Raw genomic sequence first — 72,089 nt, forward strand, 5'->3', positions numbered from 1 at the left:
TGAAAAAATACAGCCTTAAGATGACGTTACATGATCCCCAATGACGTCAGAGTAATATGCGTGATTTCAGTATAGGGTATCAACCTGTGCAACGTTTTATCAAAAACAAAATCTGTTTAATGTCAAAAGAGGTGACGTGAATGAAGCATGTACATTTCTTTGGGATTCAAAATAAAAAAACAACAAGCAGAAGAAAATACTAGAGCATTGTCTGTTACATGAACAGACACAGGGTTTGGCTACGTTGAATTTTAAAGTTTGTTTTAATCATTAAGCTGCGCCTCCTCTATTGTTATCAGATCTTTTGATAGACAACAAAAGGGAGAAAAAATAGATCTCGATTCTCAAAGTTCTCCTGAGCAGCTAAGGCGCTTGCGATCCCAGCATGCTGTCTCATGAATTTTGCGAATTCGCAAAAGTTGGAAACTTTTCAACTTCAGCCAACTTCGCGGAGAATGGTTCCTGATGTTAAATCGCTTTGCATTCGCGGGAAGTATGAACCACTAGCTCTCCTTCATAATTTGCAGTACGAAATTAGCGTCGTACAGAAATGCACTATTATGAAGTCCACAGTTTGAATGCAACTGCATGCCATGACATGCAATATATTACACAGCAACCTGGGACTGGGCTTTCTTTAGCTCCGTGAGGGCCGAAGGTGTTCCTCACAAAAAGGTGACTGTAGCCCCAAAGTTTCACCCAAAACATATGAACTCGGTGGCTTACAATGCTTCTTTTCTGGCTAACAATGCCCCAATGACGTACACTGTGATGACAATAAAAAAAATGTTCACCTTTTTTTGTGAACTGCTTGCTCAGCCTGAACGGTTCAGACACAACGCAGCAGACTCCATACACACCGTACAAGTATCAGCTAACACAGCGCCTAAGTAAGTAAAGGCAGAAACGAAATATTACACACTTCACTTCTGACTACAGTCGAACCATTTTGCGCAACCACACCTTGAACACTGTTGTCACTATAACTACCTTCATTTACGATGACCCGCACAAGGTTGGTAAAATGTGTTAACCTCTCTTACTGTTTTAATGCCGTTTACAAGCCGATACTATATGATATTATGTATAGGTATTGTTCATTGCAGTTCCAATTTCTTTGGGCCTGCATTATGATATAAATTACAGTTGAACATGGTTGGAAGTTGATGGTGGATTATGAAGTAGGCCTATCTGTCGGAAATGCAATACATGCTTCCTATTCCTTGTGTTTAGTTATTGACGAAGGTTTCTATAAAAAAAAGCCGCCTGCAAAGTTTCTAGGCCCATCTTTCTTAATGCTATTTGTATGTGTTTCATCATTCCAAAGTAACGTCTTCAATCTAACCTTTACAGTTCTAAACACCCATATTTGTAAATCTGTATAATATTGTGGCGGGAACTCCCCGGGCCAACCCTAGCCTGTTAGGATAATTTAAGTCTGACTCCTATTGAGGTGAAGAAAGGCTTCTCAAACCAAGGCTCTTCCCTGGACGAATCATCACTCAGAGCGACCTTTAACCCTAAAGGGGCCGGGGCGGAATCCGCCCCCCCCCCCTCAACATTTTCCGCGACAGCCTCTAAAAAAAATTCGCGACCTGAGCTGTTATGAATTACTAGCCTCGAGCTTTGCGCATCTTTTGATACCAAAAACATGAAAATCGGACCACATGTAGCCGCGTAGCGAAAAATTTCCCGGCGCTACGCGCCGTGAAAAATTAATTTTCGCATTAAACGTCGTGTACATTGAGCAGAATTGCCATTCGTACATATGAATAATTAATTAGCCATAATTCCAAGACCCTTTGACCTATAGTCATGAAATTTCTTGGGCATGTTAAGGAAGAGTTGCTCTATGCATGTGCTGAGTTTCAATAAAATGTCATCACTCGATTGCTGACATCATAGGGGGGGGCCGAATCCGCCCTCCCCCCGGCTGAGAGATGGTCAAAATAACCCGGCCCCTTTAGGGTTAAGGCTAAGGGTGCAGGTCCGTTTTGGTGGAAATCTACCGCCCGATTGAAAATAATTGTTAATTACATGTTAATTGTACAACGAACATGTAATAGAGACACCCGACCTGTCGGTAAGTCAACAATGATCATCGTTTATTCAACAATATTCAATAAATGTACAGTAACTTGAATTAATAGGCATGGTTGTTCTATTATCTGGGTCATTTAACTATTGGAGCGATTAGCTAAGCCTACTGCACGCAGCAGCAATGCGTAACAGCATCTGAAATGCACAACAATGTCAGCAATTCACTGCAATGTCAGAAATGTATCACAATGTCGACAATGCGCTCAATCGTCAGCAATGCACAACCGCACAGCCAATGTACAACAGCATAATATAGCTCTGTCCCCGCTACGCATCGGCCATGCAATCCAGTCAGCAGAGTACAGCTTTATATTAGCCTTGTACTTCATACACATCAGCCAAAGTACGACTATGTACATATGGCGCATATAAGCATTTCCCAAAACGCAGAGCACAAGAAATTCACTTCTTGCTCGCTCGCAGTCCGCAACTTCAACTCTTTGTAATCACTTGAGTACAACCCTCACGACTACGGTAGCAGACCAGTAAATAAACTTCCATAGACCCCAATGGTAAATGCTCCCACTTCAAAAATTCGGGGAAAATACTCACAACTCTCCAAGGTGTTGGAGACACACATCAAATTAAAGCTTATTTCATCATATTTCATTTTCTTTTCAATTTTTGGGGGGTCAACTGATGACTTTTAGGAGAAATTGCCATCTGAAGATGATCACCCCTGAAAATAGTCCTGAAGCCCATCACCATTTTGAAAAAACGATGCCTACACTCCATTGCAAAATAGAGCGCTTTTAGGGTCCAAATTACATCAAAATTACACAGAACTGCAAGCTCCCAGTCCTGTGCACGGCTTCCACCCATATTCTTTACAAACCCTCAAGTTCATGGCCCACAGCATGCTCAAATACCGAAGATTTTGAGGGCATGCAAATCGTGATTTGGCCGGCGCAGGCAATTTCGGACCGATTTACTGGTCTGCACCTATTATAGGTAGCAGACCAGTAAATAAACTTCCATAAACCCCAATGGTAAATGCTCCCACTTCAAAAATTCGGGGAAAATACTCACAACTCTCCAAGGTGTTGGAGACACACATCAAATTAAAGCTTATTTCATCATATTTCATTTTCTTTTCAATTTTTTGGGGGTCAACTGATGACTTTTAGGAGAAATTTCCATCTGAAGATGATCACCCCTGAAACTAGTCCTGAAGCCCATCGCCATTTTGAAAAACGATGCCTACACTCCATTGCGAAATAGAGCGCTTTAGGGTCCAAATTACATCAAAATTACACAGAACTGCAAGCTCCCAGTCCTTTGCACGGCTTCCATCCATATTTTTTACAAACCCTCAAGTTCATGGCCCACAGCATGCTCAAATACCGAAGATTTTGAGGGCATGCAAATCGTGATTTGGTCGGCGCAGGCAATTTCGGACCGAATTACTGGTCTGCACCCCTAGACGCATACATGTTTATGCACCAACCTATGGCGCAATAGAGCCTATGGCACTTGGCTAACCAATCGCGTACATGCAGCAACTCACGGAGCTCCTTAGCTCCGCCCGGTCGCTAAAACAGCGAAATAAACATTAGTGCTGTAATGTATGACGTAACAAATAAATTGGCTCTAAGCTCACACATTTACCGTCACAATATGTTTTGTAGCAAAATGCGAATTTCCATCGAGTTTTCTAGTTGATGCCTTGTCCGAAAATGTGAGCATTATAATATAACCCTAAACCCAAATTCTAATTCTTTGCAGAGAGTTATCGAAATCCAAACGTGAGACATCACGTTGATGTGTACCGCAATGCACTGTTAATATCAGTTCAGGTTAATACTTAAAAGACATCTTCACACTGTAGAATGGTTTATTTTTTAACAGAGGCCGCTACGTTCTTTTGGCATCGATTAGAAAAGAAAAAAAGTAAGCTGCAAGGCACTTTCTACATTTTTACCCAGAATACTTTGTGAATCACACGGCCGTTCCTAGAGCACGGAGAACGACGTGGATGAATTTCGAACTGCCATTAACTTGCTTTCAAATTGGGTTTAAGGTCTCAAATTTGGCAGGCGACGTGCTTGCAACCATAACATTTTGATGTATGTGTTGTGTGACACGTTTTCGGCACTCAAGTTTCCAGTCTGGTCGATGCCATGCGAGTCGATGCAATGTTCGCTTGATTCTTGCAGTGTTTTCCGTCTTCGTCGTCCTTTTACTCAAACATTTCCCTAACATCGCTAACTGATACCGTTACTCACAGAAATATGTCGATACATGGACAAGGTACACAACATTGACTTTTCGGTTTGCCAGAATATTTCACTCTGTTTTGGTTCCAGCCCATATTGTATTGATCCTTATTCCAGTGAGGTTCAGATCATAATAGCGGGTTCACACTCTTTATACGTGACGAAGCGAAAGCAGCCAGTTTCAGCAATAACATGTTTCCATTGTCCAATATGTAAATTAGGGTCTGTCCCAATTTGTTGTTATCCGCCTCCGTGGATAATGGTCGGCAATGCATTAGTGGCTCTGCGGCAACGAAAATAGCATGACTTTTCGATTTCTCTCTGTGTGGGCCTGCATGTATAATAAAAACATTTTACAAAACACACCCAGCAGGGAAAATAGATGAGTCATTCAAGTTGTTTACGTGAGCGTAGGTTGTAGTTCACTGTGGCTAGATCAACATTTGGAAAATATTGTGACCGACTGGTCCAAAGTACCAAACTTGCTAGCTAGATTTTTATAGTAGAAGAGTTTATGACGAGCAACAACGTGGAGTTTTTTCGTGTCTAAAGCTAGCTCAATGTTTCCATTGTTTGTAGATTTTGATCACCTAATTATGATATTGATAATGAACACAAAGAGGAAGTTATATAGTTTCTCTATACCCTTGCTCTTCATCATATTTTTCGATTTTTGTACTCCTAAGACATTTTCAACTTTTAGTTAAATTTAAACAAAACTCGAAAAATTCAATTTTTTGGGGTGGTAAGACGCTTGCGGGTTTTGCGAAGAAACTACAACACGATTTTAATAGAGAATATATGGAACCATATGACGGTATAGGCAGTGCCCGAAATAGGCATACAACAATTCTCGTGTGGAGTACATGTACATGTACATCAACTACATATCACACAATGAGTGAATCGTCTCTTTCCAAAATGGCGTCTTTTTTAATTTTCGTTCGGGAATAAAGTTTGTTTCACAATTCTATATAGAAGAAAACGTTCTCTTGTTTGTGACTGAATACTTAATTACGTTACCCAAGACTTCCAGGACTTGCACATTTCACAAGGGACAGGCATTTCAATCACATGGAGTGTAACGACTTGTGTGGACTATTTGATATTAATTGATACATGACTGCAGTCGGTAGTCTATGTAATAGACCACGGCGAATGCCGTGGTTTATGATGTGTGAGCAGATTCGCTGATTAATTAGGCAAGACAGCCGCCTCTTGACCTCTAGATTTGAACCAATCAGCGGGCGCTTTCTATATCGGGTCTTCGGTCATTCACCCGTTGCGCGTCATAGACAATGGATAAAAACCTGTGTCACGTGCTCTGTATCATGTTACGCGATAATGCGTCCGGCTGTTGTATTACAAACACTGCATTCAAATTGACCAATCAAATCATTAAGTCCTGATTTGGGAATGAAATGACGTCACGATTTATTCGACTCTGATTGGCTGACGTGCGGCTTACATATATCTACATGACTAGACATATCAGACGTTATACAGGAGATTTGGCTCCGTAGATAACGGGTGATACTCAGACTATGCAGTCTGTGCATCAGTGTGGCATGTGCGTGTTTACACTAACGACGTTCGTTGAACGCTTACAAGTTTACAGCTGTCAACATGATTTACTGGTAGCGTATACAATTTTTTTTTTTTTGCGAAGAAGCATGTGACCGAAATCAATATTGTCATTCGGTGACTTTATTTTTAGTTCAAGTATTTTGTTCCCCGAGATTCCCATGCGCGATATTTCATTTTATCAACACTGTATGATAAAATGCTTATACCCAGCCAGTACACGTTTTTATGTAGATGAATTCATTATAAACTTTGCCCTAGTTTCATATACAAACAAGAATACAGGCCAGCTTTCTCGCATGCTGCCAAGTCTTTGACCTAATTAGCCAGATCACCTCGCTCAGTTTCCAGCCTTGCACAGCTGCACTCCATTACCATATTTGGTATGCCAGGGAGAGATTTAAACATGCAAATGTAAAGACCAACTTTGAACCAATGAAAAAGTATGTTTTGTCTTATGTTGCTTGGTGAGTGGTGGCCCAAGTTGGGGCGCTGAAAGCGGCCTGTGCTCATTTTTGTTACAGTCATTGAGACAGCAGGATCAGATTTCATTGTGTGCATTCATGGGTCTTTGTAGCTTCGGCTCTGTACCGAGCTGAAGTCTTGGGTCTGTGTTTTGTACCGTGTTGCTTCGGCTCTGTACACAGCTAAGTCTTGGGTCTGTGCAGTCTGTGGTGCCAGTGGTTAAGTGTATTTTGATCACTCGGTAGTGTTCAAAATATCGGGAGTGTGTCCCATGTACGAATTGATGTGACCTTGTTATATGCACACCACACTAATGTGAATAGCGCCCTCAAGAATATCACCACTCATTCATGCGAGCAAGAACAGATGGCCGCCAGCATGTCAATAAAAACTAGGTTCATGTTAAGTCAAAGACAAGTCCCTGTCCTTTCCCTAATGCTTCAAAGAAGCGTTACATGGTGGCAGCGGTAAACTGAAGACTTTTGTGAGTACCAAAGCAAACTCAGAAAGTGAAAAACTGCGCCATTTTCAGGCCAATTTTGTGCCATTTTCGTGCCAGTTTCTCATCACGTTGTTGTCGTCATTCGAACACTGTACATTAATTGTACTGAACTGTTGCTCATGTATTACTATACACGGTAATATACACGCACAATGGCATTTAGTTCAGCAGTTTCATCTCCCCAAATGGACTTGGAGGCGACAGATATTGTCACAACTTTCGCAAGATACAAACAGTGTCCTAAAAACTGCTACTGAGGAAGAAAGAGCAAGTTACCTGTTGCTGTGGGTAGGCGAACAAGGCCTGGACAAATACAATAGTTGGAACTTTGACAATGAGGAGGACAGAAAAAAACCAGAGGTGCTTCTGTCCCGGTCCCAGCAGCACTTAGAGCCCAGGTAAAACCACCGCATATACTGATACAAACTACAGGACATGAGACAGAGTCCTAATGAAACTGGAGCTGATTTTGTCTCTAAGATGAAAGCCAAAGCAGCAAAAGGCAGATACCGTGGCGACAAAGAGATGGAAGATCGCCTGGTTGATCAACTAATCTGGGGATCAGCCCACAAGGATGTGCAAAAGGTGCTGATAGGGAGAGACGAAAACCTATCACTCAAAGAGGCCATTGATGTTGCACGCAGCCATGAAGCGACTACACTCCCAGACTCAACACAGACCTCCCACACAGCCAGTGCCACAGCAGAAAAGCCTATCAACGAATCCAAATAGCGACAAACTGGCAAGAAACGCGACCAACGATCTTGCTACAACTGTGGCAGGAAACATGATCTACTGCCACGGAGCAACTGCCCTGCCTTTGGTTCCACATGCCGCAAGTGTGGAAAAGCCAAACACTGGAAATCAGTGTGCAAGTCTGGCCGTCCCCCAAATCCAGACTCCGTTCCAAGTCTCCCCGTAGACGAGTCCACTATCTCGAGGAAGACGACTCCGAGGATGAATACCTCACCATAGGCACCATTGTGGTCAGCAGTATTGGCTCCTCTGATGACACCAGAGAAGAAGTCTACGCAAAGCTCCACATCAATCAGAAAGGCAGGCGACCGATTATGCTGCGATTTAAAGTCGACACCGGAGCACAGAGCAACATCTTACCAGTGCACCTCTTCTTCATCATCTACCCCGACAAACTGGACAATGATGGGAACCCAATGCCCGGTGTTCTTGGAAATAGCAACATAGCGCTCACTGCATACGGTGAATCAAAGATTAATCAGCTAGGCACAGTGAAGAATTCCTGCACATACAATGATGCAAAGCACATTTGCATTTTCTACGTCACTGATGCAGTTGGTCCAGAAATCATTGGCCTAAAGGCACTTCAAGCTCTGAACCTGATAACATTGCACTGTGCTGTGGAGACGAGTGAACCAATAATAATAATAACAGGATTTATAAAGCGCCATTCCATCTAGATCATGGCGCTAAAGCAACACAAGATAATGAAAACAGACATATTAACATGAAATTGGAAACAGGTGAGCTTTGAAGTGTTTTCTGAGTAATGAAATAGTCTCCTGTGATCTGATGCTTGAAGCAATTGAATGCACAAGACGAGCAGGCATCAAGCTGAATGCTGACAAGTGCATCATCAAAACCTCAGAGTGCAGCTTCTTCGGTTTACTGTACTTACCTGATGGAGTCAAGCCCAACCCTGACGAAGTCAGGGCAGCATTTAGGAAATGCAGCCCCCTGGGAACAGAATGCAGCTTCGCACATTCCTTAGTGTAGTAAACTACATGGCTCCATCCGTCCCCAAACTAGCAGAACACACAGTGCTCCTACGGGAACTACTCTGAGACGATGTAGACTACCAATGGTCTCCATCACACTCGAAAGTGTTCAACTCCACACAAACCCTCATAGCTCCAGAAACCACACTCACATACTACGATCAAGAAACAACCAGTAACACCACAGGTGGACGCATCGACCTGAGGACTGGGTGCCACCCTAGTTCAAAATGACCGCCCAATAGCATTTGCATCGAAAGCTCTGACATCAGCAGACACCCGCTATGACAACATAGAGCAAGAGCTACTAGCAGTGCTGTATGGATGCTAGAAGTTCAATACATACCTGTGCGGGAGACAATTCATCGTGGAGAGCAATCATCGCCCGCTCCAGCATATCCACAAGAAAAACATGATGCAGCTCCAGCAAGACTACATGTACAGCGAATCCTCTTGCGTCTACAAGCATATGAACTTGAGATAAGCTACAAGCCAGGCAAGGAGATGGTTGTTGCTGATGTCCTCTCACGTCTTTCCCCCTTGGAGAAGCACGAAATCTCAGAGATACGAGTTCGCATACGCACCATCGTGAGTGTAACACCAACAAAGTTGGAGCAAGTACGGAAGGTAACAGCAACAGACCTGACCTTTCAACTACTCAAGCAGCAGATTGCAGATGGCTGGCCTGACAGCATCAAGAAAATTCATTACTCTATCCGAGCACACTGGTCAGTCAAGGACGACGTGGCAGTAGAAAATAGTTCTTGTCGGGAGAAGAATTGTAATTGCGATCCTGCAACAGATCCACAGTGACCACCACGGCATGGAGAAGTGCAAACTACACGTGAAATCTACCGTCTACTGGCCAGGAATTTACAAATATATTGAGAACATTGTAACAGCTTGCCAGCCATGCCAGAAGTACCAGCGAAGTACCACCGCGTTCTTGGCACACCCTTGGAGCAGACCTCTTCTTCCATGACAAGACCTGGTACTTAATCATTGCAGATCACTATTACAAATTCCCCTTCATTCGCAAACTAGATAACCTAACAGTCAGCACAGTCACCAGAGTGTTGCGAGTTCTATTTGCTGAACAAGGTGTCCTGGATGTCATCATTTGCGACAATGGAACCCAATTAACCTCTTCGCAATTCCGAGCCTTCGCACAGCAGAATGGTTTTCGGATCCAGACATCGTCACCCCACTACCAAAGAGGCCATGGTTTCATTGAACGACACATCCAGACTGTGAGGAGAATCCTATCCAAGTGTCACGAATTAGGAGACGACCCTAACCTAGCCCTCCTGTGTCTTCGCACGACCCCACTCAAATCCAACCTCGCTTCCCCAGCCGAGCTACTGAACAGACGGAAGTACAAAACTGCACTACCTTCAATAATCCATCCCCCACCTGACCGTGCAATTAGGTGATTTCCAAAGATGCGTCTTTTTGGAAATTTCCTTTGCTTCGTTTACAATTCGGCGAAGCCGTACATGGGTGCACGCGATGCATGACATCGCGTAACTGCTGCCATCAGCTTGCACATCAGCTGAACAAGAACGTGTCCCGGTCGCAAATTTCGGCCGCAATTAAAAACATGGACTCGGATCCTAGAAAAATTGTTTTCTCGGAATTTACATCATTCACAGAGCTAAAAGTTCCACAGGTTAGTTGTAAAGCTCCGTTCTTCAGATTTCGAGCACTTTTGTTGCCTCAAATCAAAACAAAAAAGCACGAATGACAAATTATATACTTAGACAAGATAAGTTTCCGGAAGCACCATGTGAATAAATCTCTTTTGTGATTACGTGTGGTTCTGAAAAGAACCGGAGGGACTCGCCCATCAACATCGCATCATCGTTGGAATCCCTCATTCTCCTGACGACGGGCAGAGCATACTGTTCAAAACGTTGAGTCCCTCCGGTTCTTTTCAGAACCACACATACTCACAAAAAGAGATTTATATTCATGGTGCTTCCGCAAACTTATCTTGTCTTAGTATCTTTCCACCATGTAAACCTTCAAATCTCAAATTATATACTTTACCTTTAATATGAAATGAAATAATATTGCCATATTTTTAATTTGCCAGATTCGTCAAAACACAGTGCAGTGACCCACCTTTGAGAAATTCAGTCACCTACATACACTCAAGTAATAACAACTCAACACTAAGTAATTAGGTTTACGCTCTTGTTTTTGTATTTTCCCACTTCCAGACTACTTTTGCGTTCCCGTTCAGCTGTGTTGTTGACAGCTATGTACGTGGCTGTCTTCTTCAGTGACTACCAACATGCAGCAGCAGTCAAGCTGGACAGAACGGGCAGCTGCTGGGAGACTGTTGATAGTAGTTGTAAGACATTTTAATATATTATCACCTTTATTGCTCATCTTGAGCTGTAAATGCTGTGTTCATAAATACCTGGGCCAATAACCTATTCCTATTGGTCAAGAGCCCACCGCCGCTTAAAGTTTAAACACTGTACGAAAGCTTAAAATGTGAGACCTTGGACTTCACGCCACATGCGCGCGGTGGCACTCGCTGCATACACTGAACCTGCTAAAACTTGCTTGAGAACCACTGATTTTGCACACTCTATAGAAATAGCCCGAGCATGGAGCAAAATAGTAAGGAAGGTATATTGAAAATATCTTTTCAATATGATGTTGTTTTATGTAAAAGTATCTAAAGTAGCGATGGCTTGAAAACACTTTGAGAAAATGAAGGCTTCCTTTCAGAGTTATGGGCAACAGCAATGATCAAACAAGATACCTTTTTGGCAACTCGAGTACTTTTGTTTTAGAGTACTAGTACTCGAATGTCACAGTACTCGTACTCGTAATGACGGTACTCGTACTCGGGCAGCAAAGCAGTCTTACTCGACATGTCGAAATTGTACTTGATCATCAAAGTACTCGTACTCGACTAGCAGTAGGCCTACTCGAAAAAAATGGTATAGTTTGACTTACCACAGCCTTATTTCATCATCGAAGCGTTCAGTTGGAAATAGTTGAAAGATATGGATTACTGATTTTTCTCAGTGCACATCCGGACAAACACATTTAACAGCTAGCCGTGAGTGGGTCTGTATCGGTTAGACTGGGCCTGGGCGAATTACGCACAATGAACCATTTGCCGTATGGCCGAATTCGGAAATAGAAGTACGAGTACTCGTACTCAAAAGTACAAGTATCTGCATTTAGTAATGCAAAACAAGGGTAAGTCAGCATGGAATTATTAATGAATCAAGAAAATGATTGTATATTTGCTGGTGAAATGGAGATTCAATTTTATTCTGCCAGTTTCCATAGAGGCATCGAGTGCATTTGTGTAAAAGCATCGACTATAGACATTCCCATAGACTTGTGCACACAATTTTTCACACTGAAATGTGCCCTTACCCAATAATCCCTTGTCCTTTTCCCACGAATTTCGGTATATTTACTAATTAGACCACGAGCAACAAATATAACCTAATTGCGACAACAAAAGAAATTACGATACCGTGTCTCCTTAATAGTACATTTACACGTATTAAAATAATTATTATAATAATAATAATTTTAATAATAATAATAAAAAAAACAGGTTCTTATAAAGCACACCTATCCTAAACAAAGCTAGATTAAGGCGATTAACAAAAAAAGTACCAAAAATTGATGCTCTGAATAGTTCTGTCTTCAAACGTTTCCTGAATATTGTCACTGAGTCAGACTGGCGGATTTCTTGGGGGAGATTGTTTCACAGATGAGGACCAGAAGAACCAATGGCACCCTGGCCGATCGATTTGTTACAGATAGTGCAAGTCTATATTGAAATGTCATTGTTTAAACTAAAAATTCCCCTTTCTTTACTTCATTCAATAAAAATCAGTTTTGGATGCCACAAGTGACACCAGTGCCCCGTCTGGCCAGCCAGCCTACCAAATCCTCAATAAGATTGATGAGAACGTCTACATTGGAGCCAATGAAACACTCATGAGGGTTTTTCTTGCAAACAACAAAGTGGCAATGGAGAAGGTAGGACATTTTCATTAGGTTTATATTGTCTGCCCTGATAGCAAGAAATGTGTTGTATTGAGAGTTTCTTTCATGAAAAAGTCAAGAAGTGTAAGGGGCTACATTCCAGCAATTTGTTTTAAAGGGGAACATGTTGAACATACAATGTTCGTGAGTACAATGGTATGAATAATTGTATGAGGTGATATATGCAATGTTTGCCTATTTATTTGTTGTTATTTACATTCCAGGGTACACCTAACTATTTGAAAACTGGTTTCCATAACGGCCCTGCATTGCACATTATTAAATAAGGTTATGCAAAAAATTTAAAAAAAAAAGCAAAAAAAAGGACATTGGTCAAACAGACTACGAAATTTAATACTTACAAATACGAGTACGTGGACTATCGAAATATCTACACAAATAAAGTGTCACAAAAGTAAGCTTTGAACATTCAGTATGGGCAACTGCTGTTTTACGGGATGGGCGAAACCCCCGCGAAAACCCTATTTGGAATAAACGCGGGAAAATCCCATCCGGCTCCATCTTACAGTGGCAACCAAGTTTACAACGTCATAGATCAGCGCATATGAAACTACAGGATGAGTAAAAAAAAACGAAACCCAAATGTCGGGACTATTGTTTTAGTTAAGTTCTGCATGTAGCACTTCCAAAATATAGGATATGAAAGCCCTATTCATAAACTTTTTTTGTAGTACAAGAATCATTCAAATCACTTAGGCACTTTTTAAGTTACGGAATTTTAAACACAACCACCGTTTTATGGTTCTGTCCACGGATCACAAAAAAGTGCAGTATTCTTTCAGCAAAACGAATATAAATCACCTACGGATGTATGTGAATTGTTTTGTTTTGCTAAAAGAACGCACACTTTTTGTTATCCGTGGACAGAGTTTTAAAACGGTGGTTGCGTTAAAAATTCCGTAACTTAAAAAGTGCCTAATTGATTTGGTATAAGCAGTTAGTTACGAGACGCAGCTCAAGACTGAGGCCTGTCTTTTACCATTTCAGAATGTGATCAAAATTAGTAAGGGTACAGAAAGTGAAACAAAGGAGTGTAATAATGAAGACAAATCATTAATTGGTTCCTTTGAAATATACTCAAGGCCTACCTACTCTTTAAATTCCAAAGAGTGAACATTCACTCCATTCGAGTGAAGATTCACTCCCACAGTCGGATTCTAGGGACTAGACGTTTTAGAGTGAAATTTCTTCAATCGTAAAGATCGAGGTTTTACTCGAGCTTCGACTGAAGTGGTTCATTTTTCAGACTATGACAATCGAAAATGAGAGCAAGTTTCACTCTAAAACGTCTAGTCCCTAATTTCACTCTTTGGAATTTAGAGAGTATAGGTTGCTGCTAATCGGGACAGGTTGGGATAATGGAATAAGACGAAACAAAAGATTGGTTTGTTTCTTGTCTAAATACTCTCATTTCTTTTCCCACTTAGATTGATACGCTGGCAACAATGGAACCCACAGGCCTTGTCATAACTTGTGCAACGAAAAATCCAACCACTCAAGAGGTGAGCTGGAACTAAGTTAGGGCTGTGCAAAATATATTCAAATATTTGATAGCAGCAAAATGTTTAAATAGTATTATTTTTTTCTGATTTCGAATATAATATGAACAAAGTAATGTTCTCGTGGAGATGATGTAAAAATGTATAAGCTGCGTGGTTAAATCGTTTGTGGAATGCCACACTTTAAAGGCAAACCACTAAGTAGGACAAATATCAACCACCAACTACCTCTTATTTATAATCGTCTCTTTATTAATTTGCGATAAGCGCATGGAGGTGCATGTAAAATCCCATGCGGCAAGTTTTAGAGAGTGCCATATCAGTCCATTTTACACTCTAAAAAGGTCCCGGGTCAGAATTGACCCGGAAAAGGGTCATGTGGGGCCTGACCCTTTTCCGGGTAAAAAATGACACTTTTCTTTGTCAAAATTATACTGTGTGACCCGTCTTTGGGTTATTTTGACCCGGAAAAGTGTCATTTTTTTCCGGAAAAGGGTCATTTTTGACCCGGAAAAGGGTCAGACCCCACATGACCCTTTTCCGGGTCAAATCCGACCTGGGACTTTTTAGAGTGTAATTATCAGATCCATTTCGATCAAGTCTAAGTTGGAAATAAAACACTGAAATATTTGAAATGAACATCCCTAATTTAAGTGTTGTATTTTTACAAGCTTTGTATCGATTTCTTCCATATGACAAAAACAAATCCAAGGCATTGACGGTCTAATCAGACCATTAAGTATAAGGAAAAGCAAGGAAGAAATTTCAAGGCTTTACTCCAATTCTTACATTCATTTATTTGCAAACCTATACAGATTGTCTGTTGGAACTTCATACGTATTGCAGAACAAACTAGTTCCGGTGATCTCCTTGTGTGTGGCACTAATGCAGAAAGTAGGCTGTGTTACCGGGTAGGTATCGTGATTTATATCATACCTTTGGAACACACTTTTGACGTTGGATGGATTATGAAACTTTTTAAGTAGGGCCTTGGGGCCGCCCCGTCGGAGATGGGAACTACAAACTTTGTTTTAATGACACCACATCTTTTTTAACTTTTTGGGCTAATTTGGCAGTTCCAGTTTGGGGCAGAATGTATTAATTTCAGAAAGCGCACAATTACATGTTAGGGATAATGGGACCCGGCGAGTCCGTCGGTAGAAGTCTCAGAACCACTACGTCGTATCCTTCAAGCAGTATGCTATACAGGGTGAGTAAAAAAAAAAACGAAACCCAAATGTCAGGCTATTGTTTTATTGAAGTTCTGCATATAGCACTTTCAAAATCTAGGATTTGTAAGCCCAATTCATAAGCTTTCTTTTAGTACAAGAATCATTCAAATCACTTTTGTACTTTTCAAGTTACGGAATTTTAAACACAACCACCGTTTTAAAGTTCTGTCCACGGATCACAAAAAAAAAAGCAAAACGAAAACAGTTTATACACATCCCTATGTGATTTGTTTTCGTTTTGCTGAAAGAACAATAACTTTTTTTGTAATCCATAGACAGAACCTTAAAACGGTGGTTGTGTTTAAAATTATGTAACTTGAAAAGTACATGAGTGATTTGAATGATTCTTGTACTAAAAGCAAGCTTATGAATTGGGCTTTTATATCCTACATTTTGAAAGTGCTACATGCAGAGCTTCACTAAAACAATGGTCCCAACATTTGGGTTTTCGGGGTTTTTACTCACCTTAAAGTGGGCTTGAGATTTTAGTGGGAGAAGAGAAAGGAGAACAACAGTAGTGAAGTACCGGTAGTAGTACTGTGATAACTCCGCGTGTCAACTAAAACAAAAGAAATTTTGTCAGCGCGATAACTTGAGAAATACTTTACATGTGAACTTCAAATTTGGTTTGTGTATTGTTCTTGGTAATCCTAAGAAGCCTATTGCATTTTGGGCTGAAAGGTCAAGGGTCAAGTTCACAGTGGCTGAAACAATAGAAATTTTGTCAGCGCGATAACTTGAGAAATACTTTACATATGAACTTCAAATTTGGTTTGTGGATTGTCCTTGGCAATCCTAAGAAGCCTATTGCACTTGGGGCCAAAAGGTCAAGGGTCAAGGTCACAGTGAGATCATTGGGATTAGGGATTAATTCATATAAAACCTACAGAAGACACTAATGCTGTCAATGAACGTTCCATTGTGACCAAGGTACGTGTAAGTTGATATTAAAAGAGTGGTTTTGGTTGCGGGGCATATGTGTTTGTAAACACACCTGACTTGTTTATGTTGTTTCTTGTTTTGTTTTGTTTTGTTTTTACAGTGCCCAAACGCCTCTCTAGCTGAGTGCACTCAATTAACTACAAATTATACAGCACTGGCTCCGGTTCCTCAAAAATACAATATTAATGCAGCGGCAGCTATATTCAGTAAGTATGCCTCATTTTAACTGAAGGTACAGGTATCACTGGGAAAAAAACACTAAGCAAAAAGGCAAAATTACTAACAGTGATATCTTCTAGTTTAAAGATATGTATTGTACTGAACCTAATATGAGTGATTTCCACGAGAAACAAGAAGACTGACTTGCTCTAGCTGACGTTTATCGGAATTACATGTACTATCAAAAGCAGCAATACGTACAACTAACTGCACCAACTACTTGTTGGCATGGTTTTCCACCATAATTTTATTTTATGTTATTCCAGAGAGTGGCAATGGGGATATGTTCTATGGTGGGGGTGCAGCAGCAAACACCTTCAGCAGATTTTCTGTAAACGCAGAGTTAAGCGCCACTAAGCCCATCAATTTTGAGCTAGATACAGTCACTGTCGGAGAAGGGTTTATCAAGGGTAAGTTGGACAGACACAGATGAAGATTTGTACCCATGCACAGACGACATCAGTAAAAAAGATGCATGTACAAAAACTAATTGGCCAGTACAAGGTATTGATGCAAAGTGCACAATTACTCATTGACAACACCAAGTTATATTTTATATACTTTGTTTTAATAAAGTTGCCTGCTCATTCTGCGGTTTTATGCATGTGCAGTGCTTACATGTTTCCTAGGTGTATACTTGTATGCACTCTGCTGTTTTACATCACCCGCTTCAACAACCCCACTAATGACATGATTTCATGGATTCTCAATCGATATTGTGGCGATTTTGTCCCTTGAGTCTGCTACCCGGTCGGGCCAGCCCACGCCAGCGAGCGGTCTAGCGTTTGAAGGCCGGCGACGCCGATCCGTTTTGGCGGCAGTTTACCGCCTGGCCCGCAGCACACCACCCAGTTCAACCACACCCCAGCAATAGTTCAACCCCAAAGCACCTGGAACTCTCACAGTACACGTTGAATTACAGTGAATGAGGATTACTGACTCGTTCAACATTCATGAATTGAAAAGCGCTAGATTAACTAATTCCAGGGTAGTCCAATAATTAATGATCTATACTGTGATTGGGGACTCGATTATCCGAGTGAATCAAACTCACACTACGTATCAGGCTCTTCCCTGGACTTCAACTGATTCGCTAACCGGGACGTCTGCTCAGGGCGATTGCCACACGGGAAAAGAGGACGAGCAACAACCGCGCTTGTTTTTATACACAAATGCCATGCTAAACTGGTAGCCTCCAACTGTGTGAAGTACATATAAGACGGCTGGAAACCAACTAAGCCGTAGCCTAGCATCCTAAAAACTCGGTTGACGCACTAATCGATTCTGCATTGCGCTACAATATCTAAACAAAGGGACATTTTCAGAATAAGAGCACCATATTATAATGAAAATCTTTAATGCCAGGCAAAACGCAAATATGACATCTCAAGAATAACCCCTGCATGTGTTCCAGAAAGTAAGTCCTGAAACATGGCCATTTTTGTCGCATTTATGTGGTACCCACTTATGATTATGTCTTTGCCCAATACAAGAGTCACCAAAGCATTTAGTTTCTCTTCTTTTTTGTCTCTACATTTATATCTGTGTTTTTCCTCGTACGCTGACAGAACCAACCTTTATAGGGAGACCCTTTGATTACACTCACGATGACGGTAACGAGTACGTGTTTCTGATCTACCGTGAAACTGCACTGGAATACACCGCTGGGACCAAAGTGTACTCACGCATAGCCAGAGTGTGCAAGGTACGTACTTTACATGGAGACAAACAGTTGGAGCCAATATGGTGATCATCTCCGGTATCAATATCATGAATTAATTGAGAATACTGATATTTCCCCACGATGGGATACCAGGCCGTCTCAGGTTTATAGTTCTCAGTTAATGCTGCTACCAATTTATATCCCCCGGGTTGAGAGAGGGAAGTGCGGGATTGAAGTGGCTTGCCCAAGCATATGAGATATGACCAGCACCAGGATTCAAAGCCCTGATCCTCTTGTCCTGAGTATAACAAACCACAAATTTTACCACAGTCCCCCTATACCAGGAGGAGGGGGAGAGGAAGATGTAAACCCCATATTTCTTACCTGAAGTCCAAAATAGTCCCAAAAATATGGGTGACAAAGTTAAGCTTTGAATAATTGTATGCCTGTGTTCACAAATTGCCTGTCAATTTTCAGCTACATGTAACACAATATTGTTTTCTTCAAGTATATTTTCAGCCTCCCTGGACCCAAACTAAAGTTGTATTCACCACATCATATGCGTGCCCCCCCCCCCCAAAAAAGTTTACAGTTTCTGAGTGAAATCTTCATATGGAATGGGAAGCACAATTCCCATGCAGGATAACAAGCAATATCTGCGCTGACACTCTTTCAGTTGATATAGTTGGTGTCTGGGTTTTATTGATGAAGCTTTGATATAATAGTAACTAAATTGGAAAATCAAGTTTAATTTGTAAGGCTTTTAATTTACAGAACAGCAGGCGTTACCAATAGAAGCTGGACTTATTCCAAGTGAAACGTTGCTAATATTTCGAATATGTTGTTTAATTGTTATTGAATCATGGTCCATGGTATTTAAACATCTCGTTATTCCTAAACCTTTTCATATATTAACCATGACATCGTCCAACGAAAGAAAAAGTCAACCAAAAGGTTCATTGTGAAATTATTCCCCATTTCCCATCTTGTCCACTTACATGTTTCACCACGTATAGAATGATACAGGAGGCACCGTCAACACAAAGAAGTTTGTCACCTTCATCAAGGCTCGTTTGGAATGCTCCGTTCCCGATGGTAATGAGCCGGCATTTGAATATGATTATATTCGTAAGTATTCACATTGAGCTCACTTTCTATTACTTTCACAAAACGATACCTCACTTTCAATAGCTATAACTTCAAAAAATGAACAACAAACGATCAGTTGCCCATGGCAACAACAACCACAGTAAAACGGATGGAAACATCACACTGCTTATTTGAGAACATGTCTTTCGTTGAACACAGATATTCCAAAGCTTTTTCACCCACAGCTTTATTAATGAATTTTTTTACGAATAATAAAAACGTTTCAGTAAAGTGTTAAAAAGTGTTATTGGAATTGCACTGATTTCAATAAGGGAATAACAGTGTGAGGAGCCGGTCTTCACTGCGTGATAATGACCGGGTGTGGGGGTGACCGCTGTTAATGGACCGAGACGAAGTCGAGGTCCATTAACAGCGGTCACCCCCACACCCGGTCATTATCACGCAGTGAAGACCGGATCCTCATACTGTTATTCCCATTAATAAATACCTTTTTAACGAAAAGTGACTTTCTTTCGGCGATATTTCCAGACTTTTTTGTGTTCATGTTCATGGGCCATATTTTAGCTTAACAGCTATAACGACGTAAACTCAACAGAAACTCTTGCCGTAGCGAAACAAATTACAACAATGTTTTCATATCTTTACCTGATGGAGGAAGCTGAAATCTCGTTTACACATTCCTTGTGTCCGGAATTACAAAGATACTTGGTTTAGGAAAGGTAAATATGTCGGTGGGTGAAGTGTTCAAAGAAAATAAATCGTAGATCTACGCTTTCGTCGTAAACATCCTCACTGCACTGCTGTACGATGTCGTTTCAAAACTTCCTTACGCGCGCGCACGCACGCATCCCTAGCAACTGTGTTGCGTACGCGCGCGTCAGTCTCACGCGATGGGGGTTGAGCGCATGTGCAGTGCTCTATTGTTACAAGCTACCCCAGGACTGTTACTATAGTTTGACCAATCATTGGCTTGTATGGGGCTGAACGGGGCTGGATCAATGCTGGTTCAGGGGCCATTTTTTCGCTTGTTCTTTGAAGCCGGTCCATTATCACCGTTAATGCCCGGCCACGTGATCGAGTCTCGACCAATCAAAAACCATCAACTCTCCAAGGTATTTATTAATTCCCTATAAATGGTTCTGCAATTTCCCATTAATATCAGATCCTGCGCATAAACTCAATGATGGTTCTCATTTTACACGACAGGAGGGACCCTGATGTATTGCAGATCAGTTTCTCATCGTGAACTGAAATGGCGGAAATGTTTTATAGATATGATTCATGGTTGAACATTATATTTAAAAGGCCATTCTTCCTGGTTTGCTGAAGATCTTCATCGATCATGAATGGCTATGCTAAGCGCTAGGTGTCTGATATAGTATGTCTCGCATTATTAAGTTCAAATCTAGGAAATGTTAAATATATGCTTGTTCAATTTCAATTGATAGAGGATGTTGTCTGGGATGCCAATAATCAGAGCGTGTATGCAGTATTTACCAATCAAGAGTAAGTTCAAACCATCTCGTGTATATATTACTCCTTTTATTCATAAATCAGGAATAGAAACCTAAATATAAATCAAGAGACAATCTAAATTTTTACAAAGAAAGGAGTGAAATATAACAAATAGTGATAAGAGATTCATGTTTTCATAATTTTCTTGTTTAATGTTCAGCATATTTATTTTGGTGATTAATTATTCATTTTATGAAGGATTCGTGTTTCCGTTATTTTCTTGCTATTGTTCAGCACTGTAAATCCATAAAGAGCGCTTGATAAATTACTGTATTGTATTGTATTGTATTGTATGTGTAGTGAAATAAGTAAGTTAATGTAATACAAAGAAAAATAATTTAAGTGGTGGACGGGGGAAGTGGAAATGATAAAAACAAAAGAGGTCTACAGAATAAATAGATTAACTAAAATAATTGAGCTATCATTTTAACCCAAATAAAGCTTAGCTACACATCATGTTTGCATGTATTCAAGGGTTAATTTTATTAACTGTATCATCTCGCTTTAACTTTGAGGATGGGCAAGAAATGTACCTTTGTTCATGATTTCATTAGAAGGGAGTCTATAATGAAATACAGGGATACTTCGAGGGGGGGGGGGTTGAAAAAATTACTTGTCCCAGTTTATTCACTTTTCTTTGTTGACGCCAACACTGTGTTGTGTAATTATCTGTTTATTATTTGTATTTTTGACCTGTCCATATCCAGAGTACAAATGGAGAATGTGGGGCCTCTTTTAAATTGTTCTTGAAGGCAGTCGCAGGTATTGGTCCCACTTGTTCAGTAGAGCTACTGTTCAGAACATATACTTTTCTTTAAAATTATAAACTTGGTGGATTGTTTTTCAATGACTTATATAGTTCATGGATATGATCGCTATTTCAGAAATGGCCCCGTGTCGTCAGCCCTTTGCCAGTACAGGATGGAGGATATCATGAATCTGTTCGATAACGGTAATTTCCTGCAACAGAATGATGGCGATGTCAACGCTCTGTGGAAGCTAGCGAATCCGCAACCGAACCCTAGGCCTGGGAAGGTATGTCCATCACTGTGCATGTTAATTTAAAATACGCTTTGTGCAGAAGCTGCAGATTGCACTGTCACCTTGAATGAGAACACACAGTAGTATTAAATTGTGGGGTACTCACAGGTGTAGACAGCAGGGGGGGGGGGGGGGGGGGGGGGGGGTTATTTCCCCCTCCCCAATATTTTGAAAAGACTGCCCTTTTCCTTCACCCCCCCCCCCCACCCCCCCCCACCCCCAATATTGTAAGAGTGCCCAATTTTTTTTAACAAGGGCCCTTTTCCGGAAAGTGCCCTTTTTTCCCAAACAACTGCCCTGTAAAAAAATGTAAACGTGCCCTTTTTTGTTCCATCGGCGGTTACGGGTGGCTTTTTTTAATGCCGCGCATTAAGAACGCCATATATTGTGGACAATCGTCGGTTTTGAACCGCACCCCAGTCAACAAAGGGAAACTCCCCCCCCCCCCCACCACCACCACTAGAACAAATGTGTCTACATTTCAGGACCGATGTGCAAGTACCCTTTTAAAGAAATTGTCAACCCCCCCCCCCCCCAATAAAAGTAACCGTGCTACGCCATTGGTACTTACATAGATCTTATTATTCCCTTCGTCAGAACCTTCCTTTATGGGTAAGGTCATACAAGGGGAACTTTTACTACCAATTTTGTATTGAAATAGAAGTTCACTTTAAATGTAAATCAAATGACAAGGATCTATACATCACTAATTTATAACAAATATTGAGTGGCTTTAAATTGTGAAATGGGAGGAATATTATGGCACGGTAATATTCCAGTTTTATTTTTATTGACTTTTCCCGCAAAAGTCCAGAATTTACCTAGCGATAATGTTCCTCCCATTCCACTATGAGCCGCTCGATATTTGTATGCCGACTCGATAGACCACTAGAATGGAATGCTGTTTATTCTGGGGACAGCTACAGGCTTGCCTTGTCTTGTAAATTTTACTCTGAGCACATCTCATTGCTACAGTATTTTGTAGTTTTTGATGTAGCTGTAAGCCTATATTACAAGGTATATTGATTATTTTCTTTTTAACCTGTCAGTGTTCTGAAGTCCACGACACTGACTACCCTCCGCTGCTACATAAGTTGGTGCCCAGCTATAACGCCAAGGAACGAACTGGAGGAACTCAACAAACACCACCATCCAATTTTCCCACATCAGATCCGCCCATACTTAACGTGGACGATGTTCGCTTCACCAGCCTGGCTGTCGATTTGGCTGTCGATTTGGCTGTCGACTCTTCTGCAGTGTACTTCGTTGGAACAAGTACGTACCTGTAATAAGCGTTGAAAGCATTTCAAATTGGGTTACAGATTGGGTTCTTGATTTGGTTCCAATTTTTGTCCGAAATTGGGAAGTCTTCAAACTGATGCTTTCTCATAGTACACGAACTTGAAAACCGAAGAAAAAGTCTCTTCAGCGGGGGCATGTAGCACTCACATCGTTCTTAGACTTAAGCAGATTCCAATGCTAGCACCAAAGACCTAAAGCCTTACAACCTGAGGACCTTCCCAAGAAAACCTTTCAGAAATGGGAGCAGAGTTCTCAGGTTATCCAAGTGCAGAAATACACTCAAAAAATGTCAATTTAGTGTACTTCTGATGACATATCTACACCATTGAATAACTAGGCTCCTAATACCTATCAGTGAATGAGAGTTTTAAATGGGCTTTCTTTTTGCCTCGATTTTATCAGCAAATGCAAAAAAACGAAAATAATACTTCTCCTGCCGATCCCTCTTTCTTCAATATAGGTGCTGGAAGTTTGATCAAATTTACGACAGAAGTATGCGACGGAGTTAACACGATAACAAGTGTTGAGCTTGCAGGATTCGTAAGTACTATGACTTTTACGGAGCTTAGTTCTTGTTCCAGAAAAACAGGGTTCCCAGCACACTATGCAAACCAGAGAAGCCGTGAAAACGTGGTTCCGTTTGTCCAGTCAAGGGAAACTCGGGAAGGTCCTGAAAAACACAACAAATCAGGGAACACTCGGGGAATTTTAAAAACACCAAAAATCAGGGGAAACTCAGACTTTGGGACTTTTTTTAGCCAGTTTGGCAAAAATTGGCGAATGGATAAAGTGTGATTAAATTATAAGTCTACTCTCCAGACAATAACAATTGGACACACCTCTTGATTTCACTGCATTCTCATTTAAGAGAACATTTTCCTCATGCCACCTTTGAATATTTCTCCAGGAAACATTTAGGGAATAGTCTGGAAATTGTGCTTTCATAGTTTGCTGGAAACTTTGTTTTTATTCACTAGTTTTGCTAAAATGTAGCGAGTATAATTACCTATAAATGTTGCTACAAGTTTCAGAAATTTGTTTCTTGTGCAGTTAGTTACAAGAAACATTTGTTGGGGTGGAAGAAGATGTACATAAGGAACTGATTTTTTCTCTGAAGAATGCCAACGGTCCCATAAATGGGCTGGAATTGTTGAGGAGTGCGGATTCTGCTGCCACTTTCCTGGTGGGCACATCCGATGTCCAAGCCTCCATCGAATGGCCCTTGAACACCGAATGCCAATCAGCACGAGATGAATCGGAGTGTGCGCTCAGGTACCCTTACTGTAATTACACTGAAGCCGGATGCTCATGGTAAGTGCTCTACATCAGCTTTTTTCATCTTAATCCCATAATCACCATACTGGCGGCCTAGAAACTGAACTACCCAAGCCTAAATTGCCAGTGTCCAATTGCCGTAATGTCGCTAATGTTGCTAGCATACTTTGGGCGTGGTCCCTAACTACATGGCATTTATGAGTTTATTGGTTCTGACTATAGCGCCCCTGAACAATAAAATAGGGTAGGGCCAATGATCTATATTATACTGACTGGATACAACCTCGTCCCCAGTGCTTACTTTATTTCCGACACCGTTTCCAATAGTAATCCCTGGATAAGAAACTTTCTTCCTGTATTCAGATTCGATACCGCAGTTAGCTAGAAATGGATTTATATCGTGTACTTTGTGTTATTCACAACGTGCAGTACGTATTTTCACGATCGTTCGTCCACACCTTGTCGAAAATATTATAAGTTAAGGAAGCGATTTTGGATCATCAAACTCGTTTTATTTATTCATTTTCCCAACAGTGTTATTTTACTCATGTTAAAATTTTGTTCAAATATAAAATTTTATTGATGACATTTCTTATACTTTTACGTGGCCAAAGGGAGCTTCAAAATGGCGTCCAGTGACTTCATACCTCACGGCACGAAGCGCTATCCAGTTAGTATAATAGAGATCAGTGGTAGGGCTGCATAGTACTATTGGTAGAGCACCGGAACGGCAATCCGGAGGTCAGGTTCAAACTGCACTCAATTCAATTTCTTCAATTTAATCATTATTATATGCATGTACTTTCTAGTAGTTTCTCTTGTACCTAGTAGTTTCTCTTGTTGTACAAATTTTGTTGTTCTGAAAATGTCCTATCTTAGTAGTTTCTCTTGTACCTAGTATACAACATTTGCAAACATCAAAAAACGAAATGATCAAATTATCACGAAATACCTTACTGAATTGTTAGGGATTGACAGTCTAAAGCATCCTGTTAAATTGTGGTTCCTGGTGTGCTGACATTTCCAAGAAAAAATGTATTTTCCAACGCTGGTCGGCCGACCAGCTTTGGAAAAAAAAACTGGCTTTTTTCCCAAAACTGCTTCTAACTTTTCACTTAGTTATTTTGCACTTTCTTTGCAATTGATTATACACCTGTGAAGGGTAGTACAAGCCTGCTAGAGTGATTCTTTGACCTTACAATTCCCCAAAGTCTTTACATTTCTCCGTTTCAATCTTAAGTGGGGTCAGGGAACCAGACTACAAAAACAGGATTGGTTTATTGGTTTTTCCAGCATATACAAGCCCAAAACGTGAAACAAGTCAGTTTAACAATATTTGCTATAACATACTTATCCTCCAAATCCATTTATTTCTGAAAATTGCAGCAAAAGCAAATGTTGTACAATCCCTTTAAGCCTTGAGTCCCATATATCACACCACATATTCGCCATACTCTATGTTGTAAGCACTGTTTACTCCGAGCTGTCCAAGAAGGCTAGGAATAATAGTCACAGTAACAGTAGGTGAGTGGTCGTCGCCGGGATATTTTGCTAGAAGGGAGCAAAGCACTCACAGAACGGAAGGCCATGATTTTTTTCTAAAAGTCATCTGATTTGTCGTATAGTGATTAGATTCTAATTTCTTTCTTTTCCAGTACCGCAAATAACTGCACCAATGACCCGCCTACAGGTACGTCACATCCCTTTCCATGTGGTGCATTATATCGGCGTGAAGATCACAACTGGTTTTACTGGCAAATGTTACATTTAAACCAAGTACATCACGGTATTTTGGATTGTAATCACACCATCATCAATCGAGCTTCACTATAGACGACTTTGCATATTGATAGCAGTTGGTTGCGTTTTATAGACGACTTTGCATATTGATAGCAGTTGGTTTGTAGCAAACGCCCACTTAAATTAAGGCATGCAGTTTTGGTGGCATTTGATAATTCCATCAAGAATACACTTGCCATTGTCGATGGTTAGTGAGTGAAATAAATCCAAAGGAGCATAATAAGCTGGCCTTCTTAGACCAGCCAAAACAACTTTTACAGTTGCATTGATCGCTTGAATTTTACAAAACAAGAATTTCACAGTGGGTAATGGCCAATGCTGTGGGGCGCTTAATAGGCGGGCGGTTAATGGGCACTATTTGACTAGAGTGCGCACTTCAAGGCGGTACAAACTAATGTCGACATTCACGCGACATTGAAAAAGGGTACTTGTGGAGAAAAAGGACACTCGTGAGACAATATTGGTCGGGGGACTAAACATCCACTCACCCCACCCCCGGCGGTGATTACAGTGATTATCGTGTGCTCCATCTTTTGCAGAGTTTTCTGACAATGTACTGACAGTGTTCCCCAACTCGAGTGTATCGGCCTGCCTGAACGACCACGTGTACTGGTTTTGCCATCTAGACAATGACAACACGATTGTCGAGTCTGCTGTTGTCACTCTGAAATGGGATATAAGTAAGTATTAAGGCTGGTTCATATTTATGAACCAGCAATAAAATTATGTGCAATACAATTAAGACAGCTCTTTCCTACTTACATCACCAATTACATGCCGACTTCCAAACCAACTCCAGAGGTAATCGCTTTTTACAAAGAAGGATCAGGACATAGCGATACGGCAGTTCAATCGTTCCAACAGCTATCAAATGGTACAATGAGCAACTGGAACGGTGAGCTTTCGTGTTGATGACTCTGATCCCTCATCAACGTAATGTAATGTAGTAGTTTGATTTTTACATGTAATTACCGGATTTAAATATTTGTGGTAACTATATTGTATTTTTACATCTTCTTAATTAATGATTGTATGTTTTTATAACCCGTTTCTCTGTCAAGACCATTTTAATTTCCCTCGTGAGGGATAATAAAGTTTAATATAATCTAATCTCATCTCATCTAATCTAATTCAATCTAATCTAATCTAATCTATTTCACGCAAATTTTCAGTGCAATGTTAATTCGTTAGGGTCATGGCAAAAGGGTCATTTGACGTCTTGCAAATAGCTTCACTGCTGCTTTTGCGTAAACTCTGAATTAGCCATTAGGGTGATCCATTGAATGCGCAAATTAGGAAAGAAAAACAACCAAAATCGCGTATGAACAAATACATTACCAACAGAATAGGGCTGCATAGGTCAGTTGGTAGAGCACCGCAATGGCAAACAGGAGGTCGCGGTTTCAAACCCCGCTGCAGTCGATTTTATTTTTGGTCAAGTAAAAGAGATCTTGCTTAGTATATATTTTTTAAATTGTAATAATATCTACAGCGGAAAGTGAGGAGATCAAGATGACACCTATATATACTAATGAACTGGTACAATTGGACGTTATTGTGAAGAACAGCACCGTAGGGAGCTACAGCTGCACGACGGATGTTGGAGGCAGAGTGGTGACTAAACAAGTTGAACTCGCTATGAAAAGTAAGTCGATAATTATTTTCTCATTGCATTCTCCAAAATGTATTAACTGAAACATAAATATCGGATATATATGTGTGATCATAAATAAACTCAGACAACAGTCTAGGCAACATTTAATAAAAAGGCTCATTTAGGGTAAGAAGAGACATTTTTGAGTAGAAATTGGTAACCTTGCTGTTTAACCTAATTTAGGGGTGCTGAAGTTGTTTAAGTCCTCAACGTAAGGCAACCCTCCGCCTATTTTTAGCCCAATTTACGGACACCTCAATTTCCCCCTGTTGATTTTTTAACCTAAATATCAAGACGTTATAATTGTTCACAGGTGAACTGTGCCTGTAACAGTACTTTTTCCAACAGCTCTCATTGGTTTTGTTCACGTTTTCTAATCGAGGACGTCCTCCATTTGGTTCCTGTCCTCGATTCACCGATGATGTTGTACGTGTTTGTCCTCGATTTACACTATAAACAAACGTTAACATAGGCCTACACAGACACACACGTTTGTTTATGGTGTAAATCGAGGATATTTTTTGTTGTTCCTCTTTCCTTTTTTCTTTGTGTGCATTCTAACTTTTGTCTCCTTCTGTCCTAACTTAATATTCTCCGATCTATTTGACAACTCTGTTTTTTGTTCCAGCGGACTGCTTAACATGTGACAATCTAAGTGCACGCTTGAAAGAGTATAACACTCTTAAATCGCAGAATGAGGCTTTGCACATGATGTATGGCAACGGAAATGTAAGTTGGTTTCAAAGTAAATGTGTTTGTTTGTATATGTATATTTGTTTTATTAAAAAGGGGGAGAGGGGAGCTAATTCTAATTTAAACTCTATTACAATATCTAGACATATTCTTCAAAAGAGACCATCATTCTTATTCTCTTCTGTTTGTCCAAATGTCAAACTTTTTGGGGAAATAACCAGAGACATGTTGTTGTCTGTATACTGATTGTCAATAGGAAAAAAACTGAAATTGTGTGGAAGCACTGCATGATCAGTGGGCCAAGTATTCAGCCAAGATAGAAAAGACCACTTTGACTAACAAAAGCAGTTAATAAGGGAATAAATGTGTGCTCCGGAGGTTTTTATCACTCTGTTTAATACCACTTAGAGTCTGGGTGCTGATAATTACCCGAGCCGGAGGCGAGGGTAATTATCAGCACCCAGACTCTAAGTGGTATTAAACAGAGTGATAAATACCGACGGAGTACATATTTATTCCCATTCATAAATACCTTTTCGGTAAAAAAAAATCATATAATTCGTTCAAAACATCCCGATTTTGTTCAACAAATTCACTTTATGCTTTTGGAATCACCCCTCCTGCAAAATAATGGAGTGTTCAGCTGGCGAGTAAGATAAAAACAACCCTTTTATGGAGATTGACGCGCGCGTATCATGTTCTATGCGATGTCGCGCAGAACGCACCTGGCGCGTTGCGTTTTGAATTTAGAACTATAAAATTCTAACTCCCTGGTAGTGTTGCGCATGCCTACGTGAGGATTGTGAACGTTCAACCAATGAAACGATCAGAGGCACTGGATTTTTAGGAGTCCACATTTTATTGTGACCCTGGAAAAGTGTTTAAGACCAGCTAGCCATGTCTTTATCATCCGTTTAATACCGGCCACGTGACGGGCTCTCGACCAATAGGAATGGCTAAACTGTCGGAGGTATTTATGAATTATGAATAAGACAAAAGGTAGAAACACAATGGAGTGTGGTTAACCTCTTTCCCATATACTGAGGGACATTTATTAAGAAGAGTGGATCAATGGGTGCGATCTTGCTACAGAAAGTTGGTCCCTCATGCCTTGCCCGATCTCAACCCCTGGAATTTTGTAATTTAAATATAAATAAATTGAACTAAATTAAAGAGTATTGTAGTACCTATATAGCGTTTTCGATACAGCGCTGTATTTCACGTAGATCTTATGGACGTATTATTTTCAGCAGTTGCTTTGTTTAAGTATAGACCTGTGATCTAAATTGGTGTGGAAGAAAATTTAACGTTAGGCCTCCTGCTGTGGTGGTTAAGCAGCACACAGTTTCTTTCTCCTTTGATGGTACACAGCTCGTCACCGTTTTCACCCAAATATGTCCAAAATTACCATCTTTTCGATTTGTTTTTTGTTTCCAATATTTTGCTTTAAAACAATGTACTTAACCATTTTGACATGTTTCTGTAAGCAAAACATCATTAATTTCCAAGTTACATTAATGTTGCAAGGAGCATCTATCTCGATAAATGCATTTTGCGTTTTCACGAAGAGCCACATACATTTTGGCACCTTGGACGTGAACAAACCTATTGCGCGGAAATCCGTAAAAGTAGGCCAACTGAGATTTCCGTTTTCACGAAGAGCCACAATCTTTGTTACATTTTCAGCTGCGCGCGCGTACTCACGCGCACCTCTGCAAATACACGTTGAACAGAAAGGGCAAAAATGTCGGAAACCTTAATTTTCGTTTTCACGAAGAGCCACGTATCTTTTCTAATTTCACCAATTAACTGCTGTATTAAGTCTAATTACTGGGTTCATGTAAAAATTCAGCTCTCATAGAATCGTGTGATGGTTTCAAAGAATCGTGTGATGGTTGGTGCACAAAGTTGTTGCAAAGTGTGGGGGTTTTTTGCAGTTTTAAAATATGAGGAACTTCTTTTGCGATTATTTCGAAAACGCATTTTCTTCAAAATCCAAATAATGTGGCTCTTCTTGTGACTGTTGTCGGTCACTGGAATAAAACAGTGTTAATGTTTACTTCGGTAAGTTTGAAACTCTCTGGCCAGGCAAATGTTTTCACATCTTGATTCCTGTGTGTTTTTCCCCAGGAAATGTGTTCTGTGAAACGCCAGGATTGCGCAACTGTGGACTTAACATGTCCAACGTCGCCATAATAACTTTTTCTTCAACATTGTGCATTTATAAATGTATGAAGGTTGGCATGTTTATTTTGTTTTTTAAGTTTAAGTTTATTCGCAAACACAATCGGTGGGAATAATCCAGAACTGCAACAAAAAAAAGATCAGTTTTTCTGGAGCTGCTGTGTACATAAATTGGCCAAGCGCAGAAAATCTAAGCTGCAACTTGTGGTAGGCTATTTATTTTTTTGCTTGGGCATTTGGTCTGTTGGAAAGTCTTAAGTACAGTCAATTCTATATTCGTACTACATCTGTGTATATACTAAACTTTTCAGTTTTTGCTGGGGTATTTGGTCTATTGGAAAGTCTTAAGTACAGTCTATTCTATATCGTACTACATTTGTGTATATACTAAACGTTTCAGTTTTTGCTGGGGTATTTGGTCTGTTGGAAAGTCTTAAGTACAGTCAATTCTATATCGTACTACATTTGTGTATATACTAAACTTTTCAGTTTTTGCTGGGGTATTTGGTCTATTGGAAAGTCTTAAATACAGTCAATTCTATATTCGTACTACATACAGTACTAAACTTTTCAGTTTTTGCTTGGGTATTTGGTCTTGGACAGTCAGTTCTATAGTCGTACTAAACTATAGTCGGATGTATCGTATATGTGCATAAATTTCCTACGCAGAGAACGCAGCTTGTACACAAAGGTTGACTGCATAAATGCAAAAACCATCACCTTCCATGATACACCGAATTATATTATGTAATTTGTTGGAGATTGTACTTTGATTTTGTTGATTTGATTTTGATAGCTTCGGCATTCTTGTACATTCTTGTACAGCCCTTTTACAACTTCTTATACTTCAATGCAACTTGTTTAGTTTATCCAAAAACCTCTGCCATGTAACTTTTAATATTTCTTTGAATTACTTACTGCATGTGTCATCACTTGCAGGCCAAAGGGTTACAGACAAGTAAAAGGAACGTTTACCTTAGAATACTGTTAACAATATTCTGTTGAATTAACCTGTTTTATTGACCTATCGCCATTAGCAAGTTGGCCACGCCCCTTTAATAGACAACCCTATGTATAGGTTTTGTACACTAAATTTTGTTTGTCTATTATGTTGGGCGTTCCGCGTTCATTTGTAGCGTATGCTGTGGTGGACAAGCCATGTTGAGTTGAAAATGCAGCCGTGAGCGACCTCGTTCCTCATGGGTACGATCTTGCTGCGCCATGTTGTTTCCCATCATGCCTTGCGCGACGACGCGCACGCGCCCATGGAGTCGAGGCTGAGCCGTGATTGTCGGTATAGAGAGGCGTAAGTGTCGTAATTGATCCACGCAGAAACCCGAGTGAAGAATCCCACCGTACCCGTCATCAAATCTGTCATAATTGGTGTGAGGCTATTGCAGCACAATCCTAATCATTGTAGAAATAATGTGGTTGCCCTTGAGCAAGTAGCGGCCATTTTGCCTCCCATGTCTTGGCAAGCTGACTTTGCGTCATCCCAAGTTTGCTTTCATAGAGTGAAGCGATATTCAGGCGTTCTGGAACAATTGTGGCGCGCAAGAGCAGTGTGTCAGGAGAGGCAGGAACCTGACCCAAACTGACCATTTCTATACATTAACAGCTGAAGTGATTGCTACAAAATTAACCAGTCTATTAACCAGTTCAGAATGTAAGTATTGAGGTAGACTGATGCAGAATAAAAAGTGGTGGTCGCGCATTTTAATTATATGCAGAAGGAATTAATCTTTTTTCTATTGTGCCAAAAATCAAGAAGGTGGCATACAATAGATCGTGTAGCCATGGTCACTTTATCGTCAAATAATAGTAAGGGTATAAGAAACTAGTCTTTGTGGTAATGACGGTTGGGAGAGACCATTATTTGTAAAAATCGTGTTTCCCCCCCCCCCCCCCCCCTGTGAATGAACTCTAGTTTGAAAACAATTCAGCCACTCTTTTTAGCAAGGGTCAATGATAGATGGCAAAAATAACTGACTGAAAAATGTTGACGTAAGTAAACAAAGTAGTAAAATCAGCCCCACGCTTGCTCCCCTTCGTTTGCATGAGGGTTATAAAAAACGTTCGTATTACAATCTTTAGGAAAAGGTGTTGCAATACAATCATCAATAATATGTTATCGTGAGAGAATGTAATGGATTACATGTACGTGTACATAAATTACGGCGCCTTACACACTTACGTTGCCATAAGGGATTGCTGAAAGTCTTTGTTTTTCTTTAGCAACTTTGCTTTGAATAATATAACATTTTATATAAATATGAAAATATTTATCCTTCGATTTTCAATACTCTTTTGATTCTTGCTTTATATATTAAAAACACGGGTATCATAGGTATTAAATTACTACCCTCAGGTCTTAGATCAAGATTCGTTAAACAATAAATGTTGGTGTGATAAAACTACTTTTTTGTTTTTGCTTGATAGTAAACCTTTCATTGATTCCAGAGTTCAGTTGTTTGTAAACCGTTTAAGAATGCGTGTTTTTAGTCGTCAATCGTGTCACACATTGAGAATAAAGGACTATTCTCAATTTTCCATTGATACAACAAATCTTTCGTTTCAGTATTAAACGATGTATGAATCTGTAGTTGAAGTTTCTGAACTGATAATCAAAATATAATTCCAGGAATCTCTGTGTGTCTGTCTGTTTTTCAATTATCTCCAGAACTGGGCACTGTATCAAGTTGAAACTTGGCAGGTGTATTGCTCAGGACCCCAGAATATACAGTGTTTAAGTTTAAAGTTGTTTGGATCATTGGATGAGTGACTGTCAAATAAGCTGCAAAAAGGAGCAATAAGCCATTTCGGAGTCACCAAAATGTACTACTGCGCATGCGCACATCCAATGACAACGATTAGGGTCGGGGGTAAACAGTTCGCCACACGCGTGCAAAATCAAAGCGGGGTACCAACGAAATCAAAGAAAAGTTCTCTCTTTTTTGAAGGAGATGCAAAATGTTGATTCAATGATTGTTTTCAACGGCACCATGGTTTAAGATGTTTTGTATGCTCCAACTTTTGTGCGAACAGAAATATCCATCTTTTGTTTTACTAGAACAAAATTGCAAAATGTGGATTCGATTACCACGTCCTCCATAGACTTGTGTGCATTTACCTGCTTTGTTTAACTTCCGACACTTAATCGTTGAGTCTGATGTGCGCACGTGCAGTAGGCCTAGTACATTTTTGTAACTCCGAAATGGCTATGCTTATACCAGAGGTATAGACTGTACAAACGTATATGGGTGCACACCGGTAAATAGGCCTAAATCAAAATACTCTATTTTAGAGAGTTCTGGGAGCCATAACATTGGGGAATTGAAGAGATATGGCAATGAACCTCTGACCCGGACTCGGGGCTTCCAATTCTAAGCATTTTGGAAACAATTGGGCTTGAAAGTGGCGCTATTTTGCCATGTTGTGGAGGGATCGTTTTTCAAGATGGCTGCCGTTCCACTTTGGGGAAAATAGGGGTCGTCTTCTTAGGGCGAGAATTTCTCGAAAAGTCAACGGTCAAGCCCCCAAAAAATGAAACGAAATTGAAAGACGACATGTCGATCATCCTTTTTCTGTGCAGCTTAAATACCTGTGAGAGTTCTGAGTATTTTTAAAAGAATTTTGAAGTATGGGCATTTAGCACTAGTGTCTATGGGAATTTATTTGCAGGGTTGCATCCGTATACAGACCGCGCCACGCATTACTGCACATTTTGAAGGGGCACTGCACTCTCCGCGCCACGGGTACGGTTAACCATGGGTGTTGGGTTGTACGGGCTCTACCATTCTTGAATGGGGGAAGGTCGCTGTACGGGCTGTACCATTCTTGAATAGGGGAAGGTCGCGAAACGGTCAGGTGGGCATCGACTATTTATTTTTTTCAGGGCACGGTCGAGCAACGGAAAGGTGCAGATATGGCGCGCTACAGCTATACCATTACGTTTGCGGGTATATTGAAGGCCAAGCAATTTGCCGGTATATACCAAACGGTCACGTTTTGAACGCGCACTATTTTTTAAATGTTGACCATTATAAGTCCAATTTTCCCACTGTTTTCCCACCACGATTGAATCTGAGGTTTTGTAAATTTTCTAGTAGGATTATTTTTCTAAATTACCCAGACTAGGATTAACATGAATATCAACATCATTTTGTTTTATTGTTTACCATGATTGATAAGCGGTCTTTAGGTAAAACACTTCCTTTACAACATGATTATTTTGACTAACCGGTTATGCTTTGTGGCCATCTTTGTTTCAAGATGTGAAAGTAATCAAATCATTTACATAACTAATGTTAGATTTTATCCATTTACAGAGTACGTGTTTCAACATTAAACTGTATAAGTTTTTTTTTTTTTTTTAAATTTCAGTGGGACTGAAATGTTTGTGCACATTGAGGGTGTAGTTCCTGCACACACAGAATGAGCTCGTTATAAACTTGTGGAGTAATCACTGTGTTTTCACCCATGTTTTCTGTTCTCAAAAAAAAATTGCAGTTTAGGACTGCAGGAGTCTAGGAAATATTCACAGAGTTGTTCATTTAATACTCATATTTTTTAGTAGTTTAACAATCCAGTTGCGTTTGGGTTTCCATGTTAATGAAGTTGAATCCGCCTTCATTGAGCCTTTGTATGCTCGTCTTCATGCAATTCTGTCTATGTGTCCATTTCAAATGAAAGGGAAGACGAGTTAATTTTTAGATGTGCATTGGTGGCGTTCTGGATAACAGATTCCAGAAAAAAAGGTATACATGTATATAGGTAATGCTAGACTGTTTATACAAGTAAGATCATTGAGGCTTTGCATGGTGGAGATACTCAATAATGAAAGGTTTGCGGAAACACCATGTTCGAATAATTTCTCAACTGAGAGAATGGTTCTGAAAAGAACCAGCGGTATAAACTTCTTTATACGGTTCTCTACCGGGAAGTGTTTATGCTCGTCTCTTCCATGGGTTTATCAAACTTTAACATGTTTTATTTGGTTCTTCCCATCTTAATTCATAACATTCACTCAATATATTTTTTTGGTTCTTCCTACAAAATATCAATTGAAGCAAATGTTGATCAGGGATCAAATTGCAAATAACAGGCACTTTAGGCTTTCTTTTAAGATTACGTATGCCCACAGTTTTTAATGAGTTAACTGAGGAACAAAAAGAGTTTTTAAAATAACAAATAAGCAGTAAATTAGTAAAATTTGAATTAGTAAAATGTGCATTTTCCAAATTTTTGTGCATTTACTATGACCTTACAAACCTAGTACAAATGGAATTTTGACTGTATCATATTTCTTTCTTGAGATACGTAGATTTCATGAATCATAAAACAAAAATCACAAGATAACGTCTTCATGATGTCACTTCAGTTGTCATATATGAACCATTCCTGACCGTTGAAAAATACAGCCTTAAGATGACGTTACATGATCCCCGATGACGTCACAGAAATATGCGTGATTTCAGTATAGGTTATCAACCTGTGCAATGTTTTATCAAAAGCAAAATCTGTTTAATGTCAAAAGAGGTGAACTGAATGAAGCATGTACATATCTTTGGGATTCAAAATAGAAAAACAACTAGCAGAAGAAAAAACTAGAGCATTGTCTGTTACATGAACAGACACAGGGTTTGGCTACGTTGAATTTTAAAGCTTGTTTTAAGCTGCACCTACTCTATTGTTATCAGATCTTTTGATAGACGACAACAGGGAGAAAAATAGATGCTCTCCTGAGCAGCTAAGGCGCTGCGATCCCGGCATGTTGTCTCATGAATTTTGCGAATTCGCAAAAGTTGGAAACTTTTCAACTTCAGCCAATGTCGCGAATGGTTCCTGACGTTAAATCGCTTGGCATTCGCGCGAAGTATGAACCACTAGCTCGCCGTAAAAATTTGCAGTGCGAAAATAGCGTCGTACAGAAATGCACTATTATGAAGTCCACAGTTTGAATACAACTGCATGCCATGACATGCAAAGTATATTACACAGCAACCTGGGATTGGGCTTTCTTTAGCTCCGTGAGGGCCAAAGGTGTTCCTCACAAAAAGATGACTGTAGCCCCAAAGTTTCGCCCAAAACATATGAACTCTGTGGCTTACAATGCTTCTTTTCTGGCTAACAATGCCCCTATGACGTACACTGTGATGACAATAAAAAAAATGTTCACCTTTTTTTGTGAACTGCTTGCTCAGCCTGAACGGTTCAGACACAAGGCAGCAGACTCCATACACACCGTACAAATATCAGCTAACACAGCGCCTAAGTAAGTAAAGGCGGAAACGAAATGTAACACACTTCACTTCTGACTACAGTCGAACCATTTTGCGGAATCACACCTTGAACACTGTTGTCACTATAACTACCTTCATTTACGATGACCCGCACAAGGTTGGTAAAATGTGTTTACCTCTTACTGTTTTAATGCCGTTTACAAGCCGATACTATATGATATTATGTATAGGTATTGTTCATTGCATTTCCAATTTCTTTGGGCCTGCATTATGATATCAATTTCAGTTGAACATGGTTGGGAAGTTGATGGTGGATATGAAGTAGGCCTATCTGTCAGAAATGCAATACATGCTTCCTATTCCTTGTGTTTAGTTATTGACGAAGGTTTCTTAAAAAAAGCCGCCTGCAAAGTTTCTACGCCCATCTTTCTTAATGCTACACCTTTACAGTTCTAAACACCCATATTTGTAAATCTGTATAATATTGTGGCGGGAACTCCCCGGGCCAACCCTAGCCTGTTAGGATAATTTAAGTCTGACTCCTATTGAGGTGAAAACAGGCTTCTCAAACCAAGGCTCTTCCCTAGACGAATCATCACTCATAGCGACCTTTAACCCTAAAGGGGCCGGGGCGGAATCCGCCCCCCCCCCCCCCTCAGCATTTTCCGCGATAGCCTCTAAAAAAAAATTTGGCGACCTGAGCTGTTATGAATTACTAGCCTCGAGCTTTGCGCATCTTTTGATACCAAAAACATGAAAATGAGACCACGGGTAGCCGCGTAGCGAAAAATTTTCCGGCGCTACGCGCCGTGAAAACTGAATTTTCGCATTAAACGTCGTGTACATTGAGCAGAATTGTCATTCGTTCATATGAATAATTAATTAGCCATAATTCCAAGACCCTTTGACCTATAGTCAGGAAATTTCTTGGGCATGTTTAGGAAGAGTTGCTCTATGCATGTGCTAAGTTTCAATAAAATGTCATCACTCGATTGCTGACATCATAGGGGGGGACGGAATCCGCCCCCCCCCCCCGGCTGAGAGATGGTCAAAATAACCCGCCCCCTTTAGGGTTAAGGCTAAGGGTGCAGGTCCGTTTTGGTGGAAATCTACCGCCCGATTGAAAATAATTGTTAATTACATGTTAATTGTACAACGAGCATGTAATAGAGACACCCGACCTGTCGGTAAGTCAACAATTATCATCGTTTATTCAACAATATTCAATAAATGTACAGTAACTTGAATTAATAGGCATAATTGTTCTATTATATGGGTCATTTAACTATTGGAGCGATTAGCTAAGCCTACTGCACGCAGCAGCAATGCGCAACAGCATCCGAAATGCACAACAATGTCAGCAATCACTGCAATGTCAGAAATGTATCACAATGTCGACAATGCGCCCAATCGTCAGCAATGCACAACCGCACAGCCAATGTACAACAGCATAGTATAGCTCTGTCCCCGCTACGCATCGACCATGCGATCCAGTCAGCAGCGTACAGCTATGGCCTTGTGCTTCATACACATCAGCCAAAGTACGACTATGTACATATGGCGCATATAAGCATTTTCCAAAACGCAGAGCACAAGAAATTCACTTCTTGCTCGCTATCAGTCCGCAACTTCAACTCTTTGTAATCACTTGAGTACAACCCTCACGACTAGGGTAGCAGACCAGTAAATAAACTTCCATAGACCCCAATGGTAAATGCTCCCACTTCAAAAATTCGGGGAAAATACTCACAACTCTCCAAGGTGTTGGAGACACACATCAAATTAAAGCTTATTTCATCATATTTCATTTTCTTTTCAATTTTTGGGGGGTCAACTGATGACTTTTAGGAGAAATTTCCATCTGAAGATGATCACCCCTGAAACTAGTCCTGAAGCCCATCGCCATTTTGAAAAACGATGCCTACACTCCATTGCGAAATAGAGCGCTTTTAGGGTCCAAATTACATCAAAATTACACAGAACTGCAAGCTCCCAGTCCTTTGCACGGCTTCCATCCATATTTTTTACAAACCCTCAAGTTCATGGCCCACAGCATGCTCAAATACCGAAGATTTTGAGGGCATGCAAATCGTGATTTGGCCAGCGCAGGCAATTTCGGACCGAATTTCTGGTCTGCACCCCTAGACGCATACATGTATATGCACCAACCTATGGCGCAATAGAGCCTATGGCACTTGGCTAACCAATCGCATACATGCAGCAACTCACGGAGCTCCTTAGCTCCGCCCGGTCGCTAACACAGCGAAATAAACATTAGTGCTGTAATGTATGACGTAACAAATAAATTGGCTCTAAGCTCACACATTTACCGTCACAATATGTTTTGTAGCAAAATGCGAATTTCCATCGAGTTTTCTAGTTGATGCCTTGTCCGAAAATGTGAGCATTATCATATAACCCCAAACCCAAATTCTAATTCTTTGCAGAGAGTTGTCGAAATCCAAACGTGAGACATCACGTTGATGTGTACCGCAATGCACTGTTAATATCAGTTCAGGTTAATACTTAAAAGACATCTTCACACTGTAGAATGGTTTATTTTTTAACAGAGGCCGCTACGTTCTTTTGGCATCGATTAGAAAAGAAAAAAAGTAAGCTGCAAGGCACTTTCTACATTTTTACCCAGAATACTTTGTGAATCACACGGCCGTTCCTAGAGCACGGAGAACGACGTGGATGAATTTCGAACTGCCATTAACTTGCTTTCAAATTGGGTTTAAGGTCTCAAATTTGGCAGGCGACGTGCTTGCAACCATAACATTTTGATGGATGTGTTGTGTGACACGTTTTCGGCACTCAAGTTTCCAGTCTGGTCGATGCCATGCGAGTCGATGCAATGTTCGCTTGATTCTTGCAGTGTTTTCCGTCTTCGTCGTCCTTTTACTCAAACATTTACCTAAAAAAATATATAAAAATCTGCACTCCATACACTGTACCCTATAGGACATTCTTGTTGGTTTTCAACATCGCTAACTGATACCGTTACTCACAGAAATATGTCGATACATGGACAAGGTACACAACATTGACTTTTCGGTTTGCCAGAATATTTCTCTCTGTTTTGGTTCCAGCCCAAATTGTATTGATCCTTATTCCAGTGAGGTTCAGATCATAATAGCGGGTTCACACTCTTTATACGTGACGAAGCGAAAGCAGCCAGTTTCAGCAATAACATGTTTCCATTGTCCAATATGTAAATTAGGGTCTGTCCCAATTTGTTGTTATCCGCCTCCGTGGATAATGGTCGGCTATGCATTAGTGGCTCTGCGGCAACGAAAATAGCATGACTTTTCGATTTCTCTCTGTGTGGGCCTGCATGTATAATAAAAACATTTTACAAAACACACCCAGCAGGGAAAATAGATGAGTCATTCAACAAAGTTGTTTACGTGAGCGTAGGTTGTAGTTCAGTGGCTAGATCAACATTTGGAAATATTGTGACCGACTGGTCCAAAGCACCAAACTTGGTAGATAGATTTTTATAGTAGAAGAGTTGATCACGAGCAACAACGTGGAGTTTGTTCGTGTCTAAAGCTAGCTCAATGTTTCCATTGTTTGTAGATTTTGCTCACCTAATTATGATATTGATCATGACCAAAAGAGAGGAAGTTATATAGTTTCTTTATACTCTTGCTCTTCATCATATTTTTCGATTTTTGTACTCCCAAGACATTTTCAACTTTAAGTTAAATTTAAACGAAACTCGAAAAATTCAATTGTTTGGGGTGGTAAGACGCTTGCGGGTTTTGCGAAGAAACTACAACAAGATTTTAATAGAGAATATATGGAACCCATATAAAGGTATAGGCAGTGCCCGAAATAGGCATACAACAATTCTCGTGTGGAGTACATGTATATCAACCACATATCATACAATGAGTGAATCGTCTCTTTCCAAAATGGCGTCTTTTTTAATTTTCGTTCAAGAATAAAGTTTGTTTCACAATTCTATATAGAAGAAAACGTTCTCTTGTTTGTGACTGAATATTTAATTACGTTACCTAAGACTTACAGGACTTGCAAATTTCACAAGGGACAGGCATTTCAATCGCATGGAGTGTAACGACTTGTGTGGACTATTTGATATTAATTGATACATGACTGCAGTCAGTAGTCTACGTAATAGACCACGGCGAATGCCGTGGTTTATGATGTGTGAGCAGATTCGCTGATTAATTAGACAAAGACAGCCGCCTCTTGACCTCTAGATTTGAACCAATCAGCGGGCGCTTTCTATATCGGATCTTCGGTCATTCACCCGTTGCTTGTCATAGACAATGGATAAAAACCTGTGTCACGCGCTCTGTATCATGTTACGCGATAATGCGCCCGGCTGTTGTATTACAAACACTGCATTCGAATTGACCAGTCAAACCATTTAGTCCTGATTTGGGAATGAAATGACGTCACGATTTATTCCACTCCGATTGGCTGGCGTGCGGCTTACATATATCTGCATGTCTAGACATATCAGACGTTACTACAGGAGATTTGGCTCCGTGGATAACGGGTGATACTCAGACTATGCAGTCTGTGCATCAGTGTGGCATGTGGGTGTTTTACACTAACGACGTTCGTTGAACGAAGTTACAAGTTTACAGCTGTCAACATGATTTACTGGTAGCGTATACAAATATATTTGATTTTTTTTTTTTTTTACGAAGAAGCATGTGACCGAAATCAATATTATCATTCGGTGACTTTATTTTCAGTTCAAGTATTTTGTTCCCCGAGATTCCCATGCGCGATATTTCATTTTACCCACAGTGTATGATAAAATGCTTATACCCAGCCAGTACACGTTTCGCATACACAACATCGTGAGTGTAACAGCAACAAAGTTGGAGCAAGTACGGAAGGAAACAGCGACAGACCTGACCCTTCAACTACTCAAGCAGCAGATTGCAGATGGCTGGCCTGACAGCATCAAGAAAATTCATTGCTCTATCCGAGCATACTGGTCAGTCAGTCAAGGTCAGTCATTTGCAAACTAGATAACCTAACAGTCAGCACAATCACCAGAGTGTTGCGAGTTCTATTTGCTGAACAAGGTGTCCTAAATGTAATCATTTGCGACAATGGAACCCAATTCACCTCTTCGCAATTCCGAGCCTTCGCACAGCAGAATGGTTTTCGGATCCAGACATCGTCACCCCACTACCCAAGAGGCCATGGTTTCATTGAACGACACATCCAGACTGTGAAGAGAATCCTATCCAAGTGTCGCGAATTAGGAGACGACCCTAACATAGCCCTCCTGTGTCTTCGCACGACCCCACTCAAATCCAACCTCGCTTCCCCAGCCGAGCTACTGAACAGACGGAAGTACAAAACTGCACTACCTTCAATAATCCATCCCCCACCTGACCGTGCAATTAGGTGATTTCCAAAGATGCGTCTTTTTGGAAATTTCCTTTGCTTCGTTTACAATTCGGCGAAGCCGTACATGGGTGCACGCGGTTGCTTTAATTCGTTGTTTCAGTGCGTGACATCGCGTAACTGCTGCCATCAGCGTGCACATCAGCTGAACAAGAACGTGTCCCGGACGCAAATTTCGGCCGCAATTAAAAACATGGACTCGGATCCTAGAAAAATTGTTTTCTCGGAATTTACATCATTCACAGAGCTAAAAGTTCCTCAGGTTAGTTGTAAAGCTCCGTTCTTCAGATTTCGAGCACTTTTGTTGCCTCAAATCAAAACAAAAAAGCACGAATGACAAATTATATACTTAGACAAGATAAGTTTGCGGAAGCACCATGTGAATAAATCTCTTTTGTGAGTACGTGTGGTTCTGAAAAGAACCGGAGGGACTCATCCATCCTTATAACATCGCATCATCGTTGGAATCCCTCATTCTCCTGACGACGGGCAGAGCATACTGTTCAAAGCGTTGAGTCCCTCCGGTTCTTTTCAGAACCACACATACTCACGAAAAGAGATTTATTTTCATGGTGCTTCCGCAAACTTATCTTGTCTTAGTGTCTTTCCACCATGCAAACCTTCAAATCTCAAATTATATACTTTACCTTTAATATGAAATGAAATAAAATTGCCATATTTTTAATTTGCCAGATTCGTCAAAACACAGTGCAGTGACCCACCTTTGAGAAATTCAGTCACCTACATACACTCAAGTAATAACAACTCATCACTAAGTAATTAGGTTTACGCTCTTGTTTTTGTATTTTCCCACTTCCAGACTACTTTTGCGTTCCCGTTCAGCTGTGTTGTTGACAGCTCTGCACATGATTGTCTTCCTCGGCGAATACCAACATGCAGCAGCAGTCAAGCTATACAGAACGAGCAACTGCTGGGAGATTCTCGATAGTAGTGGTAAGAAAATTGTATTCTGTATTAATTTGCTCATCCTGAGTTGCAAATACTGTATTCATAAATACCTAGGACAGTTAATGTATTCCTGTTGGTCAAGAACCCATCACTTGGGTGGTTTAAAACCACCGTTTGAGCGCGAAGTTTAAAAATACAAGATCTCGCACTCCATGCCATGCGCGAAGTATAAGCACCGTGCTGCGCGCGGTGTTTTTATCTGCAGCACACATCGTCAATAGCTCAATGCGTATTCATAAGAAAAAAACAATGACGTCCTACCATTGCTCTCGCTCAGTCATGCATATGTACATTAAAGCATTTCTGAGAACGGTTTTCCGTCGAGCTTTCCACAGTCCTAGTTGACAGTGGAATAAACCATGGGTCGCAAGATCTGTATTTCGAACCCATGTCCATTTTCATCAAACATTTTTGTTGGTTGGGATAAGTTTAAATGAAGGGATACACTACAGTAACGTAAGTGTCTTCCATCCACACAGCATGATAAATATTCATGTTAGGGTGCGTGATTATACAGGGTAAGTCCAAAAAGCGAAACCCAAATGTCGGGATTATTGTTTTAGTGAAGTTCTGCATGTAGCGCTTTCTAAATCTAGCATATGAAAGTAAGCCAAATTCATAAGCTTTCTTTTAGTACAAGAGTCATACAAATCACTCATGTGCTTTTCAAGTTACGGAATTTTAAACACAACCACCGTTTTAAAGTTCTGTCCACGGATCACATTAAAGGTGTGCGTTCTTTCAGCAAAACGAAAACAATTCACACACATCCCTAGTGATTTGTATTCGTTTTGCTGAAAGAACACTTACACTCTGGTGATCCGTGGACAGAACTTAAAAATGGTTGTTGTGTTTAAAATTCCTTAACTTAAAAAGTACATAATTGATTTGAATGATTCTTGTACTAAAAGAAAGCTCATGAATTGGGCTTTCATATCCGTGATTTTGAAAGTGCTACATGCAGCACTTCACTAAAACAATGGTCCCGACATTTGGGTTTCGTTTTGTATTGGATAAAATACGATGTACGCTGCAAAAAAAAAACACTGACAAAGACATCCATATAGGCAGTTGCTGGGCACACCACTCACTCCGCACGCGCCAATGGCAAACATGGAGTTAAATGGTGGGGACAATTGTATTGGGAAATGTATTTGTTACTACTTGTTGTCGTTTATATGAAGAAGGCTTTGAAATGTGAATTGCTTGAAAAACACTTTGAGAAAAAGAGTAATGGGAAGCACCCTGCATGCAGCGATCAAACAAATTCCATTTTGGGCGCTTAGCGATGCAAAGAAAGAAATCAGCCTGTGGATCTATAATATCAAGAACTAATTGTATCGGCCTACTTTATACTGGGCTAAACGAAATTCAATCTTATTCCACCTGTTTCTGCAGATGTCTTGAGTGCAGCCATTTGCGTAAAAACATCCATTGGTGAAAGTCTGTATTGAAATAATGTCATCCATTTCTTCCCTTCAAATTCCCACTTTTCATTTTCATACAAAACAAAACAAAAAATCAGTTTTGGATGCCACAAGTGACACCAGTGCCCCGTCTGGCCAGCCAGCCTACCGTATCCTCAATAAGATTGATGAGAACGTCTACATCGGGGGCAATGAAACCCTCAGGAGACGGTTCCTTGTAAACAACCAACTGGAAATGGAGGAGGTAGGACATTTTCATTAAGTGTATATTGTATGACCTGATAGCAAGAAATGTGTCGTATGGTTTTTAATTTTAAAAAAGGCCAGAAGACTCATCTCTAGACTCATCTCTAGACTTGAGGCCTGTCTTGACCATTTCAGAATGTGATCAACAGTAGTACAGAAAGTAAAACAAAGGAGAAAAATCATTAATTGGCTCCTAGGCAGGAAGGGAAATATTTGGGGGATTGTTCACTTTGATAATAAAAGCATGGCATTGAGCACACAGTCAGAGTAAGTCTCAAGAAAAATATAGATATAGGTTCAAAATGGTTGAAACTGCTTATTATTCTACCTATATTTTTTAAGGACAAATCTGTGATGGCTTTATAGCCAAATATCTTTCTCATGACAAACATGTACTTGACAGTGTTCCAAATTCCATGCTTTTATCATCAAATGAACAATCCCATCACCAATCTGCCTTACTATAGGATGCCGTTAAAGAGGTACAATGGTATAAGACGAAATAAAATATTGTTTCTTGTCTTAATACTCTCATTTCTTTTTACACTCAGATTCAACTGGGAACAATGGAACCCGAAGGCCTTGTCTTAACCTGTGAAGCAGTATCTCCAACCACTAAAGAGGTGAGCTAAAGATAGGTTAGGATTGTGCAGAAGATATTCAAATATTTGATAATCAACAAAATATCCAAGCAATATTTGTTTCGATTTCGAATATTACGTGAAAAAAAGGAAGTGGTCACAAGGAGATGATGTAAAACTACGGATCTATTACTCACAAGGATGAACGACTGTTCTGAGCTCATTTTTTGGGGGGGTGGATGCGTGATAACGGGCCTTAAAACCCGTATTGCACGTATTTTCTCAAAGGCTGTAAGACGGCAAACATATATTTCATCGTTTTGGAAAAACATTTATTTCGTCACTTTGACATCGTGAACGTTCCACTTGTACCATTTTGCTTGTTTTCCTGAAACGGAAATATTAATAAACTTTAAGCAAAACCACTTCTTGGGAAAGAGACTTGTTGCAAAATTGTTACAAAACAAATGCTCCAGGATATAAAAGATGACATTGAACAGTTTTTGTCGTCATAGATGGAGTATTTGCCCAAAAAAGGTCAAAATGTGACACCTTTTTCGTTAAGTTCTTTTTTATTTAATTTCATGTTGCATGTTGTCTTAATTGATATAAAAGCCGCCATTTTCCAGTTTTATTCGATTTGTGTGTTTTATTTATTCGATTTTGTGTGGTCCAAAAACAAGTGTTTGTTGGAATTAAGTTTTTGAATTGTTTTCTATGGTTATTCATATGTTTTCATTAATGTTTTTATTCTTCATTCATATATACTGGTGGATAGACATGGCTGGCTTTTTCAGTGTCACATAACATTTTAATTTATATTAAATTTGGTGCCAGCACCGTTTTATTGGTTGAACGTTCACAATCCTCACGTAGGCATGTGCAGTACTACTGTAGTGAGTCAATACGGTATTTCATAAGTCCTAAATTCAAACTATCCGGTTTGTTAGTGTGACGTCAGTTCATTCTAAACCACGCCCACTTGCCATTAAGTAGAATTGGAACCATTGGAACTGGAAGTTAACGCAACTTGAGTGTTTAATGGGCGCAGGTAATCAGTAGTGCGCGCGCGTGTATGACGTTTGTACTAACGAACCGGATACCAGTACATCTGCGTTAGGCGCCACATAGCTAGAGGGCAATTTTGATGATCGAAATCGATGAAAATTTATAATTTTCGACTTGTTTTGACTTTGGGATTTTATTTGACCGAAAAGGTATTGATGAAAGGGAATAAATGTGTGCTTGGTCGGTATTAAACACTCTGTGTAAGACCGGTTGGAGTCTGGATGCTGATAATTGATCTGGATGCTGATAATTGACCTATTGCGGTGTAGGATCGCATTAGAATTGCGTCAACGCAGCTTGTGAAATATTGTCCAATTACATGACATACAAATGGACGTGGAACGCGCAAAATCTGAGACAAGCAAAATTTACCATACACAAATTAATTACATAGGGTTGTTTAGGTGGCGTGGCTAACTCACAAACGGCAATAGGTAAATTACCCTCGCCTTCGGCTCGGGTATAATTATCAGCGTCCAGACTCCAATTCGTCTCGGGTAATTATCAGCATCTAGACTCCCAACGGTCTTAAACAAAGTGTTATTATTTTTTTATAAGATTCACCCTGCGAACACCATTTAACAACTATTGCACATATCTTTGGAGCTTCCACAGGGAATATAAGCTCAAATTTCTTCTCTACAATTGGACAAATATCAGCCACCACTACCCCTTCTTTTATACTATTTTAATCATCTCTTTGTAAATTTGCGATATTAAGCGCATGGAGGTGCATGTACAATCCCAATAAGCGGCAAGTTTTAGCGAGCGCATGATCAGTCTATTTTAAATTTAATATCTGAATATTCGTTTAATTCAAGTCCAAGTTGGAAAAATGAAAATATACTGAAATATTTGAAATGAACATCCCTAATTTAAGTTTTGTGTATGACTAGCGTTTTATTCATTACTTCCACAAGATAAAAAAAATCAAGGCATTATGGGTCTAAACCGACCATTTTGTAGGTGAAAACAAGAAAGAAAATTCTAGGTTTTACTCTAGTTTGTTACATTTATTTGCAAACCCTTCCTCTTCTATACAGACTGTCTGTTGGAACTTCATACGTATTGCAGACAAAACTAGTTCTGGTGATCTCCTGGTGTGTGGCACTAACGCGTTTAGCAGGCAGTGTTATCAGGTAAGTGTCATAATGGGCCGTCGGAAATGGACACTATAAACTTTGTGTCAGTGACACCACAACGTTTTAAAAAGTTTGGGGCTAAATAGTCAGTTCCAGTTTGGGGCACTATTTATTACTTTCAAAAAGCGTGCAATTACATGTAAGGGATAATGGGACCCGGCGAGTCAGTCATTAGAAATCTCAGAACCACTCTGTACTACCCTTTAAACGGTATATGCTAGTGAGCTTGAGATTTTGAGAACAGAAAGGAGAACAAAAGTATAGTGAAGTATCTACAAACCCGCCACACTCGAGAGGTACGTGCTCAGCAAAAAGTTATTTGAGGCTGCTAGCTCAGCACGAAGCTATAACAAAATATTCCCGTGTGTGGTCATTTTTTGCTGAGTGTCCTGCCTCGTGAGGCCGTGAGGCAAATATCTATCCTGTTCGATTTTTTTTTCGAGAGGACAAACTCACCGTGTGCGGGCAATCTGAGCTTAGTGCTAAGCTAGAAAGATTAACTTGACAATGAAAGAACATTATTTATTCTTGTTTATCGGTCGTGTGCTTTCCAAAATGGGGACAAACGTCAACAGGATTTAGAAGGCTTGTACAACAATATTTTAAAATCACGCGAACGGATCAAGTATGTGATTTCATTGGGTTTTTAATCTATTTAGCTCAGCACGTACCTCAGAATGCCCTCACAGTAATTTTTTTCGCCTTGTGAAGCGAAAAAAAATCTAACGGGATAAGCCCAGCGCACAACTTTCTGATTTTGCTGGTTCTCCGGATCACCGGATCACCCGAACGGTTTTTTTTCACCGTTGCGGTTAGACCGCAGCGTTACCTGCACACGTGCCCTACTCCGTTCTACACATGTAATCGGTCACACGATGACCAGGCACATGATGACAATCACGTGCCTTCCTTGGTAAATCTGATTGGTTAACACAAATATTGAGGCGGGACGGATCCGGTGAAATCGGTCGCCTGGTATACGATCAGATACGTACGAATTTTCAGCGCACACCACTGTACGATAGCCCGATGATCCGGTGAACCGGGAAAATCGGAAAGGTGTGCTCCGGGCAAATTTGCCTCACGGCCTAACGTCCAGAAAACTGAGCAAAAATGTACTGAACACGGGGATATTTTTGTGAGCTACGCGCTAAGCATACGGCCTCGAATAACTGTTGCTCAGCTCTCGTGTGCGGCGAGCTTTAACTCCATACATAAACACTATTGGTATAGGGGGAAAAAATCATTTTGAATTAATTGTTAATAAAAACTTCAGGAACTACGAAGTCCATTCAGTTGGTTGCTGTGTGGTACGGTGATATTAAGTATAATAACGTGTTTATGATGCTGTCAGTTGTGATCAGAGTGACAATTCTTTTTTTTTAAATGCCCTGTGAATATACCTTTACAGGCTGAGGATTTGCAGACCGACTTGTAAATGTTTTCCGTTTGATACACATGTATATATATTTATTTCACAGTGCCCACAATCGAATCTGAACATGTGCACTGAATTGTCCACAAATTATACCCAACTGACTGTGGTTCCTCAACAAAACAATATTAACGCCGAGACCGCTATTTTCAGTAAGTATCCCTCATTTTAACTCATTGTACGGGTATCCAAAAAAAAAGGATTCTTGAAGTTTACATAGGTTTATTGTACTGATCTTAATGCACATTATTTTCAACTAGAATACGGTTACCGGATGTTTATTTGAGTTGGTAACCCAAAACAGTACAAACAAATACTTTTTGCATAGTTCTGATCTTATAACGTTTATTTCATTTCAGGCAGTAATGCTGCAGATGTGGATACCCTTTTTGGTGGTAGTGACAGGAAACAAACCTTCAACAGATATTCTGTAGATGCAGATTTAAGCACTGCTGACCCCATAGAGTTTGAGCTAGATACAGTCACTGTTGGAGAAGGGTTTATAAAGGGTAAGCTGGATATGATATTTTTCAGTGTGCCACAACAAGGAAATTAGTGAAGTAGCTCAGTGTACACACGTGTATACAGTTGAATATACAGTAAAACGCCGCTATAACGAACATTTGGCTATAACGAACATCCCCTATGGCTCCCCAAATATTAAAATATATTATATTTCGATATCACTATCATGAACGACCATTATAAAAAAAAAATTGTACAGATCCCATCGTGTTCGTTATAATGGCGTTCTATTGTAATACTTCACTGACACCACAAACTTAAACCTTTTATAACAGTGTGGCAATCATTAAAGACCTTTACCTGGTTTTAATAAATTGGTCGCTCATTATGCGTTTTCCAGATTGGGTTTAATGTTGTTTGCCCTCACTTCAGCAACCTCACTAATGACATTATATTTTGAATTTGCAATCAATATTAAATAAAGTGTGTACATTCTAGGAGATAACATTGAAAATGTTGGTGCCAGACAAAATGCAAATTTGGCATCTCAAAAAATTCTTTTTTTCTCTCGTACGCTGGCAGATCCAACCTTTATAGGGAGACCCTTTGAATACACTCACGATGACGGTAACGAGTACGTGTACCTGATCTACCGTGAAACTGCACTGGAATTCACCCTTGGAACCAAAGTGTACTCACGCATAGCCAGAGTGTGCAAGGTACGTACTTTACCAGGAGACACAAGTTTGTCGTGAGCCAAATGTGGCCCATCGGTCTGGTGTTTATCTCTGGTTTCTTTAATACCATGAAATGACTGAGATTATTCCTATTCCCCCTTGGAAGTGATGCCAGTCCATTGCAGGTTACTGCCCGGCTAATGATGGTACACTTAGCTGCTGTGTGGAGAAAGGCAAGCGGGGGAGAAGTGGCTTGACCAAGGACACAACATATGGCCAGCACCAGGATGCAATGACCCTCTCACTATTAGAGTCACAAACCAAGAACTAGGCCACACGCCTACTTTCCCCAATAAACCCAACAAGATGGGTGGAATAATAAGTTTGAATATGCCAAGTTCACAATTTGCCTGTCAGTTGGCAGCTACGTATAAGACTTTACTTATTAATTTAAGTTTATCTTCAGCCTGCCTAGACCCATAGTCAACCAGCCTAAAGTTGCTGTTTTCACCACATCTTATAGGTATCTCCCAACCTAAATAAACGAGTTGGAGTACCAGTTTCTCATGTAAGGTTTAATATTGAATGGCGCACGCATTCCCAAGGAGAGCAAACAATATATGTGTGCAGAAACACTTTTCAATCGATATAGTTGGTGTCTGGGTTTTCTTGACGAAGATTTTATAAAAAGTTTACTAAATTTGGAACATCAAGCATTCGTTATATATGACTTGAAACTTTGCATGGCGGATGAGATAAAATAGAAAATATGCGCGTAACACCATGTGGAAAGAAACGTCTTCTTAAAAGAAGTGTGGTTCTCGAAAAGAACCGGTTGGCTGAGTGTAATTGTAACTGTAGCACGGTCCAGGGCATTTAAACATCTTGTCATTCTTAAATAATTGCATTTTTTTACCAGGGCAGTGTCAAACAGAATAACAAGTGTCGGCCAAAAACTTCATTGTGAAATTGTTCCCCAATTCCCATCTTATCCACTTACTGTTACACCACGTATAGAATGATACAGGAGGCACCGTCAACGATATGAAGTTTGTCACCTTCATCAAGGCTCGTTTGGAATGCTCCGTACCCAATGGCGATGAGCCAGCATTTGAATATGATTATATTCGTAAGTATTCACGTTAGTCTTATGTCTTATCAGTTCAACATAACGATACCTCGCTTTCAATTTATAGCAATAACTAAAAAAAAAAGTACCACTTTTTGAAAGGCAACATCAACAGATAAACGGATCGAAATATTTCACTCCTTTTTTAGAACATGCCTTTCGTTGAACACAGAGATTCCAAAGCTTGTTACACATAGCTTAATCTATGAGGGTTTTTAAGAATAATAACTACGTTTCAGTAAAGAGATGAAAAGTGTTATTTGAATTGCACTGATTTTAACTTCCACATAAATCAGATAATGTTAGTTCAAACTGACCGACAGAAATGGTTTTATAGTTTCCCAGTAATACCAGTTCCTGTACAGGCTCAGTGATGGTTCTCATTTTTTTTTTAGATGGAAGAGACCCCCTGAGTTTAGTGCAGTGCATGTATTGCAGATCAGTTTCTCTTCGTGAGCCTAAATGGCCGGAGTGGTTTGATAAATACACGTTGTGGTTGAACACACCTACAATACAAGCCATTCTTCCTGGATGACATGTTTTGGATTAACAGGTCTAGTTGAAATGAAACTAACGCAATGTCTTCGGTTCCCGAGAAAAGACGGGGAAAAACCAGGTTGTCTACATCGGACACGACGGATACGCATACGTTTTTCCTTTCGTTTTCATTCAATGTACGATACACGTTGTGTGTGTCACATAAATTACACACAGCACCAATATAATGTGGTTCTAACACGCCCTCAGAAGGCGAACAACTTTACGGCTGGAATCACAACCATCGCTGAAGAGCCCGATTTTTTTGGGTCGCAAAATTGGACCCCGAAATTAATCCTCACACGAACACAAGAATAATACAACGCCGCCCAGTTTTTAAAGGATAATTGTATGGATGTTTATATCCTACTTTTAAAAGTTCTTTCCGCATAAGCGCATTTTGTTCAAAACGCGTTTCGTTGCCGAATTAGGCTTATTAAACTTTAAGTTTTTAACGTAGTATGTCTTTTGTTCTTAATTTTAAATCAAGGAAATATTAATTAATCAATATATATACTTATAATTAAACGTTAATCAATATACTTGTTCTAATATACAGAGGATGTTGTCTGGGATGCCAATAATACGAGAGTATATGCGGTATTCACGAATCAAGAGTAAGTTCAAAGTATTTCGTGCTTATTTTACTAATTCACATCTTTTATTCATAAATTATCAAGAAAAGACAAGAAGAAAAAAGTTAAAGATGAATTAAGAGATCAGTCTAAATGTTTATGAAGTAAGGAGTGGATTAGCACAACTATTTTAGTTATGAAATAAGTTAGTTATTTTGATACAAGGAAAATTCTGGAAGGGTGAAGTCTAAAAAGGCTATTCTTTTTTTTCAAAAGTGTCAACAAAGTTACTCCTTTGTACATGACGAATCTTTTCAAACCACTTACACAGATTCGTGAGCAAGATAATCGACTAATAATGCATAGAAATTTTCTGTCACCCCAAAAAACTGAATGCTATGCCACAAGTGTTATCGTGTGCGGTGCGAATATATTGAATAGTTTGCATGAACAACTGAGAATCTGGATTCCTCAGCCACATTAAAATTAGAACTACGTAAAGCAAGAAATATACACTTGTTCGTGATTTCAATTAAAGGGAATGTATATATGTAATACAAGGATGCTTCTTTCTGAGTCGAGAAAGCATTTGCGAAGAACAGTTGTCTCAGTTTCTTTCAATTTTCTTAGTTAAAGCCAACCTGTGTGCTGGTTTGGGTGTGTGGGGGAGGTTTCTTTTGACTTGTCCGTTTCCACAGTACGCATTCAAGCAGATTTCGATGCCTCTTTGAAATCGTTCTTTTGGAGGCAGTCGAAAGTATAGGTCCCAGTTGTTCAGAATGGCTACTGTTTAGAACAACTACTTACCTTTAAAATGATATATTTGTTTGTTTGTTTTTCATTTCACGTTGAGTATCTTTTCCAAGGCCTATGTTATTCACGCACATGATCACTATTTCAGAAATGGACCTGCGACGTCAGCCCTTTGCCAGTACAGGATGGGGGATATCATGAATCTGTTCGATAACGGTAATTTCCAGGAACAGGATGAAGGCAATGTCAACGTTCTGTGGAATGAAGTGCTTGTGCAACGGAACCCAAGGCCTGGAACGGTATGTCCATCATTATGCCGGCTAATTTCAAAGACTCTGTGTGCAGGAGCTGCAGATTGTGCACTGTCACCCAGGAGAACACACAGTATTATACAGTTGTGGGACACTTGCAATGACTCGCGTCCTACTCGAGTCACAACTCTTGGTGACCCGACTCAACTCGAGTCCCTTTGGGTAAATGACTCGACTCGACTCGAGTCTTTGCGAGCAAATGAATCGACTCGACTAGAGTCCCTCATCAGAACACGACTCGACTCGACTCAAGGCTAATAAAGGCAACATTTTACAATGCAATATTTGCAATAGCTCGAATCGAGTCCCTGCCAACAAATGAATCGATGCGACTCGAGGCTAATAAGACTGGAGTCCCAAAAATAAAGCAAAATTTCGCTTTATTAATTTTATTAATAATTTGCAATAATTTACGGTGCAATATTAATGCTCACGGCACTTTGCAACTACAGGATGGTATACTGCGGACTCTTGTCGTGAACAAACATGTCACAGGGGTGCAACCCTACATTAAAATTCCAATAGACACTAGTGCTAAATGCCCATACTTCAAAATTCTTTTTAATATACTCAGAACTCTCACAGGTATCTAAGCTGCACAGACAAATGATGATTAACATGTCATCTTTCATTTTCTTTTCATTTTTGGTGGATAACCATTTACTTTTCGAGAAATTCTCACCCAAAGAAGACGACCCCTATTTTTCCCAAAGCAGAAAGCTAGTCATCTTAAATAACGATCCCTCCACAACATGGCAAAATATCGCCACTTTCGAGCCCAATTGCATTCAAAATGCTCAGAATTGGAAGCCCCAAGTCCGGGCCAGAGGTAAATTGTCATATCTCTTCAATTCCCCAATTTTAGAGCTCTCAGAACTCTCTAATATACAATATTTTGATTATTCATGATTTTGGCGGATGGATTTAGACCTATTTACAAAACACTATCCTGGAACCGACTCCAGCTAAAATTATGCCCTCCTTTTAAAATGCAATAGTCAGAAACAGTTTTGTACATTGCAATTCGGTTTTGATTTTGTTCAGCAAAAAAGGAATTCTAGCCAAACCAGGGCGTATTCGAAGACCTGTAATCGAGTAACCCGCGAACAGTGTTACTCGGATGTCAACCGCCCTATCAAAACGCCAAACGAAAAGAAGGGACAATTAATTGAGTTAATACGGAAATAATTGAAATCCCGAAACAGTTATAAAGAAAATGACAAAGACAAGGCTGACAAGCCCACTCTATAACCACGTACAATTTCTCTTTTTTATCGTTACTGCTCCTGCACTGAATGAATGCTCTCAATTGTATACACAAATATTAACGCAAATCCGGTAGGGGCCTAAGTCCGCCATCGGACTCGACTCGACTCGACTCGACTTCACACTGTGACTTGACTTGACTTGACTCGACTCGACTCGACCTTCTTGACATAATGACTCGACTACTCGACTCAAGTCGCTTCTTTAAAATTACTCGACTCGAGTCACAAAACATAAAAATCAGTGACTCGTCACAACTCTGACAATAGTTCTTATTATCCCTCTTCATCTGAACTTTCCTTGTGGGGGACAGTCAGACGCAGGGGTACTTTTTATCTCCTTTGCCCAAGATGCAACAATAAAAAACAAACTTGTGTCCATTCTGAATCGATTGAATTAAATTATGTTTATTCTGGGAACAACTAGTCTTGCCTTGTCTTGTACCATTAATGTGAGAGCACATCTCATTGCCACACTATTCGGATTATTTGTTTTTATATCTGTAGTGCGTTTATTTTGGTTTTTAAATTCCCAGTGTGGTGCAATACACAAGACTGACTATCCTCCCCTGTTACACAAGTCGGTGCCCAGCTATAATGCCATGGAACGAACTGGAGGAACTCAAGATGCACCACCAGCCAATTTTCCCAAATCAGATCCACCCATACTTAACGTGGACGATGTTCGCTTCACCAGCCTAGCTGTCGATTTGCAATATTCTTCTCCAGTCTACTTTGTTGGAACAAGTATGTACATGTAATCAACGTCAAGAAATGACTGATGTTATCTGCAACTTTACTGCAAATGGGGTTCCAAATTGGATCATTGATTTCGCCCAGTTTCAGTCCGAAATTGACGATTTCTGCTACACGAACTTGAAAACAGAAGCAAAAGTGTCTTAACCCTAAAGGGGCCGGGTTATTTTGACCATCTCTCAGCCGGGGGGGGGGGGCGGATTCCGCCCCCCCTAAGATTTCGGCCATCGAGTGACGAAACATTTTGAAACTCGGCACATGCATAGAGCAACTCTTCCTAAACATACCCAAGAAATTTCATGAGTATAGGTCAAAAGGTTTTGTAATTATGGCTAATTAATTATTCATATGTACGAATGGCAATTCTGCTCTGTGTACACGACGTACACATGTATATGCGAAAATTTAGATTTCACGGCGCGTAGCGCCGGAAAATTTTTCGCTACGCGGTAACCCGTGGTCCGATTTTTATGTTTTTGGTATCAAAAGATGCGCAAAGCTCGAGGCTAAAAAGTCATAACAGCTCGGGTCGCGAAAAAAAATTTTTTAGAAGCTATCACAGAACATGTTGAGGGGGGATTCCGCCCCCCGGCCCCTTTAGGGTTAAGATAGATAGCAGACATGGCATTACCAGGATTTTATTTTGGTGGGGGGACGTGAAGCGCTCACATTGTTCTTGACATCAGTAGATTCCACTGCGAAGACCAAAGACCCAAAGCCCTACAAGTTATGGAGCTTTCAATGAAAAAAAAATAAAAATGGGAGTTCCCAGGCCATTAAAGGAAGTTTTTAAAAATTGCAAACTCTGAAATAAATATATTTCTTATGACTCGCCCACTTCTTTAAGATTTTTGTTAATATCAGCAGGCCTGAGAGTTAAAAGATAGGCTCTAGTTTTGCCTCAGATTTTACAAAGAGCAATAACCTAAAATGTTCAGCCTTTTATTTCCCTTTCCCACTAATAGGTGCTGGAAGTGTGATAAAATTTACCTCAGGAGTGTGCGACGGTATCAACACAACAAATGTCGTCGAAGTTTCAGGATTAGTAAGTGGTTCCATCTTGTTAGAATGTACACAGTATTATTACAGAATATTCCTCTCAGCATAAAGACAAAGTCAGATAACATTTATATATTTTATTGTTTAAATGAAGGGAATACTAAAGTCAATTATTTATTTTGAATTTTTAGTGTGGTTAAAAACTGAGTGGGGCCTGAAATGGGCTTATCCACATGAAATATAATCGAAAAAAACCAAATGCTGGCGGGAACAAGTTGCCCAACCCCGCCCAATATACGCCACTGATTCCCCCTGCAACACAAGCAGTACAAAACAGATTCTGCCCCCCAAAAAACTAACAGCACACCGAGCAGATTCCACGGAATTCGCATGTGAGAAGCAGATGTAAATAAATAAGTGACTATTTTTTTTTTAAGAATGCCAACGGTCCCATAAATGGGCTGGAATTGTTGAGGAGTGCGGATTCTGCTGCCACTTTCCTGGTGGGCACATCCGATTTCCAAGCCTCCATTGAATGGCCCTTGAACACCAAATGCCAATCAGCACGAAATGGAGAGCAGTGTGCGCTCAGGTACCCTTACTGTTACTTCACCAACGAATCCGAATGTACAAGGTAGGTCCTCCTGAAGTACTTAATCCAAATTAGACCCAATCTTGCTTTAACTGCACTCTACCGACTTAGTTAATCCTCAGCATTATCGATAATGCGGTAAACCTAGTTATTAATCTTCGGCTACACGACATACATATATTCAGGTCTGTTGCTTCAGACGAGCCTCGTTGAGGCTAGCTCATTTGGTATAATCCGAAGTTCACGGGTTTAAATCCCTCCAGTCAAGTTTTTGTTTAAATTGATAATTGTAAAAATGCACCTGTTTTGTTTCCCTTTGCAATTTGTATTTAATAACCCCGTTATTCTTAGAATCCCCCACAACTATGTTTTTTTCCTAGAGGTCTCGACCTCATGTATCACACTACACATTCCCCATATTTTGTCCACGCATTCATCTCATCAAGACTTCACTGCTGCAACAACTTACTAACAGGACTGCTTCAACAATCATTAATACGCCTTCAGGAATTCCAAAATGCGCCGTCTGCCCGCTTACTGACCAGAACGAAATCATACGAGCACATAACATAAATCTTCATTGGCTTCCTGTTAAATACAGAATACAATTCAAAATCCTGCTCCTGACATTCAAAGCCCTTCATGGATTAGCTCCATCCTACATAAGATACCTGTTACAACTTCGCAACCTGCGACCAGGCTTCAGATCTTCTTCATCACAGATACTTTCTGTTCCCAAAACTCGCCTGGCAAGCTACGGGGACCGGGCCTTTTCAGTTCTGCTGTGCACCGCGTCTCTTGAACTCCTTGCCAGACGAGTTAAAGGACACAACTGATATGTTGTCATTCAAACGCCATTTTAGACTGATCTTTTCAATCTTTCATTTAAACCACAGTGATTTTCTAGTGACCGGCGCCTTTGAATGGTCCTCCAGATACTCTGCGCCTTATAAATTCTCTGTTGTTATTATTATATTACTAAATGTACCATTAAGGAGAAATCTTATCGTTATGTTTCGATAATAGGGAGACACCGGCTTTTAGGGAGACACAATACCTCTTTAACGCCCCCTTTAAAGGTAAAATTTTGTTCTCGCAAGGGGTTATATTTGTTGCTCGTGGTCTAATTAGTAAACATACCGCAATTCGTGGAAAAAAAACAAGGGAAAATGAGGATACGGCACATTTATGTTGGAAAAAAATGTGTGCACAAGTCCATGGGAAAGTCTTCCTTATGACCCATTGCCGGTAATGATGATTATTGTTATTATTATTATTATTAATTATTAGTAGTAGTATTCCGCTGTATGCTATAAATATGCGACAGATTTTGCTAATTGCGTCCACAATAGGGCGACACACCTTATTAAGGCGACATTTTAACTGTCGCCCTTTTGTGAAAACGACCCTTAGGACAAGGAATTTTATGGTTGCGCAGCAAACCATCTAGATCGATTCCTCGTGGTCTAATTAGTAAAAGTACCGAATTTCGCGGGGGAAAAAAGGGTAAGGTAAACTTGGGTTAGGAGACAGTTTAGGTTTGTGTTCAAGTACGTCTACGGGAATGTCGTCCTATATTAAAGCATGTTAGAGTAATTATTAGTTTTGTTATTATGTCATAAGCAGTTTAACTCGCGGCTTTACAAAAAAACGTTGTAGGAAATAAACTTCACAACTTTACTTCGTAGGAATCGAGCTAGCAGCGTCCTTTGTACTGTTTCAAATTACAATAACCCCTGACTAAATCCCTGTCATCTGATTGGCGGGTCAGTGATCAAATTCCAATAAGTTATTTGGCCCAATTATTTACAGCACCAGTCACCAGTTAACCAAGTGTAATTTGATTGTCATTTTCTTAGTCAATCAGTTTGTAATTATTGTCTTTCCCAGTACAAAAGTCTCGGTCCCTCAAGACCCGCCTACAGGTATGTCGAATCCTTTTCAGTATGCAATTTTAACATTTAGTTTTGTCAAATGTTACACTTAAAATAATGAACTATAACATCATGACAAAGTAAATTGTATACTTAAACACATCGTCAAAATGGAGCCGCATTATCAATTTGTACTGAAAGATCACTTTGCATGTTAATTGCATGCAGCTTGAATAAGTTATGTAGCAAAGTTTTGGGCCGACTTAAATGAAGGTAGTTATATTAGCGGAGCTGCTTATCTATAAATCATGCACTTTGTGCTAAATTTGGCATCTAGGGTCGCAATGGGCTTAGATCATTTTAAGAGGTGGACTCATATTGAGTATTGCCATTTTGGGGGCGGAACGTGATTTTTAAAAACGGGGGTACACGAAATAAATCCTCCTAAAAACTGTACATGTATTTAACATCCATTGTCCTTGTTTTGCCATGCTGTAAAATAATCCTAGACATAAAATAAAAAAATACTAGTATGTTATTGGGAAAACTGAGGCCTTATTGAATTGAGACATTTTTAAGTGAGGAGTGGTTCAACAACTGTTATGGGCCTTATTCACGAGTCGGCCATATTGAATTGAAAGTTAGGTAACATTTTAATTTTTGAGCTTGCGAAGAGAAATGATAGCAGGCAGTCTGCCCCAATGAATTATTTTAAATGTGTAATTAGACATTCCCTAATGTTTGCAGTGATATTTTCTAAAAAAAAATGACTGTATAATAATTCTGCATTGTGCCTGCATAAGTAATTTGGCACCATCCAATTCAACATTTCAAAATTAATGAAATACATTCAGGGAACTCGACAAAAATGGCCAACTCGTTAATAGGCCCATTGAACCATTTTATTAGCGTGGTATAAATGTGTAAGAGAGACGGTATATATGAGCAAATTGGTTGAAATGTTAAAATCATTGTTAAGTTCGGTGGTAAAATCCTGAATATTGGCATGCAGGGCTGAAATGGGCTGTAAATCATGTGAACCAATTTGAAAATGGGTGACAAATAACAGGTATCAAAATGCTAGATTATATATTTAAGTTTATTTTAAAGCAAGAAAAACAAGGAAAATGGATGTTAAAAACAATTTTTATGATTTTTGCACTTTTTTTATCATGCTGCGCCCCACCCCCCGAAAAAAAGAATGCAAGAAGGGTTCACCTCTTCAAATTATTTGTAGCACAATGCAACCCTGCAAGCCAAATGTCATGCTTTTACCACAAAGTGCATGATATTGTTAAAAAAAATTGACCCGAACAGCTCCATTATTATGTCCTTTCTGATCAAGAAGACTCTTGCCCCCAAAAAATGGTAACAGTCTATAACCAGTCTGAGTCACTATAAACCATTATCATGTAGCGGCCATCTTGATTTTGTCCCATTCAAATCAACGCAACCAAAGCAAAGATTGAAGGAAAATTAGTCTGGTTCCTGTTTGCACAAAAGACATTTTATAATTAAGTACTGTTATTGGATACAGGGAACATGACTGAAATGGTGGCAACATAATAAAGGTCTATAGTTACAGTCAGTCGGTCTGCCAGTGCAGTCAGTCAGAAAGGCACAGAGAGGACACTAGACTGGCCCTCTAGGACCGGCAGGTAAACCAAAAAAACAGTTGCATTGACCTCCTTGAAACTTACATAACGAGAATTTGACATCGGATAATGACAAATGTTGCCAAAGGTTTTCTTTTTTACAGTAATTGTCATGTGTTCCATCTTTTATAGAACTTCCTGAGGATGTACTGACAGTGTTGCCAAACGCAAATGTATCGGCCTGCCTGAACGACCACGTGTACTGGTTTTGCCATCTAGACATTGACAACCCAGCCATCGGTTCTACTTCATTCACTCTTCAATGGGATATAAGTACGTACTAAGGCTGGGTGTTATTTCACACAAATCTCAGTGCAAAGTAAATTCGTAGGGTCATGCAAATGTGGTAATGAAACTGTTATTGTTGACGTCTTGAAAATAGCTTCACTGTTGCTTCGTAAAGCATGAAGTAAACTTTAAATTTCAATACGCAAATTGTAAAAAGAAAAACATCTGCAAACTTGTTGAACAAAAGACATATCGACAGAGCCCCCAACATCATTCGGTTGCATAGGTCAGTTGGTAGAGCACCGGGATGGTAATTTGGAGTTCGCAGATTCAAACCCCGCAACATTCGATTTTTTTTGTCAAGTATTGGAAATCTTGCTTAATTAATATTTTTTAAATTGTATTAATATCTACAGCAGAAAGTGAGGAGATCAAGATGACACCTATATCAACTAATCAACTGGTACGATTGGACGTTATTGTGCAGAGCGGCACCGTAGGGAGCTACAGCTGCACGGCGAATGTTGGAGGCAGAGTGGTGACTAAACAAGTTGAACTCTCTATGAAAAGTAAGTCAATAATTATTTTCTCATTGCATTCTCCAAAATGTATTTACTGAAACATAAATATTGGATTCATATGTATGTGATAAACGCAGACAACAGTCTGGGCGATAATTAATAAAAAGGCTCATTTAGGGCGCGAAGAGACATTTATGAGAAGAAATTGGTAACCTTGCTATTTTACCTAATTTGGGGGGGGGGGGCTGAAGTTGTTGAAGTCCTCAACGTAAGGCAACTCTTTGCCTAATTTTTAGCCCAATTTACGGACACCTCAATTTCCGCCCTGTTTAATCTTAAGCCTCAATATCAAGACGTTATAATTTTTCACTTAATTTCCCATTAATTTATTTTTATAAGGGTAACTGTGCTAAGCATTTTTTTGCAACATCTCTCATTGGTTTATGCACGTTTTCTAATCGAGGTCGTCCTCGATTGTCCTCGATTTACCGATCCTGTCCTCGATTTACCGATCATGTTGTACGTGTGTGTCCTCGATTTACACCATAAACAAACGCTAGCATAGGCCTACACAGACACACACGTTTGTTTATGGTGTAAATCGAGGATTTTCTTTTGTTCCTCTACCCTTTTCCTTTGTGTGCATTCTAACTTTTTCGCAACAGCTCTCATTGGTTTTGTACACGTTTTCCAACCGAGGAGTTCTCGATTCGGTTTCTGTCCTCGATTTATCGATGATGTTGCACGTGTGTGTCCTCGATTTACACCATCAAAAACACACTCACATACATATCTATTTCTGTCCTAACTTAATATTCACCTATTTGTTTGACAACTGGGATTTTTGTTCCAGCGGACTGCTTAACACGTGACAATCTGTGTGCACGCATGGAAGAGTATAACACTCTGAAATCGCAGAATGAGGCTTTGCACGAGATGTATGGCAACGGAAATGTAAGTTGGTTTCAAAGTAAATGTGTTTGTTTGTATATGTATATTTGTTTTATTAAAAAAGGGGGAGAGGAGCTCATTCTAATTTAAAACTCTGTGACATTATTTAAAAGTATTCTTTTAAAGAGACCATCATTCTTATTCTCTCCTGTTTGTCCGAATGTCAAATTGTGGGGGAAATAACCAGAGACATAAATATAATTTTGTTGTCTGTAAACTGATTGTCGGTCGAAAAAAAACCTGAAATGTTTTGAAGCACTGTATGATCAGTGCGCCAAGTATTAAGCAGAAAGCTTTGGTTTCAGCCAAGATAAAAAAAAAAGACCACTTCGACTAACAAAAGCAGTTAATTATGAATAAGACAAAAGGTAGAAACACATTATGGAGAGTGTGGTTAACCTCTTTTCCATATAGGGACAACATCTATTATTAAGTGTTATCACTTAATTATCAACCCCCTGGAATTTTGTAATTTAAATATAAATAAATTGAACTAAATTAAAGTGCATTGTAGTGCTTATATAGCGTTTTCGATACAGCGCTGTATTTCACGTAGATCTTATGGACGTATTATTTTCAGCAGACCTGTGATCTAAATTGGTGTGGAAGAAAATGTAACGTTGGGCCTCCTGTTATTGTGGTTAAGCAGCACACAGTTCCTTTCTCCTTTGATGGTACACAGCTCGTCACCGTTTTCTCCCAAATATGTCAAAAATTACCATCTTTTCGATTTGTTTTTTGTTTCCAATATTTTGCTTTAAAACAATGTACTTAACCATTTTGACATGTTTCTGTAAGCAAAACATCATTAATTTCCAAGTTACATTAATGTTGCAAGGGGCAGATATCTCGATAAATGCATTTTGCGTTTTCACGAAGAGCAACATACATTTTGGCTCCTTGGACGTGAACAAACCTATTGCGCGGAAATCCGTAAAAGTAGGCCAACTGAGATTTCCGTTTTCACGAAGAGCCACAATCTTTGTTACATTTTCAGCTGCGCGCGCGTACTCACGCGCACCTATGCAAATACACGTTGAACAGAAAGGGCAAAAATGTCGGAAACCTTAATTTTCGTTTTCACGAAGAGCCACGTATCTTTTCTAATTATTTTTCACCAATTAACTGCTGTATTAAGTCTAATTACTGGGTTCATGTAAAAATTCAGCTCTCATAGAATCGTGTGATGGTTTCATAGAATCGTGTGATGGTTGCTGCACAAAGTTGTTGCAAAGTGGGTTTTTTTTGCAGTTTTAAAATATGAGGAACTTCTTTTGCGATTATTTCGAAAACGCATTCTCTTCAAAATCCAAATAATGTGGCTCTTCTTATGACTATTGTCGGTCACTGGAATAAAACAGTGTTAATGTTTACTTCGGTAAGTTTGAAACTCTCTGGCCAGGCAAATGTTTTCACATCTTGATTCCTGTGTGTTTTTTTCCCCAGGAAATGTGTTCTGTAAAACGCCAGGATTGCGCAACTGTGGACTTAACATGTCCAACATCGCCATAATAACTTTTTCTTCAACATTGTGCATTTATAAATGTATGAAGGTTGGCATGTTTATTTGTTTTCTTTAATTTTAAGTTTATTCGCAAACACAATCGTTGGGAATAATCCAGAACTGCAACAACAAAAAGATCAGTTTTTTTGGAGCTGCTTGTACATAAATTGGCCAAGCGCAGAAAATGATTTGTTTTGATTGATAAAAACATGCACAATTTCACAATAAGCTGCAACTTGTGGTAGGCTATTTTTTTCATTTTTTTGCTTGGGCATTTGGTCTAGTACTACATTTGTGTATATACTAAACTTTCAGTTTTTGCTTGGGTATTTGGTCTATTGGAAAGTCTTCAGTACAGTCAATTCTATATTAGTACTATATACTAAACTTTTCAGTTTTTGCTGGGGTATTTGGTCTGTTGGAAAGTCTTAAGTACAGTCAATGCTATAGTCGTACTAAACTATAGTCGGATGTATCGTATATTTGCATAAATTTCCTACGCAGAGAACGCAGCTTCTACGCAAAGGTTGATTGCATAAATGCATTAACCGTCACCTTCCATGATACACCGAATTCTATTATCTAATTTGTTGGCGATTGTATTTTGATTTTGTTGATTTGATTTTGATAGCTTTTGTATTCTTGTACAGCCCTTATTTACTTCAATGCAACTTGATTAGTTTATTCAAAAACCTCTGCCATTTACCTTTTAATATTTCTTTGAATTACTTACTGCATGTGTCGTCACTTGCTGGCCAAAGGGTTACAGACAAGTAAAAGGAACGTTTAACTTAGAATACTGTTAACAATATTCTGTTGAATTAATCTGTTTTATTGACCTATCGCCATTTGCAAGTTGGCCACGCCCCTTAAAAAGACAACCCTGTGGAATTTGTGTACACTAGATTGTGTTTGTCTATTATGTTGGGCGTTCCGCGTTCATTTGTAGCGTATGCTGTGGTGGACAAGCCATGTTGAGTGGAAAATGCAGCAGTGAGCGACCTCGTTCCTCATGGGTACGATCTTGCTGCGCCATGTTGTTTCCCATCATGCCTTGCGCGATAACGCGCACGCGCCCATGGAGTCGAGGCTGAGCCGTGAGTGTCGGTATAGAGAGGCGTTAGTGACGTAATTGGGCTACGCTGTGATTGCATGCATCTAGATGCACGCAGAAACCCAAGTGAAGAGTCCCACCGCACTCGTCATCATGTCACAATGGTGTGAGGCTATTGCAGCACAATCCTAATCATTGTAGAAATAATGTGGTTGCCCTTGACCAAGGAGCGACCATTGTGCCTCCCATGTCTTGGCAAGCTGACTTTGCGTCATCCCGAGTTTGCTTTCGAAGAGTGAAGCGATATCGGGCGTTCTGGAACAATTGTTGCGCGCAAGAGCAGTGTGTCGGGAGAGGCAGGAACCTGACCCAAACTGACCATTGCTATACATTAACAGCTGAAGTCAATGATAGATGGCAAAAATAACTGACTGAAAAATGTTGACGTAAGTAAACAAAGTAGTGAAATCAGCCCCACGCTTGCTCCCCTTCGTTTGCATGAGTGTTATAAAAAAACTTTCGTATTACAATCTTTAGGAAAAGGTGTTGCAATACAATCATCAATAATATGTTATCGTGACAGAATGTAATGGATTACATGTACGTGTACATAAATTACGGCGCCTTACACACTTACGTTGCCATAAGGGATTGCTGAAAGTCTTTGTTTTTCTTTAGCAACTTTGCTTTGAATAATATAACATTTTATATAAATATGAAAATATTCATCCTTCGATTTTCTATACTCTTTTGATTCTTGCTTTATATATTTAAAACACGGGTATCATAGGTATTAAATTACTACCCTCAGGTCTTAGATCAAGATTCGTTAAACAATAAATGTTGGTGTGATAAAACTACTTTTTTGTTTTTGCTTGATAGTAAACCTTTCATTGATTCCAGAGTTCAGTTGTTTGTAAACCGTTTAAGAATGCGTGTTTTTAGTCGTCAATCGTGTCACACATTGAGAATAAAGGACTCTTCTCAATTTTCCATTGATACAACAAATCTTTCGTTTCAGTATTAAACGATGTATGAATCTGTAGTTGAAGATTCTGAACTGATAATCAAAATATAATTCCAGGAATCTCTGTGTGTCTGTCTGTATTTCAATTATCTCCAGAACTGGGCACTGTATCAAGTTGCAAATTGGCAGGTGTATTGCTCAGGACCCCAACGCGCGTGCGATCAGGCGATGGTAGACACACACGGCGTATACACACATGCAAGAGATAAACGCAATTGCTGCGACAAAAACCGTTCCACACACACTTCATGTAATCAATAACTGACTTAGTAAAGTTTAATACTGCTGTTCATGTTGAGCAGCTAAGGCGCTGCGATCCCGGTGTCACATGAAAATCCGACTCCTATGAAAATCGGACCCCTTTTCCCTTTTATTGGTTAATCCCTCTCACGTGACCGGTCACTTTCCTAATTATCATACTTACGCATGCGCAGTATTACCAATGAGTCCGATTTTCATAGAAACCTAAATTCACGCTACACCGGCATGCTGTCTCATGAATTTTGCGAATTCGCAAAGGTTGGAAACATTTCAACTTCAGCCAATGTCGCGGAGAATGGCTCCTGACGTTAAATCGCTTTGCATTCGCGCGAAGTAATGAACACTAGCTTTCCTGAAAAATTTGCAGTGCGAAAATAGCGTCATACAAAAATGCACTATTATAAAGTCCACAGTTTGAATGCAACTGCATGCCATGACATGCAATATATTACACAGCAACCTGGAACTGGGCTTTCTTTAGCTCCGTGAGGGCCGAAGGTGTTCCTCACAAAAAGGTGACTGTAGCCCCAAAGTTTCACCCGAAATATATGACCTCTGTGGCTTACAATGCTGCTTTTCTGGCTAACAATGCCCCAATGACGCAGACTGTGATGACATTAAAAAAGGTTCAATTTTTTTGTGAACTGCTTGCTCAACCTGAACGGTTCAGACACAACGTACCAGACTCCATTCACACCGTACAAATATCAGCTAACACAGCGTCACAGCGCCTAAGTAAAGGCGGAAAAGAAATGTAACACACTTCACTTCTGACTACAGTCGAACCATCATTTGCGGAATCACACCTTGAACACTGTTGTCACTAACTACGTTCATCTACGATGACCCACACAAGGTTGGTAAAATGTGTTTACTTCTTTTACTGTTTTAATGCCATTACAAACCGAAACTAAAATGATATATTTGTAGGTACTGTTCATTGCAGTTCCAATCATCTTTGGGCCTGCATTATGATATAAATTACAGTTGAACATGGTTATTGGGAAGTTGATGGTGGATTATGAAGTAGGCCCATCCGTCGGAAATGCAATACATGCTTCCTATTCCTTGTGTTTAGTTATTGACGAAGGTTTCTTTAAAAAAAAAAAGCCGCCTGCAAAGTTTCTAGGCCCATCTTTCTTAATGCTATTTTTATGTGTTTTATCATTCCAAAGTAACGTCTTCAATCTAACATTTACAGTTCTAAACACCCATATTTGTAAATCTGTATAATATTGTGGCGGGAACTCCCCGGGCCAACCCTAGTCTGTTAGGATAATTTATGTCTGACACCTATTGAGGTGAAGACAGGCTTCCCAAACCAAGGCTGTACCCTAGACGAATCATCATTCAGAGGGACCATTAACCCTAAAGGGGCCGGGGGCGAAATCCGCCCCCACCCCTCAACATTTTCCGCGATAGCCTCTAAAAAAAACAATTTTCGCGACCTGAGCTGTTATGAATTATTAGCCTCGAGCTTTGCACATCTGTTGATACCAAAAACATGAAAATCGGACCACGGGTTGCCGCGTAGTGAAAAATTTTCCGGCGCTATGCGCCGTGAAAACTGAATTTTTGCATTAAACGTCGTGTACATTCAGCAGAATTGCCATTCGTACATATGAATAATTAATTAGCCATAATTCCAAGACCCTTTGACCTATAGACATGAAATTTCTTGGGCATGTTTAGGAAGAGGTTCTCTATGCAGGTGCTGAGTTTCAAAAATTTTCGTCACTCGATGGCCGAGATCATAGGGGGGGCGGAATCCGCCCCCCCCCCCCCCCGGCTGAGAGATGGTCAAAATAACCCGGCCCCTATATTAGGGTTAAGGCTAAGGGTGCAGGTCCGTTTTGGTGGAAATCTACCGCCCGATTGAGAATAATTGTTAATTACATGTTAATTGTACAACGAACCTGTAATAGAGACACCTAAAACCTGTCGGTAACCTCAATCAACAATGATCATCGTTTATTCAATAATATTCAATAAATGTACAGTAACTTGAATTACTAGTCATGGTTGTTCTATTATCTGGGTCATTTAATTGGAGAGATGAGCTAAGCCTACTGTACGCAGCAGCAATGCGCAACAGCATCCGAAATGCACAACAATGTCAGCAATGTCAGAAATGTATCACAATGTCGACAATGCGCCCAATCGTCAGCAATGTACAACCGCACAGCCAATGTACAACAGCATAGTATAGCATAGCCTTGTCCCCGCTACGTATCGACCATGCAATCGAGTCAGCAGCGTACAGCTATAGCCTTGTACTTCATACAGTCAGCCAAAGTACGACTATGTACAAATGGCGCATAAGCATTTCCCAGACGCAGAGCACAAGAAATTCACTTCTTGCTCGCTCGCAGTCCGCAACATCAACACTTTGTAATCACTTGAGTACAACCCTCACGACTACGCGCATACATGTATATGCACCAACCTATGGCGCAATAGAGCCTATGGCACTTGGCTAACCAATCGCGTACATGCAGCAACTCACGGAGCTCCTTAGCTCCGCCCGGTCGCTAACACAGCGAAAAAAAAACATTTGTGCTGTATGTATGACGTCACAAATAAACTGGCTCTAAGCTCACACACTTTCCGTCACAGTAGTTTCGTAGAAACTGCGAATTTCCTACGATTCTTCTAGTTGATGCCTAGTCCGAAAATGTGAGCATTATAATATTACCCAAAACCCAACTGCTAATTCTTACTTTGCAGTGAGTTATCGAAATCCAAACGTGAGACATCACGTTGATGTGTACCGCAATGCACTGTTGATATCAGTTCAGGTTAATACAGAAAAGACATCTTCACGCCGTAGAATGGTTTATGTTTTAACAGAGGGAGCTATATTCTTTTGGCATCGATTAGGAAAAAAACAAGTAAGCTGCAAGGCACTTCCTACATTTTTATCCAAAATACTTTGTGAATTACACAAACGTTTCTAGAGCACGGAGAACGACGTGGATGAATTTCGAACTGCCATTAATTTGCTTTCAAATTGGATTTAGGCCTAAGGTCTCAAATTTGGCAGGCGACGTGCTTGCAAGCATAGCATTTTTATGTATGTGTTGTTTGACACGTTTTCGGCACTCAAGTTTCCAGTCTAGTTGATGCCATGCTAGTCGATGCAATGTTCGCTTGATTCTTGCAGTGTTTTCCGTCTTCGTCGTCCTTTTACTCAAACATTTCCCTAACAATTTTTTAAAAATCTGCACTCCATACACTGTACCCTATAGGACATTCCTGTTGGTTTTCAACATCGCTAATTGATACCGTTACTCACAGAAATATGTCGATACATGTACAGGGCACACTCATTGACTTTTCGGTTTGCCAGAATATTTCTCTCTGTTTTGGTTCAAGCCCAAAATGTACTGATCCTTATTCCAGTGAAGTTCAGATCATAATAGCGGGTTCACACTTTTTGTACGTGACGAAGCGAAAGCAGCCAGTTTCAACAAAAACATGCTTCCATTGTCCAATATGTAAACTAGGGACTATCCCAATTTGTTGTTATCCGCCTCCATGGATAATGGTCGGCCATGCATAAGTGGCTCTGCGGCAACAAAAATAGCATGACGTTTCGATTTCTCTCTGTGTGGGCCTGCATGTATATTAGAAACATTTTACAAAACACACCCAGCATGGAAAATAGATGAGTCATTCAACAAAGTTGTTTACGTGAGCGTAGGTTGTAGTTCAGTGGCTAGATCAACATTTGGAAAATATTGTGACCGACTGGTCCAAAGTACCAAACTTGCTAGCTAGATTTTTATAGTAGAAGAGTTTATCACGAGCAACAACGTGGAGTTTTTTCGTGTCTAAAGCTTCCTCAATGTTTCCATTGTTTGTAGATTTTGATCACCTAATTATGATATTGATCATGACCAAAAGAGAGGAAGTTATATAGTTTCTTTATACTCTTGCTCTTCATCATATTTTTCGATTTTTGTACTCCCAAGACATTTTCAACTTTAAGTTAAATTTAAACGAAACTCGAAAAATTCAATTTTTTGGGGTGGTAAGACGCTTGCGGGTTTTGCGAAGAAACTACAACAAGATTTTAATAGAGAATATATGGAACCATATGACGGTATAGGCAGTGCCCGAAATAGGCATACAACAATTCTCGTGTGGAGTACATGTACATGTACATCAACTACATATCACACAACGAGAGAATCGTCTCTTTCCAAAATGGCGTCTTTTTTAATTTTCGTTCAAGAATAAAGTTTGTTTCACAATTCTATATAGAAGAAAACGTTGTCTTGTTTGTGAATACTTAATTACGTTACCCAAGACTTCCAGGACTTGCACATTTCACAAGGGACAGGCATTTCAATCACATGGAGTGTAACGACTTGTGTGGACTGTTTAATATTAATTGATACATGACTGCAGTCAGTAATACTAACAAAGCATTTGTAAGGCGCACAGTATCTGACAAAAATAGTCATTCAAAGGCGCCGGTCAGTGAAAAGTCAGTGTGTGTGGGTGTGTGTGTGAAGGTAGAGGTCATTATGTGTGAGAAAGAAACTGATTGAAGAGGTGGGTCTGTAGTTGGCGTGTGAAGAGAGATAATTGGTGTATTGCCCTTATTCGTCTGCTAACGCGTTCCAGAGACGCGGTGCAGAGCTGGAAAATGCACGGTCTCCGTAGGTCGCCAAACGAGTCTTCGGGACAAACAGTATATTGGATGACGACGACCTCAGACCTGGTCTCAGTTGACGATGTTGAACCATTTCCTTCAGATACAGTGGGGCTAAGCCATGAAGAGCTTTAAAAGTAAGAAGGAGAACTTTGTAATGGATGCGGTACTGGATTGGTAGCCAATGAAGTTTGCGCAAGATGGGTGTTATGTGGGAAGATGATTTCGTTCTTGTGAGTGTGCGAGCGGCAGAATTCTGGACAAGTTGGAGACGTTTTATCGTATGTTGTGGTAGACCTACAAGTAGGCTATTGCAAAAATCTAATCTGGATGATATGAAGGCATGAATGAGTTGTTCTGCGGCAGAGAATGTAAGTGAGTTTCTTACTGCTGCTATGCGTCGTAGATGTATGTAAGAGGACTGACAAATAGAAGAGACATGTCGTTCAAGGTTAATTGACTTGTCAAAAATGACACCAAGATTGAGGGCTTCAGAGCAAGGAGCGATATGTGTGTCTCCTATGTGTATGTCAGAGATGTTGACTTTGTGTCTGAGGTGCTGAGAACATATGACAAGGTACTGTGTTTTAGCTGCGTTGAATTTGAGGAGATTGGCTGTCATCCACTGTTGGATGTCTTTCAGGGATGATTCAAGAATACGGTGTGTAATAGTGTCATCACCAGGAGAACTTGGACAGAAGGTGGCATAGAGTTGTGTGTCATCTGCATAAAAATGAGGGTGTAGGCCATGACGTCTTGCAATGCGCCCTAAAGGAACCCCATGTCGGAGACCTGACCGATCAGACAACTCTCCTGATATGTTGACAGCCTGAGATCGATCTTGGAGGTATGATCTGAACCATGAAAGTGCAGATCCCTGTATCCCAAAGTGATACTGTAACCTATGCAGCAGGATTTTTATGGTCAACGGTGTCGAAGGCTGCTGAGAGATCTAGCAGAACCAGGAGAACAACCCTTTTGTTGT

At 39.9% G+C, this 72,089-nt stretch overlaps 2 protein-coding genes across 2 annotated transcripts; both read left to right on the plus strand.

Annotated features, from left to right (window-relative positions):
• The first annotated feature begins 789 nt into the window (after positions 1-789).
• Positions 790-33,217, plus strand: LOC119745521 (semaphorin-2A-like). Its single transcript, XM_038221910.1, has 19 exons — positions 790-1,015; positions 10,844-10,977; positions 12,499-12,644; positions 14,099-14,173; positions 14,986-15,081; positions 16,445-16,550; positions 16,830-16,973; positions 18,132-18,268; positions 19,243-19,354; positions 20,785-20,842; positions 21,736-21,886; positions 22,942-23,167; positions 23,655-23,734; positions 24,312-24,505; positions 26,125-26,159; positions 26,809-26,949; positions 27,762-27,914; positions 28,552-28,652; positions 30,747-33,217. The coding sequence occupies exons 1-19, from the start codon at positions 1,002-1,004 to the stop codon at positions 30,810-30,812; spliced, it is 2,169 nt and encodes a 722-aa protein (XP_038077838.1). The 5' UTR covers positions 790-1,001; the 3' UTR covers positions 30,813-33,217.
• A 3,796-nt stretch (positions 33,218-37,013) lies between these two features.
• On the plus strand, positions 37,014-66,016 carry LOC119745122 (semaphorin-1A-like). The gene is made up of 19 exons (XM_038221346.1): positions 37,014-37,199; positions 43,263-43,396; positions 44,937-45,082; positions 45,636-45,707; positions 47,777-47,872; positions 49,357-49,462; positions 49,670-49,819; positions 50,358-50,494; positions 51,470-51,581; positions 52,678-52,735; positions 53,595-53,745; positions 55,559-55,769; positions 56,744-56,823; positions 57,215-57,411; positions 59,260-59,294; positions 61,031-61,171; positions 61,543-61,695; positions 62,501-62,601; positions 64,045-66,016. Exons 1-19 carry the CDS (start codon positions 37,186-37,188, stop codon positions 64,108-64,110), a joined length of 2,160 nt encoding a protein of 719 aa, XP_038077274.1. The 5' UTR covers positions 37,014-37,185; the 3' UTR covers positions 64,111-66,016.
• The last annotated feature ends 6,073 nt before the right edge of the window (positions 66,017-72,089 follow it).

The sequence above is a fragment of the Patiria miniata genome, unplaced genomic scaffold (genome assembly GCF_015706575.1).
Source record: "Patiria miniata isolate m_02_andy unplaced genomic scaffold, ASM1570657v1 HiC_scaffold_7, whole genome shotgun sequence".
Taxonomy (NCBI): Eukaryota; Metazoa; Echinodermata; class Asteroidea; order Valvatida; family Asterinidae; genus Patiria; species Patiria miniata.

Bases quoted from the DNA above. Each gene is read 5' to 3' on its own strand.
- LOC119745521 (XM_038221910.1), top strand. The intron at 12,645-14,098 runs GTAGGACATTTT...TTTCCCACTTAG, and splicing joins ACAAAGTGGCAATGGAGAAG to ATTGATACGCTGGCAACAAT. The intron at 23,168-23,654 runs GTACGTACCTGT...TCTTCAATATAG, and splicing joins AGTGTACTTCGTTGGAACAA to GTGCTGGAAGTTTGATCAAA.
- LOC119745122 (XM_038221346.1), top strand. The intron at 45,083-45,635 runs GTAGGACATTTT...TTTTACACTCAG, and splicing joins ACCAACTGGAAATGGAGGAG to ATTCAACTGGGAACAATGGA. The intron at 61,696-62,500 runs GTAAGTCAATAA...TTTTTGTTCCAG, and splicing joins AGTTGAACTCTCTATGAAAA to CGGACTGCTTAACACGTGAC.